Genomic DNA, 72089 nt, shown 5'->3' with positions numbered 1-72089 from the left:
CTCTCACTCCTCTTGACACACAATCTCCCAGAGGGGATTGTTAACATGTTTTTCTGCAGCACTCATCATATCCCACCATCCAGAGATTCATATATTTTAGGAGAAATATTGAATTGCATGCAAGGTTTCTGCATATAGATTCATAGTAAGACTACATGATCCCACCAAATTCCCACAAAAAATAATGAATTATTCATTTTAATTTTAATTGCAGTGAGCATTGGTTTAATTTCCTGAGGAATATTACCTTTTGTTGAGACAGTATCACAGATAAGAGCACGGCCTTTAGTATATAGCATTCATTAATAGCTAATTAAAAGCTATTAGAAACAAAATTAGAAGCCCAAGCAAAGAGCACAAGCAATACATGTCTATTCCCCGGACAGAAATGTGTTCTATGTGAAGAAATCAGCAAGTGATGAGGCCGACCTACTGGGAGAAGATGCAAACTTCTCACTGGAACTCCTTACTGATCACAGGAAATGAACCCATGAGTCATCCAGAGCTAACCCTTCCACTCACCCTGCCTAAAAAGTGACTGAATCTGGGATCGGCATTATTAGCATGTCATTTTCTCTGAGTTGTGAGTGATCCTTTGAAATTAAATTGAAAATCCTTGTACACGCCTAAACACACCCACTCATATTTAAAAAAATACTGAACTGCTAATCTATTGTAGAAGAGTTACATGCATTTTAGAGCATGTGTGCTGAGGTCTAACTAAAGTCTTAGAGAGGACATTTTGACTTTCTCTTACAGACCTACAGCACTCGCTTGCTCGATTTGTATTATTTTTACATTTTTTTTGCTAAATTACTATTTTCCACTCTTCTGGTAATGGAATATTATTTCATTAACTACTTATTTTAACTGACTATGCATGTTGTTTTTCATATTGCTTCGAGCCATTTTATCGGCATCAAATGGAAAAAGTGTCTCAAATGTCATGTGCTGCCTGCGGAAAGTCTACATGCAAACCTGAGTGACCCATGAACCGCTGCAGGGCTGTTCAGATTCTCCAAGTCCAGTTAATAAAAAACATTGCTATCAGTCGCAGACCAGACATTATACACCTTAATAATAGAGCAAAGCTGCCAAGGTTTACTTCCCAAATGAAAAGCCAGAAAGCTTAAGACTTTAGTACAGGACAAAATGCAATGCGAGCGAAGACAGATTTAGCCTTGGAGACAGTAGACCGTATGTAATATGCTATGGTCCACTAACCAGCCATTAGTGAATTAAATGAATCCCATTCCTTTAATTTACATGGATGATCAAAACATCAAGTGGATTTGCAGTGCAGGGAATATATTTCCCTAAACAGCCAATAAGTGTTTGGTGAAAAGAAGTCTGCAACCAAATACATGCTTTCATTTTGTGTCAATGTTGGAGATTTTTATTAACTAGAATTCAAAAATAGTCTGCAAATTAAAAATGACTGGAAATTACTTTTCAGGCCGAAATATTACCTGACAGCTTTTCACAAGAATTAATCATGTTGATTTTCTAGTTAAGAATGATTTGTTGAATGAAAAATTGTAGTAAATTCAACATTGAAACAAAATGATGCTAGTTTTACCTTGCAGGTTCTTGAAACAAATCAGCCAATATAGAAATAAATGCTATATATTTCCACATGCACATGCACAGTTGGCACCTAAGCATATTTTGTGACCTCGTGGTTAGTCAGATAAATCAAGATGTAATTACCAAATTAAAATGAGACACAAAACCTAAAATATATTTCAAAGGAATGCTAACTTGTTACAGCCCAATCTCGTCAGATCTTGGAAGCAAAGTAGAGATGGGCCTGGTTAGTAATTGGATGGGAGACTGCTGGAACGCCAGGTTCCACAGGGGGGCGGTAGTGCAAACTATCAATGGGCCCTTAGGCAAGACACTTCACCCACCTTGCCTCCAATGCCCTAGTATGGTATGTGAAAGAGAGTTCATGTAGGACAGTTAGATGGCTAAAGGTGTGTTTATAGCATGTGTATCATGTATGTACATTAACATGCACTATCCACACCAAATAAACCAATAATAATACTAGTCTATTGTTTTACTAATCATTTGTTTAATAGATTATTCTTTATTCAGATCATCTCCTCTGTCTCTACACACACACACTTGTCCTTCAGTCTGTAAATTCCCAGCCTGCCTTGTGATTCGTGCTGCTCCTGAAGGAAGTAGTCACCAAAGGCCCTTAACGTCTGTTATTATCTTGATTTTCGTCAGTGTGAACTTTGTACCTACCAAGACAGCCAGCTAAGTGAGCGAGGGAGGAAGAGAAAGAGAGGCGTGGCCAAACGTCTCAAACAGGTTTATGACTGCCTCAGAGCCTCTTTCAAACAGCACCGCATTTGCATGTCAAAACTGGAGCCCACACCCTCTATCTGCAGACTGCTTATCATGTTCAGACACCTCCTTGTCCTTGTTTCTCTCGGCTGGCAGACTGCTTTCTTATACACACAGCCAACATAAAGATGTATAGACTTTCCTAACAAGGACATACTGAGATCGAGAAGGCAGCGAGAGAAGTCTGGCGAGTTCAAAATCTAAATGTAAGTTACCTCTGCTCTATAATGATCGGGTTAGACTTTTAAAGCTACTGTCATGTTAAAAAGTTGTTTTGCGGGACCGGACGGTAAGGATAGATTACATGCATTAACATTTTAACAGAAAAGTAATCTACCTGGGGAACACTGACAACACAACACATGTCCTACATAAAAACAACGTCAACTTGAATGTACTTGGTTCTCATTCAAACAACACGTTATTGATAAAACCATGACAGTTTCAGTTGTTTACCATGTCAATGTGAAGAAACTGTAACATGAGAGCCATCATGCTGATCGCTATGGCAAAGTGTCGAAAACATTCTCACCTTTGTAACCAGAATTGAATGAGGTCGACTTTTAAGCAACTTCTACACAAGCTAAAATGTCAGGCACCAACTTATTATGTACCCAGTAACAGGAATGGAGGGCTAAGATTCAATCTTCCTGGTATCTATAATGGTATACCAGCGTCTTTGGGTCACTGAAAAGCGCTATATAAATAAAAGTTATTATTATTATTATTATTATACTGAACCCCTGGAAAGGTAGAGGACCAGGACATTTAGATGCTAATCAGGTACTCAGGGTGGTTGAGCCAGGGTCCCACAAAGACAAAGAGGATTCTAATAGCCCATTAAAATTCTGAATAGGATAGCTCGGTAGATACAAGGGGGGAGTTTCTGTTGAAACAAACAACTCTTTCTACTTCAGGAAGGCTCCGCCCAATGGGCTGGACTTACCACAGAAGAGTATAAATATCGGAGTTCTCGACCTAAATTCTGTTATTGACAATGACTCTTGGATGAGAGTCGAAACGTCTATTTTTTCTAACTGAGTCCAGATGACTACAACTGAAGCTTTTTCTACTATGTACCCAGAGCAACTTCCTCACGGAGTGAACTGCACTGGTCTGATAGACAGGCTGTGCTTTAGAATTCAATCACAGACAAATGACAGGAGGAAACATGCTGGATTCATGACCTATTCATTGTTGCCCACAAAAATAAACCAGCTATTCAATAAACAAAGTTAACATGCAAATCTTGGCCGGTTATTGATTAAAAAAACACTCCTATGAAGACTGTTAAACTGCATATACCGGTGTGTCTACTAGCTGTATTTTATGAAACTTGTACCTTGTTTAACTGCTGTTAACTATATTCCTTCATGCGGTGCAAACTGGTTCACCTTCTATTATTCATGAGTAGTTTTCATGATCTGGCATGTTATGTGTGACGTCATGTTTTCCAATGAATGTAACTGTATGCACGTGTACTATTCTGTAATGACATGCAAAGACACAGGCAGGAGGCAAAGAATGAAATTAAAGAAAAAAAGTGGTTGTATGTATAGTTTTTTTCAGAATATAGTCCACATTTTATCATGGTAAATCATGGTAGTTCACCTTAGGCTAATACTGTTAAAGTTATTTCAATCACATTTTACATAAATGTGTTGGCTAATATGGTTTTAATGTAGCTGCCACTGTAAATTATTCATTAATTCCTTTTCTATCGCTTGTTCCCTTTCGGGGTTGCGGGTGACTGGAGCCTATCCCAGTGACTTTGGGCCTTAGGCGGGGTACACCCTGGACAGTGGCCAACTTGTCGCAGGGCCAACACAGAGACATAGACATTACAGACAACCATTCACCCTCACATACATTCACATACATTTTGCCTAACACATGGACTGTAAATTATCTCTGTACTAACTAGTTTGACATTAATTTGAAACATTAGATTTTAGAAGAAATTAAGTATGTGAAAATAAAATAAAGTAGCTTATCTACATTGCAAACATGAACTGAAACTATAGGCAATTCAAATTACTTTCTATTTACAAATACAGGTAAATTACTTAATTTAAGTCATTGTGGTTAACTTAAACTCTGATTATTTGTTTTACAGTGATATTCAGACATTGTCAGACACAGATTACCTACATGCATAGGCCTGTCGCCATAATTACTATATCAACTGTAATAAGGCGTTTATTGTCAGAGTATCATCTTTTATTGTGACAAGCCTAATATTGCAGTGCGGTTATGCAACTTAGTTTTGCTTTTTCATTTATCCTCCCTTGTTAAACTAGAAGACAGGATGTCTTTGTACAGTGAATATTTGTTTTGTGCTCTTCTTCCTTGATCATTATTGATTTTCATTATTTTTGACAGGCCTGACTGAAAGAAACGTGGGGCTAATGGATTCTTCAGACTTATCCTTGCTGTCTTCTCTGAGAGGAGAATCTAAAACTGATGATTACATCCAGCCCCATTATAAGGAGGAATATCGGCTGGCTATTGACCGCCTATTGAGCGGCGGTCCGGACAGTTACTTGGAGTTTCTCAAAGGTGAACGTGTGGGGACTTTCCTTTCAGAAGAAGAGCTTGCTTTCATCACAGCCCACGCAGAGCTACACAAAACCCCGACTCAAATAGAAGAAATCCACATTCATAATCACACTGACACCCAATCATCCTCTGGGACATACTGGCCCATGCACTCAGATGTGGACACCCCAGATTTGGACTTAGGATGGCCAGATATCCGACACGAGAAACTTCAAACTAATATAGATCTGCTGTTTCACCCGCCACGACAAAACAATCCTACAATCAAAGAGGTGATCCGGAAACACATTCGGGATGCCAGGCAGGTACAGACAACCACACTCAGCTTTATGTACGTGGGCTCTGTTCTGTAAATTGGCTCAGGGACTTCCTAAGCTGTCAGTGTATATTCCCACAGTGTTCACATTAGGGAAGTGTGTTTTTCACTGTGCAACTTTGTCAGGTGTTTAGCCCTTCCAGGCACTGCTCATCCAATGAGCAAGGTTAAAATCTGGTTTGGCAACTTACAGACAATGCATACACTTGCTTGTAAATTATATTGCCATATTCTTTACACAGCTGACGCCTTCTACAGAGAGAACTGTTGTTGAGAACATCAGGTGTAACGAGAATTTTCAACATTAAAACTTATGCCTGACAAATCAAAGCTGAAGCCGCTTTCCCTCTAATTACAGCTGGGCAAGTGCAGTTTAAATAATTCAAATCTAACGTAGAGATGCTCTTTATGGGAATCAACTTTCAGGCTGTTAAAAAATAAAAAAAAGAGAAAAATAAATAAAAACTGCAATGAAGTGGCTGCAGGCCACATTCTTCTGCCTTTGACTAGTGCAAAGGTTGCTCAATCCATCACCCATAAAGGCAATAAGCAAATTAAATTATTCTCACAGATTTATGAATGTATTTTCTATTGGCTAAATATGGACAATGTTTTGAAAATGTACTTATGTGTGTCGTGCATGTTCACTTTCAAATGCTTATGTCACAGAGAGTTATTCTCCTCTTCTCCTTGCAGGTCATTGCTATTGTCATGGATAAGTTCACAGATGTGGATATTTTTAAAGAAATAGTAGAGGCTTCATTACGTGGAGTGGCTGTCTATATACTCTTGGATCATTTCAATCTAAAGGGTTTCCTTTCAATGATTGAAAGTCAAGACGTGAGGATACAACAGCTCAGGGTATGTATTTATAATAGTTTGGGATTTGGTCTTCACTTACTAACTTTTAATAATTAATCTATTTTGCCACATGCACATGAGTTTGTTTTGTGATGCCAGAAATTCTTAGCCTTGTGTCTCATTCCACAACCTGGTTTGTCGTGTGTACTGGGTGGAGCTGGAGCTTTCTTTTATTGTGGGAAAATCGCTTGAATTCTCTGGTCTTTCCGCATTACTCAACAATTCACCTGAACAGACATTATTTTGAATAACATCTAGGGCTGCAGCTATCGATTATTTTAGTAGTCAAGTATTCTATCGATCATTTTCTTCGATAAATCGAGTAATTTTGGCAGAATGATCCCAAACTGTGTCCAGAGGTGTTGTATCCCGACACACTATCTATTTCTATCTCCAGGTAATCTTTTAACAATATGCGCCAATTAATTAAATGAATGAATTAATGAATGAATTAAAATATTCATCATTCTCCGTCCATGGCTGCTGTGTGGCCAGTATCAATATTTCGTTGTATTTTGGAGCAAAATGATAATGATGATTAACCATTTGTATCCCCTGCCCATCTGGCGTGGTTGTAGCTAGCCCAAAAGTACCCATTATCTTTGTGTGCCTTTCACTTTAGCCTCGATGTCTTTGCCCAGTAATTGCAAACGTTCTGTTTCATAAGCGCGGTCCTCTGTGCTCTTTCACACAACAACACTACGTTTCCCAGTCACACTTGTAAGTTTAGAATGCGCTGCTCTCTCCTCTGTTGTGCTTTAGTTGCTGCAGGTCAGCGCAGAACACAATCCGTTATTATTATACAAGTTTTTTTGTTATTTAATTCCTTGAGTCACTCTCATCATTAATCGTTTCAGCCCTAATAACAACATCACACCTATAGCTTTTCAATGATTATGGCTTTCATGTGTAATCTGACAGTGATGGTTTATGCTGTTCTCCTCTGTCTGCAGAATATGAGAGTGCGCACAGTTAAAGGTCAGGATTACCTCTGTCAATCAGGGGCAAAATTTCATGGTGCAATGGAGCAGAGATTTCTCTTATTTGACTGCTGTACAGCTTTTTATGGCTCCTACAGGTAAACAGACAACAAAGTAGACTAAATGGACACTGACAAACCAACATTGTTATAATAGTGTGTTTATTATTTTTTTTACAGTTTCGCGTGGTCCTTTGAGAAGATCAATCTCAGTATGATGCAAGTCATTAAAGGGCATTTGGTGAAATCCTTTGATGAGGAATTTCGAACACTTTACGCACGGTCAACTGTTCCAACTCAGCTGGCTCCTTCAGTTTCTCACAATGGACAACAAGGACGGCCCCTTATAACCAAACTTGTACTTAATCCTGCCCCCAAGATGGAAAGAGGCAACCATTTAAGACACACAATGGAAGGAGTGTACAGAAAGAGGAGTATAGGCCTGCTAGAACCACAGGAAGGTCACTATGAGGAAGAACCACCCGGACCTATAATTGAGAATGGTATTAGTGCCCTTATGTCCCCTGAAATGAACTATAAAAAACGGCACAGCTACGCAGGCGAGAGACAAGACGCATATATTCCTCCAAACTTACGCCCCAGAGGAAGCAACTGGAACGTCTCTGGCGATTCTGGGAAAAACTCTGCAATGGACAATTTCCATCAAAACAAACACCAGACATACAACAATAAAGATAAGCTGATTCCCATGCAGCCAACAACGCCAACCCAAGAGAGCTCCAAGGCCTTCATGCGCACATGGAGGATTGAATCGTACCTCAAAAACACCGACACTCACCTCAGAGAGTCCTGTGATTACTTAGACCAGCTCGACCCAGCAGGCAAAGTCAACGCCTTCAAGCAGGGGAGGATGAGAACCTCTCTTGTCTTGAGGTCAACTATCCCAGAGCAGGCAGAGCTGAACAATTCTTCATTTGGTCTTGAACGCTTGTCCCCAAACACGGCTGTGCACTACTCTTCAATGCAGTGGAGCCCAACAGCGGCTGACAGGATGGGCAAAGAAGATTTTTCTTTTAGACAACAAAGCCTCCAGATGTTGGATGACAATGATAATTTTACTCCTGCCCGAAACACTTACTACCCTAATTTTGCATCCCTCGGTAGACCTAAAGGAGTACCCATATTGACCAATCCTGAAATGTTCACGGAAAACTGGCACAAACGACACAGTGTGGCAGACCCCCGCTCTAACAGTAATTACACCCACGAGGAGCAGTTGTACCCGCCTTTTGCCAGAATGCAGTTAAACAGAAGCTCGATGGGGATTAATGCACCCAACGGAGGTTATTTGTCAGCGCTGAATGAGGATCAAAGATCGATCTCTCATTACGACGTCAAAAACATAACAGCCCCCAAGAGTCCAGACAGACACATGTGGCAAGAGGCGCCATCAAGAGCGCTGTCTGCTGTAGCTCTTGATGTCAACTCAGAGCATTCAAATGACAAAGACAATGCTACGAACAAGCCGCGTCTCTTTAAGAAGAGCTCCAATAAGATAAAGTCCTTATTGAACATACATGAAAGGAAAGATGAAGCATCTGGGACTCTGGGAAGGGATAGTGTCCAATCAGGAGGAAGCACAAATACCTTAACACTAGAGGATGAGACAAGTATAACACGAGAAAGAAATCAACTTCGTCAAAGCACAAAGAGCGCAGGCAGGACAAGCTCAGAACGCTACAGAAATCAACAAATCGAGGACCCGCTTGCAACGTCGAAGCCCCGCTTTACAACTGAGGAGCACCGGTATTACCCACACTCTAAGGATGTCAAATATGACAGTCAGACCCAACACAATTTTCCTGACAGGAGCTCAAAGCCTAGCTACGAGTCCGGAAGCTTGAGGAGGGAATACAGTGTCGTTGAGCCGAAAAAGTACAGCAGATATGAACCTTCCTTTGTCAAAATACAGCCAGTGCGTTCTGCTTCTGGATATGGGAGCAGACAGGCTCAGGACAAAAGTCTTTCCAAAGGTCCAAAGGAAGCGTCCACTGAAAACCACCACGCTGCACATGGACACCAGGAGAATAAGATTGGCAAATTCTTTCAACGAATGGGGAACCTCATAAACAAACACAAATGAATGTTATTGTGAACAAGTAAAGGGTAATTACCTTTCAAGACTGTTACAAGTCTTGGATCACTGTTTACATCTAGAGTTGCCTCAACTGATATTGTGTATTTGCACAGATAAATAAATAGTTTTATATATGGTGCGAAAGGTTAAGCTCTAAGATACTGTGGTGTCTGTCCTTCAGAAGGATGTGGAGGATTGAATGGTGTAAGGTCAATGTCAGTTTTAGAGGTTTATAGTTTTTTTTATCGACACAAAAGGATTGGTTAAGTCCTGCTGCCCGTAAGTATGTTTATGCAAAAATAAGTGCAAAAACATTTGGTTGTTGTTGCTTGAATCAAACCTTAAAAGACAGTACAGTATTCTTCAAAAAGTTATTTTTTCTTTATTTTTTCACTTTGATAATCCTTAATGGAATATTTTGTGTACATGTTTAGTACATACAGAGATAGTTACACACACAGCACCTTTTGCATGTATACAATTGCCCTGCAACAGTCATTATAAAGATTCAATACACAGTTCTACTAACATTATATTTTTAGCCTGGCTTACAACCAATCTCTGTTTATTCTGCCTTAAGAGGAGTAGTCAAATATAAATGCATTACATGTGCCTGTGGTGATCACTCAGGGATGACTCAAGGACGTGTGCCAACAACCCTCCCCCTTGCTTGATGATAAGCTATATTCTCTCAAAAGCTTTCCCTGAATTTTGATTTGGGCCAATTTATGACAGTAGATGTGAGGATGAGAAATATATATTTATTACTTCTTTGTGCTAAGAGTTGCATGTGAAGTTGTTAGCAATGTTGTATAATTAACATAATAAATGAACATGAAACAACAAGTTGCCATATTAAAACAGATGATTTTCTTTAAATGTGCAATAGTTATTTAAAAAATCAACACTTTATTGGCCTTGTGTAATACATGATGAATGATCAAACTAGTCACCAAAGCATGTAAATATTGAATCACTAAATGCAGCTGAAATCCTTTCTATTTTCTAAATTAAAATCTTACACGTCTTAAACGTAACCAGCACTTATTATCTAAAGCCCTATATCGTGTCCTTGAAGGCAAGTAAGGGAATCAAAATGTGCGTTTGGCACCACACTGCAGCGCTTTACTGCTATTGATCCGCTACAGGGAATCTGTATGAGAGGTCAGTTAGCATGAAGCCAGGTGTTTATGTGTGAGCTGAACATACACTTAATGTATCACTATAAGAGATAATTACGCCCTCTGACATCACCAAACACATGTCAAACTGTGTTTGCCGTGTGTGCCTTAAAGCAAACACAGACCAAATACACACTAATACATGACACGTTTCATCTGTATTATCTGTATTATGTCAACCTTGACTATTGTGTTGTCATGGTCTCTTAATGATATGAATTAAACATCAGCATCTAATTACCATAAAACCTTGACAGACATTATCTGAATAGATCAAGAAATGCTATTTTGAATAGTAATTTCGATTTGTTTCTACAGAAAAATCTCTTTCAGATCTCTTTTAAATTCAGTCTTTTTGCCTGATCGTGCGTGTTTTCTCTCACATTCTTTTGTGCCAGATTAAATGTGGCCAATCTGCACAGCCCAGTTTATCTTAATCTCAATCAACACATCTTACTCCTGATAAATAATCATTATTTATCTTCTGTATTATTGGTTGATAGTTCTCAGTTATCATCAAATCAAATTATTTTTGAAGAGCCCAAAATCAGCAGTTGTCTCTAAGAGCTTCACAGAAAATGTTGCTTTACCCAACAAAAGGTTATAAATCAATATTAAGGCAGTAGGAGAAGGGTGGTGGGGGTTTCAGTCATCACTGGAGTAGAAAAGGACAGTCATGTGAACAGAGATGAACGGACTAAAGACCACAAGGGCCATATTCAAATCCAAGCGAGGGAAAGACCGCGATCATTAGTGTAATAAATTCTTATCATTATAAGCACTTTTCTGTAAAACATAATTTCATGTTATCTTTATTAATGGCACTAAAACAATAAAATAAATGGAAAGAATAACAATTATTTTAAAACTTGAGGAGGGCCAAGGGCCTGATCCCTTGGAGCCGCAAATGCCCAGGTCTGGACTACAGACTCAAATATGTATTGTTGATAGGGAATGTAGGAGGAACTAGAGGATAGTGCTCAAGGGCAGCATAGCTGAAACTGTGCTTTTGATGTGGTTGTCTTAAAAAGTACAGTCCAGTGCATTTCATCTCTCCTTGAGCAAGACACTCACCTTGCTTCAGTATGAATGTAATGTGTGAGTGGTCTAAACAGTCTAAAGCCATGTTCCCATTGGTTTGCTTTGGAGCAGACTAAAGTGAACCGTACAGGCCCATTTAAACATTCCAAAACGCACCCTGTGAAGTACTAGCCACCTCTTCCATTGTATGTCCGCTTCAGCTCAGAAGCACCACACTATGAGGATTGGAGAAACTAGCTTGATCTTGTGAAAAGCCTGGTTATTGAAGCACAGCACTCAGGTCGAAGATTGGAAATATTATATTTCCAGTGCATAATGCCTCTGACATTAGCCAATCACAATGCATTATATAAAGAGGAAGAAGTGAAATAAATGCAGAAAATGTCTTGGTCTTAATTACTTACTGTTATTTAGCTCTGTTCTTAGACAGCTTGTTCTAAAAGGGGCAATCTTCTGGTTTAATATGAGATATAATTGGTAATCCATTCTCAAACATTGACTGATGTTCTCTACACCCCTATATAAGTCGTCTTTTTGCATGGTAACTTTATCTTTTTAAATGTATTTCAAACAATGTTACTTACCCATATCTCAAGCAATAGATGACTATGGCAAGGCTGACTATCTTTATTGAGGTTGAGGTGTCCAACATTAAGCTGCTATTCACCCGCACAAAGCAATATAGCATGAATTACTCTGTCAGGTATCAATTAGGCAGTAATTATGTTTCCATATCACAATTATAGTCCTTAAGCATCACTGACTATTGTGTTCTCCATGTTATACGTTCAAGGTGAACTCTATCTTTAGCCCAGCAGTCCTTGTGGATGTCACATACAAGTATGTGCTGTCAATCAAGAGCACGGTATCAATACTGTGTGATCCAAGCTGAAGAATCATTGATTTCCACACCTCATATTGAGTTGCATACACACTGTAAGTCAAACAGTGTTGGAGGGTTTCAGATGACATCACAACATTCTATACAGGTAAGTCAATTGTGTCAAATGCAGATGGGGGGCTCTCTACATCCTGGCTCCTTTTTCTAACATTAAAAAATTTAGCTTGTCAGCATCTAGCGATAAGAAATAGGCCCCAAAAAAATCGGATCGTAGAATCATGAAACCAATGAGATGATGACAAGGGAAGTAAAAAATATTATGGCAATGCTGTCCGCCCAACCAAATATTGTCCATATTGGATCAAAATTTGCTAAGCATGCCACAGGAGTTTTCCCAAATGTTGTACTTACAAACTCCTCCTAGAGAGTTGGCTCGAAATAGCTGAAATTTGGTGAAAATGATGTTGAGGACTGAGACATCAAAAGTTATCCAAATTATTTTGATATCTTTCATGGTGTTTGTGTGGCAAAGCCCCAAACTGTAGCTAGAATTTGATACGAAATTCCATTTTGGCATCTCAATCAAAAAAGTCATATTTGTTACGCCGTAGCCGTAGCGATGACATGTTATGGGAAACATGTTATGGGAAATCACCAAATCTCTGAAATTTGAACATGCTTACACTTTACACTTTTACGAACCTCTCCTTGGGCATTAGCCCGATCACCCTAAATCTTGGTGAGACTCATCTTCAAGAGTGGGACATCATCAGCGCCACGGATTTGGCAGTAGTTGTAATAAAAGAAGGAAACTTGGGGCGCCCCCCCCTCCCCTTGCGTTGCGGGGCGGTGTGGCGGTGGCCGATCATTGCCGCTTGCGGCTGTATTTATTGTTATTATTTGTTCATTTGATTGGGACAGCGCGTGGTAATGAAATAAAACACACTCCCATTCACCAGCGTACATGGACACTTCACAGGTGGGTGAAGTGTCTTGCCTAAGAACACAATGGCAATGTGCCCTAAAGCCACTGCTGCCTCACAGCGTCACCTGACACTAGATCCAAATCTGACATTAAATTTATAAAAAAATATAATTTAGTAAGATCTCCCTTCCAGGTACAACAATGCATAAACATATTCATATAAATTCTTCATAATCAACTCTAAATATTCCTAACATTGCTAAACTTTGCAATTAGAACTACATGTTTATTCAGGATTCATGCATTAGTCAACAAATCATGGATCAATGGGAGAAAGCTGTACATGACACCCAATTTCAGCGTCAACAAAACTAAATAATGGATTCTGCCATATTTAATTTGTGTGAGTTTTGCCGGTACACACTTGATCCCATAGACATTATGCAAGCATGTTGATTTGAGAGCTTTGAGAGCTACATGCATGCTGCTTATGTAAATCAAAACAAAGTCCAATGCATAATTCCCATTGAAATGTGGTATTTTTGGCATGTTCCGCTCATGTTCCTGATCCTCCGCACTATCCTGCCAGGGGCTCACATGTCCGTGTGTGTGTGCATGTGCGTCTGAAAAGAGACAGATGTAGAGTCAGATGTCGAGTCAGACAGCCAGCTGACAGACACTTAACCCTGCCATGCTGCACTGCCATCTACAAATGTCTGGGAACACAGAATGCATCAGAATAATCACATGACAAAAAGATGGATTGACTATTGATACTCTTAACTACTCATACCAAACTATTAACTATATTGCATGAGTTTGTAAAAAAGTTATAAAGTTAAGAGCGTTGCACATGTGTGGTTGCTGCCACTACAACGTTGTGAGTTCAATTTCAGGCCTAGACCATTTGCTGATTGTCAATACACTCTCTCTCCCCATTCCACGCTCCTGTCAAAACTAAGATGTCGGATCAGGAAAACTGAAAACTAAAAAAAGGTTTGAATCAGGCTTATCAGTTGATTAATCAGAACATATATAAACATAATGTCTGCAATGACCAGCAGGTAAGTGAAATGTTGCTGTTCTCTCATATGAGTAATAATTAAAGGGACCAATTTTTGTGATGATTTTACATATTTGTATTTATGTCATTGTATTTTTGTCAGAGCCAGATTATTTTGGTTGTGATGAACAAAACTGGTTAAGAGTCCTCTATTTAGGCTTTGCATATCAAGGTATTTACAACTTTTAAGATGTGACTGTATTGTCAGGAATCTGGGCTTCTATTAAAAATGCATATATTGGTTGATTTCAATAAGAGGATAAGGTGCATTTTAAATTAGTGTGTTTTGTGTTTTCTCCCAAACAGTATATTGTAAAAGTGTGTTCTGGGAAGTGAGAGCTAAAAGCAGTGTTCTGATTGGCTGTGATTGGGGGGTCAAGATCAGTTTCACGTCACCGTCCGAAAAAGCAGATTTAAAGCCAAGCACTTGCCTCAATTGCACGTGAATATAAAGGGGTTGTGAGCATACTAGTTGGATACATTTAAATACCTTCTTTCTGCATTTTTGATTTGAATATCCTATCACTAGCTTGAATAGTTTAGAACATATTTTTCATTGTAGTTTTCTTTGTGTTGGCACGTCTTCAAAATAAACATTGTAAACATACAGTTTGCTATGTTTACAGTGACATTGTATACTTCCCCTTACATTCACACTCATGTCTACTCATTGAAAAGACTACTTCATTGATCCGTCAGTCTCATTATGTAAAACATAAGGACTCTATACTGGCCCCTTGGGGCTGGATTAACTATTAATGCCCCTGTTTTGCAACTGTACATCTTATAATATTCAACAGTTTGATTTATTGTCCTGAGGTGTCTCTCTCCACTCAGGAGGACTTGATGTCAATGTCAGCTTAGGGCTTTAATCGACACAAATTAACAGCAAACCATCATCAAAAGGTTGAAATTTAACCTGTGGACCCAGATGTTCCTCAAGTCCCTGGAGAAACAGTCTCTACTCCATATGAACGGTTCCTCATCTGCCTGGAAGAACTGGTTCTCCTCCTGAGTGGGTCCAGCTCCACTGTCTGTCTCACGTCCGCCTGTCCGTCTGAGAGAGTCGGATCTCTCCTTCTCTGTGGAACTCCTCCAGGTTTATACTTTTTCCCAAAGACGTTTGGTAGTTTTTTCCTGGCCGAGAAGGAGGGTTTAAGGACAGGGGAGCTTGGGACGTTTGTCTAAGGACATGCTGGGACAATGCCAAGTCCCTATGAACATTGTTCATCTGTTCTTCACTGTCGCCCCCTGAGGCAACTACTGTTGTGAGTTTGGGTGTTACAAAAATAAATTGAATTGAATTGAATCTTTTAATATTTATTTATAATCTTCATATTAAAAGCTTTGCCCAACCTATTTGTCATTATGTTTTGCTGTGTGCATTTATATCTGTCCTTCACCTAAAGAAGTAAGTATATCCTTTGTTTCTTGTGGTAGCGATGATTGACAGATGTATGAGGAGGAAAATACAGGCCATGCTATGTAACACCAGGTATCTGCTTCATGTGACTCCGGCTGCACGGAAAAGAAGCAGAAATAATCGTCTTCTCTCTGTGCGCTGTAGAACGTAGCACTTTGGGAGATTGTTTATTCTTTTTGTGACAGCGCACACTGCAGATGGATGCGTGTGGTCTGGAGGTTTGTTCCTTGTTCTGCGTGTTTCAGAGCAAACATGAAGATTCAATGAACGTACGTAGAGAATATAATTTTATGTCCATGAAAAAGGCAAACTTTGAACAAAGATGGCTGGCACGCGTCAAGACACAAGACGGAAGACAAAAGACACACAACAAAAGTACATGGGGATCGCATGGACTTGCAGTTGGTGTCAAATTAATTATACACAGATTAGGCATGGCATTATCTTTGACAGCTACAAGTTATATGGCTGTAAATGCTTTGTAGGTCGACTTAAATGTTAATTAGTTGACTAAATGAGAAGGTATTAACAAAAGCTCTCAAACGTTCACTATGATCCGACTACATATCTGACATGAAGTGCACTGGCAAAATAAGTACACTAATACATTGCATATTTGTTTGTAAAAAAGAAACAAATAGCAGAATAAATTCACAAAGAATCACAAATCTCCAGCTAATTCACTCCAAACCTCCTCTCGGCTATGGTTAAAATAAATACTTAATTGACTAAATGACTAAAGGTCTATGGCCCAAGTGCAATTTTTATGATGAAACACCCATTATCACACTCCCTTGACAAGATGCAGTTTGGGGGATCCTGAACATGACCGCTCCTTTGTTTCTGCTATTTTAAACTTTGAAGAGAAAATGTTCACTTCAACTGTCAGAGGCTAAAATGTTATGCCTGGTCACATCACATGGAAGTGTTTGTATTTATGATTCAATTTAGAGATGAATAAATGCTACCTGATATACAAATAAGACTGGAATAAAAATATTAAAGTATTTAGAATGCTGGATAAAATACCCACATAGTTATATCATGACAGTCTTAGTGATGCAAAGTGTTAAAATGTTAAGTGGTCCACTAGAACCAGACTAATCTGTCATGGTTGTGAGGGCTCTCACAAGCCAATTCCATCAAAATCACTGACAGCGACAAATTATAGTGTGTAAAAATGCAGATGAAATATGCAAATGTAGTTAAAAAGGAAAGGATTACAATTGAAAATCTCTTCAGCGTGTTTAAAGACAAGGACACTTGGGCTGGACCAATCCATTTACCAGTCAATAAAACTATTGGTAAACATAAGACTAATGATTTTTCTGTGGTAGTTTGTCTTTAGAAATATGTACACAATTATTCTTCATGTTTTTGTGTGGTTTTGAGTTAATGCAAAAATGGGATCAGGTCACACCTTGTTGACTCTCCGTGTATTGTTTGATTTGTAAAAAATAAATACTGAAATTCTCATCTTTGGAAAGATTTCAGCTGGAAAAATGTCAATGTATTATATAACATCATGTCAAATTGCACATTATTCACATAAAAACACTGGTTGGAGAAACAGTGGGACTTTCAAGTGGCTCATCTCTATCAAGTGTTTAAGGACTGTCCTATTATCAATGAGGCTCTTCAATATCGGCGTTCCATTTGACTTTAAAATATACATAAAATATTGTATCTGGGATGTCAAACTCCAACAATGAAACGATAGATGGAATGTTTAGTACTTCGGGAGACGGATGACAGGGACGGAGCCGATAGTGAAACAACATTGAATTAAAAACTAGATATGAATTTGCTGGACCAATCGGACAGAAAAGAGGACATATGACTTCTCTTAAAACTGAAAGACAACGCTGGTCCTCGACGCAAAGCTCGCTGTTGTACTCTGTCCACTGGAGATAGGTTTCTTCAGCGCAGTCGATCTGAATAATAATAGAAACTGCTTGCACTTGCTTTAGAGGTGAGTTTCCCCAACATTTGAATTTTCATTTAAATTGAAAAAAGAACTCAGTGTTTTGTTCTGCTGCTTTGTTAATACTAAAAAGTCTATTCTTCAAGGCGTATTTGTTTTTAAAGTAGGGAGGCACTAGCAAAAACAAAATGGAAAGGTTGAATACATTATTGCTTATCTCAGTTATGTCATAATAAAAACAGCAGTATTCATTAAAATACGTTTTAGATTTAGTTTTTTCCCCATTTGCCCATTCCACATGCTCTCACAAGTCATTTGCATCTCTCAGTGTTGTCATTTTCTCACCGATGCACCGCTTTCTGTTTATTCTGGCTTGGCACTGGGACAAAGACAGCATTTGGTTGTCATTCCCTGTGGAGTACAGACCAAATAGAATTAGTGGAGTTCAAGTGCTTTATACTGGGGCTCTTTGTATGTTTTAGATTCGCTTATTTCATTTTCAATAAGATTATGTTTTACACATGGAAATACACTGCTGTTTGGTGGTTTTAGGACTTGGTGTGCACTGAGGACACACCAGGAGTGACCCAGATGGTGGAGTTCTACATGACACAGTTAAAGCTGTGAGTAAACAATCATTGATCCATTTTCAACTCGTTTCAAAGTTACCATTTGTGCAGTTGGATATTGTTGCCAAAATGTTCTACTTTGAGTTTGAAGCTTTCAGTTTATTGTAAAAACGGATTATTTCCGTTTGTTTGGTAATTATTTAAAACTATAAAATGTCAACGTGCAAATTATAGTTTGGATTGCCCACTGAGCCACTGCCTCCAGGTTATTGTTTGGGTTACATCATTTGAATTGTGTGAAATTTTGAACCAATTGACTACTTCAAATAGGCTGCTTAAAGAAGAAGAAGAAGAAGAAGAAGAAGAAGAAGAAGAAGAAGAAGAAGAAGAAGAAGAAGAAGAAGAAGAAGAAGAAGAAGAAGAAGAAGAAGAAGAAGAAGAAGAAGAAGAAGAAGAAGAAGAAGAAGAAGAAGAAGAAGAAGAAGAAAAGAAAAGGCAAATTCCAGAATCATGGTCATGGTCAGGGAACTAGTTACTTGGATGTTTGATGGTGCAGGCGTGCAGCATGTAATATTGACCATTCAACCATGATTTATTTTCGACCCCACGCAGTTATTAACATAGGATTGCTTCCTGCGTGATGCAGAAGGCGCCGAGAGCCTTGGGAGACCTCTTGAGAGAACGCATCTCATTTCCAAAGGATTATTGTCCCTCACCACGCGTTATAGTGACTGATTTAATGGGTGTGGAGCGTGAGCAGTAGGAGCCAGAGGATTCTGCCGTTTGCCATCGAACACGCGCCGCGCTGCGTCCCACTTGGATTGCTCTGCGCAGTAACAGCGTCACTGGAGGTGCGAGTGGCGCGCGCTCCTCTCACTCATCACCATCTGCAACCTCCGACCAGTGCAGACGCGCGAGGACCAGCAGCAGGACCCCCGGACCGTCACTATGGATACTGGGTGCTCCGATTGCTTGTCTTACGGACAAGTGGCCAACAGCAGCGCGGACTTGCACCAGCGCTCAAACCAAGACGACGACGACGAACTTCTCAGATATATTTGGAAAGAGTACCTCCACCCCAAACAATATGAATGGGTGCTCATTGTGGCGTACATCATTGTCTTCTTCGTGTCACTCATTGGAAACTCTCTCGGTAAGTCCGCCAACTTTAGTCTACTGAAAAGTGATGCGTAAAACACACTTGGCCACTGCGGGCTGTGCGCAAAGAGGTATTTCACATATTGAGTATGGACCATTCATTCATTCCCATTTGCTTCTTAATAGTCTGTTATGACACACGTCTTTTCACTACGTAAGCACCTGTGTATCTGAAGTAATGAATTATGATATCTGAAGTAGTGTCAGAACTGTCCCTCCTCGAACACAAAACACCATAAGCGCGGAGCGGAATGAAGCGTTTGATTAGATCAGAAAAGTACGGATTTGCATAATTTCCTTTTTCATTTTTGATTATGAATCTGTCTTGTTCTGTATTATAAAAATAAGAAATGAATACTTCGAATTCCCTGTGGCCGTCCTTTGATTAGCCTATGAATTATACATGCTTATCGATGCGTGTATAATGTTGGTTATGGCCTAATAGATTTTCCTCATGCGTTGCATCCACTCAACAGGTTCCACGGTGTTTTGGGCTGAAAAAAAGTGAAGAGACTATGCTCTAGTACAGACCTGGGCATTTGTGGCCCCAGGGGCCAGATGTGGCCCTTGGCCTGTTTTAATTCGACCCCCCTCAAAATTTTCGTTTCTATTCTTTCTATTCTTGTCTTAGCTATGTAACAGGTGTCTGCACTTGTGTCCTTAATAGAGATTACATGAAATAAATGAAATAATCCATTCAATAGCCTATATTTGACAAAAAAGTGCTTATAATGATAAGAATTTGTAACACCAATTAACTCTGGCCCTCCACTACATAACTCGATTGGAATATGGTCCTCAGAGAAAAAATGATTGCCCACCCCTGCTCTAGTACGTGGACGCACAGCATCACACCAATACTCAATTGGCAATTCAACCCTCCAGAGAATTTAATTAATCACCCCAGAGTGGACACCGCCTCATTAATCACTGTGCAGACATTACTGCAAATAAACTTTTCTGTTTTTGTTTCTTCCAAATTAGACTTGTTTGGGCAAAAACTATCAGTGTCATATTGGCCCAGAACTGACAGGATGTTGTTTTAATTGACTCCGGTGGTGAGATGAGCAATTCTTCCTATTCAGAATCAGACTGCATTTCTTTGGGAGAGTTGTTATCAGCAGAATAGAGGTCAGGCAGCGAGTAAACTATAATGAAGTTATGGCATTTGGACCACACACTGTTGTTACTTGTAAGAATCTTCCCAAGATGTCAACAGTAAAATGGCTTTTGCTTGTCTGTTCTAACAATACATTTTTGTAAAAATAACGATAAGAATTAAAGCGGCGGTAGCGGTCTAAAGACTTTATTCCCCTCCTTCCTGTGCCTCCGTCACCTAGCAACAGAGACCCGCCGCTAATGCTGATGCTAACGCTAATGCTAAGACCACGGCACGAGAGGAAATGTTCCATCAAAATAAAAGAGGAAGAGGAAGTGAAGGCATTCATTGCGCCTCTGCTGGCCAATTGTGAAAATACACAATATCTGTAATGCACTTTTTTCATGACGTCTTGAGGAGAATATAATCCATGAGTTTCAAACAAATCAGACAATGTTGAGTTTTTCACACAATGGGTAGGGGGCGCTATAGAGTACATTTTGTCTGGTATTTATTTCCAAGCTTCCGAGCTCCGTAGATCAATTCCATTAGGCGTGACTTGTTCTTGAAAAAACAGGAAATTAAGTCTTTTTTGAGGCCGTATAAGAATATCAACATTCTTTTGGATATTTATTAAATTTCAATGTCTTTAGATGCAAAAGGTGTTGTTTTGAGCTCGATCGGACAAAAAACCTAGGACAAGTACGATTTTGAAAAGGACAAGTACGATTTTGAAAAAAAAAAGTCAAGTGTGGCGTTGCCACTTTGATTCGACATGGCTGACTTCCTGTTTATCATAGAGCGATGCTGCCAGGTGCGTTTTACTCCTCAAAGGTCAGAGGTCAAAGGTAGCTCTATCACTGTTCCACGTGCCATGTGCCTAAGCCAAAGATTAAGCGTTTCATGTTTTTTCTTTTTTGAACTAGTCGGCACTGTTGCGACGGGCGTTCTCGCAACCTCCATTTTATCTGAGTTCGGGCCGAGCCGATCGTGTCCATGTCCCCATGTGTGACATTCATCAATGTTCTGGGGGTCAAAAATGCCCGAGTTGTTGCAAAATTTGACCATGAAAAACTATAATAAGAAACCATGGCAAGAACAATGTCTCGTTGCATTCCATGTTCCATGGAAGGCTCTAGCCAATAATAATAACAAGAAACCTGGCCAGAACAAAGACTTGTCGCATTCCATTCCATGGAATGGCTCGAGCCAACTATTTAGGAGGTACTTTATACTTTGAAACTCTTGTATACTTTGAAATGATTACGTGTGTAAAATAAATTGGACCAGTTGTGAAACATTACTCTTGTTAAATTGGAGTACTCCTCTGTGTGCTCACCGGCCGACAGCCGTGCAGAGAAGCAGCAGGTTGCTTTGTTTGTCTTGTCTTTAGTAATTCATTGCATTGACTTAATTATGAGCACAATAGAACAGATCAAAGAGACCTCCGCACTTTGAAGTAGGTGGACAACCTGCTGCTGTGAGCCAACCACAGGCCACGCATTAGCCCAGAGGAGTCCTGACCAAATGTTAAGTGCCATTCATATGTGAGACTACCCAGTCTGTTGCCAGTAAACAGCTAAATACACATGTAGTCCTGCATGGTGTCTTTATGTCAGCATTGAACGGAATAATGTAATCCATAGTTAGCTTTTACTGTCTTCGGAGAGAAATTTGTCCTCTGCATTTGACCAATTCTAAAACCAGTGTCGCTAGGGCAACCTGTCAGGAGGTAAAGCCACAGTGCAGCACCCAGGGACCCATCCCCAGATCTTGAGCTGGAGGATTTCTTTACCGTACCAACATATAGATTTATCCATAAAACATACATGATGGAACCAGATGGAACCGGAATGGTCTCAATACTGGGTTCTATCTGTTGATTGTGGTTGTTGAACTGTTAACATGTTTAATCTTCATTTAACACAATTCACTTTTGTAGGAAAATTATCCAGGTATGCATGATTGTGGTTTTAATTTTAATTTACTGCATTGTTCAATGCATTTATACTTAGAAAATTTAAACAATAAAGAGGTTAAAATGTATTATTTCTATGTTTGATGGTGGTTTTGATTTGTGGTTTTGATTTGTCTCGGTTTGGGTTAGGGTTAGACATGTCTTTTTAATCAAATTTTGCACCATTGAGAAATCAATACTTACAGTTAAAGATGCCTGACTGAGTGTTGTTCTGGACTTACAGAGGATAGATAATAAACAGATGGCGACCAATTCTACCTGCAGGTAAAGTTACTTGAGCCTGAGTAATGGGATGTATGCTCAAATACAGACATTTTCCAGTTTCACTCTTCCTATTGGTCAACCTATGAGTGAGTGACAGACATATTTAACCAAGCACAGTGAAGAAGCAGCAAATGGCAAACATAAAGATACAAAATAAATGAGTTATACAACCGTGATTTAAGTCTTAGAACACTTTATTTTTAGCATACCGCACTCTTCTATCCTATATAAGAATAGACTTAATGAACAAGCGCCTGAAGCTGATTGTGAGTTTGAGACAATAGGATTATTTGGGGGCAGTTTCACTTCACTTATGTGAGTTACAGACTAATGTTCAATATTAAGGATTTTTAGAGTTACCCTATTCAATATGACAGTGTCAAATGTCCTTGTGGATAGACTTGATTGCGAATGCATTAATTAACATGTATTCACTTTGTGCCTTCGTGTCTGTATTTGCTTTGATCGTAATCATAGACCGTACAATACAGGTGACCATCTTATTCATCAGCCGATTTGTTTGCTCAAATTGCTATTTGATTTGGTCTCAGGCTCAAAGCTGCCTGTCTGAAGGTTGTTTGTGCAAGGTATATTGTTTAGTATATTTTGAACACAAAAAACATTGATAAAAACATGCATGTACATTTGTAGTTGTACAATAGGTACATCCGTCCCTTTCAACAAAGTGTTTACATGGTAATGATTACAGTGTTGATCATTTAGTCATCACAAGTAGCAATTACCACTTTTTTTTAGTATATTGTGCACTACACAATATACTACACAATTTTTACAACACAATTTCTGGTAAATTTATTTAAAAACCCTCTTCATCCCTGTCCTTGCAAGAACAGCATTTTATAATGTGCTTTGATATGGTGAACTATGATGCAGTGCTTACATTAAGATCCTCTTTCAAATTATTCCACAGCCACAGTAATTTTGAACAAGGCCAAATACAAACATTGTTTGAATTCTTCAACAAAAAAGCTGCTGAAATAACTGATAACCAAAAACTAAACACTAAAAAACAATAAATCTTTGGGTAGTGACGGGTTCACCTCAGAGTGGCATTAAAGGTCCCATAACATGCAAAATCGACTTTTCAGAGCTTTTAACCTTCTTACATTGCTATTTGTGCTTCATATATGTACCCAGTGTTTTTTTGATTGATTCGCGCAGTGTTTAGCTATATTACAGACTATCTCCTTTCCGCGAATCTCCAAACTGACGGGCGGTGGGGCAAGACCGCGTCATAAGGGCAGGCACATCATCCCCCCTCACCCTCCCCCCTCTCCTCTCCACTCCCCTCCCCCTCCCGCCTCCCGCTTGTGAAACTACGAAACATGAAAAAAGCATGTTATGGCACCTTTAAGCTCTAAAAGCCACACTCACTCCTCTGCTTTTATCAACTTTTAATTGGGCCCTTAGACAAGCTCCAATCCCTCCAAGTTGGAAGGAAGCCATCATATTGGGGCAGGACCAACTTGAAAATACATACATTTGACAGACGATGGACAAAATGGGACTTTCATTTTGGACTTGATATGATTTAACCCAGGGCTGTCCAATCTTTTTTCACCGAAGGCCGCATTTTGAAACTTATAGAGGCAGCCACTACTGGTTGAAGGTTTACAGAAGTCTTCCAAAGCATACAAAATAGCCCAGTGACATAGTTAAAATGAATTGGTTTTGCTCACCTTTGCCGCAATAACACATGGAACTACATTAGACATGGTCAAAAACCATATGCCTCTGCACCTTCCAACACCTGGTGCCAATGTCCTGCCCTCTTTATACCTGGGTCAGCACTAGATCATACACTGATAACTCACAGAAGTGACGAATTCTGTCCCGAAAGTAACGAATTTGGCAGTAACAAAATCCAATATGCCGGCCCGCGTGGCGGCCTGATCAATTTCTAGAATAATTGGCCCAGTGGTTTGAACCACGGTGTGCCATACTGTAGATTTTGGGTTTGACTCCCGGTCCGACCCTGAATTTTTTCGTGTTTACATTTTTTAACTTATAGATTGCACACTCTAGTTTGTTACATTTTTTCCGCTTGTCTACTACTAAAACGTAGGGTTTGGGGTTAGGGGTTAAGGGTTAGGGGTTAGGGGTTAAGGTTAGGGTTAGGGTTTAAGTTAACGATATGGGTTAAGGTTAAGGTTAAGGTTAAGGTTAAGGATAGGAGTTAAGGTTAGTGGTTATGGTAAGGGGTTAAGGTTAGGGTTAGGGTTGGGTTAGGGTTAGGGTTGGGTTAGGGTTGGGTTAGGGGTTAGGGTTGTGGTTTGATCAAAAACAAAAAGCGCGTAACATTCAAGCACAAAACAAAATATACTACGCATGAAGTGGAACAGACTGTAATGCAATGAAAAAAAGCGATGAGTTGGCAAAAAGTTGGCCACAAGTTGGCCACTGTCCAGGGTGTACCCCGCCTAAGGCCCGAAGTCATTGGGATAGGCTCCAGTCACCCGCGACCCCGAAAGGGAACAAGCGGTAGAAAATGGATGGATGGATGATCTAGTGCTGACCTTTATACCTGGGGTTTCCACACCCAACATATACCCAACAGTGCCCCATAGGGGCTGGAGGTGCACATATGAAGGGCAGTCCAAATGGCTCCTACACACCGGCCCCTTAATTGTTTGGGCCAGGAGCATAAACAATTACCATAACATAATTAAGGAGCCAATAACTGACAATTTTTTTATATTTACATATAATTCACGTTCCACACAAAAAAACGCGAGTTCCTTCAGTGTATACGTACAAAACACGACAGAGAGAGAAAGACTGTGTTCGAGCTGGCTCAGTAGAGAAGGAAATCTGCGGAGACGAGGGATGCGATGCAAGCCGTCGCGCTAATAAACAAACGCACGTGTAGCAGCGGGGCTGTTGCGTGCTTCTGCAAGAGGTTTTGTGGTTGGCGGCCTCTTGGAAAGAACAGGAGGGTGGGGGGTGAATGTATGTTCGCATGTGGATTTAAAAAAATGGACTAACAGTCGCTTGAGATTGGCGAAAAACCCTCTATTATTCCTTTGATAAAAAATATGTGAATCTGCGGTGCGCAGAGCGCACGGAACCACACACGGAACACACAATAAGAATTTTCTATGGATAATTAAACTAAATTGACAACCTATAAAGATTTGATTCATTGTCAACCCATGTATTGTACATTGCACTGTATAAGCACTTCTGCTTCTTTTATTCCTTACACAATCCTTAATCTAACGTTTACAGCTGGTCTCAATTTACTTTTACTTTTCTTGCTCAAATTCAAACTCTATATTCCTATTGAAAGTCCATCAGTGCTTATTGAGTGAACATATAAATTGCAATGTACCAAGCCTCAACTAAAGCAAATTGGATATTAATTGCACAATTCATGCAACTCTTATTAAATAAGAGTTGCATGAATTGTGCAATTAATTTTAGATAATGTGGGAAAATTTTTCCCACATTATCTAAAATTTTATTGCAGCCATGTTAAATTTGTCACACACGTAATGCAATACCAAAAATAAAACATTAAATAAAAACACAAAATTATTTTAACCTTGAGCTGAAATCAAAAAGCCCTTTTAAATGTTGCAGCATGTAGCAAAGAAGGTCAAGGTCAGGGCTATTTCTACAATCCAGCAAAATCATTTTTCATCATACAGCAATGATTTATGATTTTCTTCATGCACTATTACACAAATATTGGATATCGACTATCCGTCTAGAAGCATTTATAAGCCTGTCTAGACCAACCCGGCCACTTACAGGCTCAAAGATAGTTTATCAAATGTGAAATGAATTGGCCCCTTGGGAACAAAAAGTACAAAGTCAATTTCAAGAAGAGTATCAAGCTAAAGATCCCACAATCCCACAAAAGGAGACATACAACTTGTGAGCGCTTTTAATGGGGACTTTATGCAAAACGGGCCTTTATGATTTATTTGCATGTTGTAACTGTATTCCCTCGCATTAAGCCTACTCAAAGTTGTGTTTTGATTGATTCATGCATGTTTGAGTAATCCTATAAACTCTGGTCAATACATGTAGGATTCAAAAATGTCATGTAGCCATTTTTCAACAATAAAACAGTTAATGCAAATCTGCTGCCCGTTAAATGTTACTATGAAGAGGTGGGGCCCATCCTATTTTGTGTACATAGTAAGCCTATTTTTATCTTATAGTAGATTTGAATTGTTTTTCTTGCAAAGCATGCACTTTTTTTATTTTATATATGGTGTTTCATTATTGTTCATTGTTTTATGTTGCACCGAATCACCAAAGCAAGTTGCTATGTTTGTAAATTTTGTTCATTGACAATGCCAATAAACCTATTATAAAGCTATTTGTGCATCACTCAGGGACTAATATTGTTCTCGAGCCAGGTTTAGTTAGGAGGACCGGGATGTACTGGAAACTCTACTGGTGAGTCATTAGTAAATAGCAACTCTGAGCTCTAATTGCTGTTCTCTCAAATTATTTTTCTACATTACAAGTTGCTCATGAATTTCAGCCACACCACGCCAATCAGGGAACTTAACAACCCATATCATGCATTTATCCTGTCACCTGCTTGTGGGTCCCCAAAGCTTATGCAAAATAATGGTGCACACCTGTTTTATTCCATTGGGTGTTACCACAGGATTTTACTCATCGAGGCAGCACCAGTGTGTCACTTAGGATTAATTATACAGTTATTGTTGCTTGTTATGGTCAGTTATCCTTTTTGATTTGTGTAAATACAAAAACACACTGCAGATCTGTATGACTTTACGAACAAAACCTGCTAACCTGCTAGTACCTACCTGCTACATACCTACTACAAGACGGATGAAAAACTTCAATGTAGAGTAATGTCTACCTTTAGGGATGTCATACAGTGACATGTATTATAGCACTATGGCTAATCTACTGGAGACAAGTCAATAACGCTCTCTAGGTCTGGTTTAGACACTCTTTCTTTGATTCTGGCAATGTTTTGTTAGGTGGTAAAAAGCTGCTGTTTGTGTGTTTGATTTAGTGTGTGTCAAAGTTCAAGTCTGAATAATATTACAATTAGAACTTGATTTGTTGGTTTTAGAGAAATAGACTGGAGGTGACTGCTGACACAATGTTGTGCAACAACAATATATATATTAACATCACCCATATCTTGGACCCCGCTCCCCTACCTGGAAATGCAGACTGCTTAGTTTGAGATTCACCCCCACCCTCGTGAAGAGCGACCCTCCTCCCCCGCCCCACACCTGACGTGGTCTAAGCGTGAGCGTGCATTCTCCGCCCACCCCGTGACATAGCCTAAAGTGGAGATGTTGTGGTGTAACGAGAAGCAGAGGTGTGCTCTGGTACACAGCGGATGAAACAGTGGCACATGTCAGTAGCGATTGAAGCTAACTGTGCCTAAATAGCCGCCGTTCCTCTCGAGCGCTGGGGCTGGGGGTAAAGAGTGCTTCCTGGAGGATGGGCTAAAAACAGGGAAGCGTACCTCGCCACCAGGTGCAGCCCCTGTTCGTCTGCTCTTCTGAGGAGAAGGATAGAGACTGTTCTCTAGCTAAAGACTGCAGGAATCAATTAAAAAACACTTTGGGCACATATACAAGATACCAATAGCACTGTAAGAAGGTTAAAAGCTCTGAAAAGTGTTATAGGCCCTTTAACTGACCGAACAGCAGCTTGTAGAGGTTGAATAGAAGGGGTCCCAAGACTGACCTTGGGGAACCCCACCACCCATTTGGTCCGACACACAGTTACCAATTTCTACAAAGCACTTTCTGTCTACAGAGACTTTACTTGCATCCATGTTCAGCAGAGGCGTGTGGTCAGGGCAATCACAAGCATTGATTGACCAATAAAATCTAAAAATACTGAGTGGCACCACTATATTGTGTTTGAAAATATAGCCAAATAAGTCTGTTTCCCCTTCACTTCTCCATTTGTTGTCTGCCATAAAGCCTGTACAGGGACCTCCAGCATAGCATTACACTCAATATTTTTCCATTGTGCCTCGTGCTCTGGGTCACACCAATTCAGCAACACTTCTTTTGGTATTTGTAGGGTCTTGGAATTCGGTTTGCGCTACAGGTAGGATAAATGGTCACGGATCTTCCGAATTTCATTATGTTGGTTTAATTCACTTAATGCATTTACTGTCCCGCATCTTAGGAGTCGACTACCGGACCCAGATCATCTTATTTAGATCATATATTAACGTCGAAACTGGTGAGTGTGCTGCTTAGCTTAGCCGCGCCCATTGGTTTGAATGGGCTAGTTAGCATCATCTTTATTGCCCATTTCTTCAAATATTATATCGTCAAACGAAGTGAAATTACTCTCATTGTTACTTAAATATGAACACTATTTATTGATAATTTATTGATTGTTTGTAAATGTATCTGGAAGCACTTTAAGGTCCAACTTAATGATTGTTGTTCCATTTGAAGCACCTTATGCACTTTACTTTTGATTGATATTTATTCAATACACTGTTTAAGTACATGACTGAACTTGATGAGCTATTTTACTAATCTAATGTTATTTATTATATTGTAAATGGTTCACTTTGATAATTTACAATATTTAACACCGATATTGATGATTGAAACTAGTTTATTTATTTATGATGTGCACATGATTATTTATTTGGTCCTGTTTTTGCACAGGCCAGATTGGATGGCGAGCTAGGAAAGAGTCAAACTGATCCAGACTGATCTTTCAGGCGGCAAGCCTAAAGCTTCACAAGCCCGGACTCCACAAGGACTCCACCTGCTCTGGTCGGGCCGGTAGGAGGCTCCTGTAGCCACCCTTTTAGAACTTTCCAAAGAACATTGTACTGCTGTTTAATGAACAATTTGAAACCACACTGCACTTTACAATTCATCGTGACACACGCTGAGGACACTTTGTGAACTGTCCTACGTGGATGATTTTTTGAGATTGAACTTTACGATGTACATATCTTCTTCTATCCCTATCTTGTAAATAATGAATGGCCATTCTTGTATATTATGTTTATATGTCAATTCAATATATGGTACATGCACACGTAATTATTGTCTCCTACTTACTCTGTTCCGAGAGCCGCATCTAGCACTTCTGATCTAGCCCAATAACAACACATTGTTACCTGTATTTATCCACTTGTAAACACTACCTTAAGTGACACACATGCTACACATGGCCTCATATTCAGGCAAAGAATGAAGTGAGCAGTTCACTGCGGCAGACATGCTTGACGTGAAACCGTGAGAAAGAACATTACTATATGATAGTTCAATGGATTTTCAATTTTTCAAAATAAAAAACATCAAAATAATAATAATAATTGTTCCCAAAATTGAAAAAAATAAACCCATACAGCCTTCAAGCGTGAATTAATTATTTAATCTTTATTTGTTTTGCGCAACGCAGAATGAAGCTTATGTCTGTGGACTTTTTTCTCAGTCTGCTTGAACTAAACCAAGACTAAACAGGTCCAGATCCTGGAGGCGCTGAACACCCATTGTGTTAACACAGAGACAGGAAAAAAGGCCTTCAGCAACTTTGCTCTCTTCCTGTGGAACAAAACACAGAGACCTTTTTTAATTCAATCATTTTATGCCTTTTAATGATTTTAAAGCATTGGTCAAGGACTACCCACAGTGCCGGTATATATGCTTGTATTGTTTGTATAATTGTGTTTTTGTGTCTTGGCTAATTTTGTTGGATGTTTTCTTTGTGTTTTATTTGGATATCCTGTGTTCCTTGTTTGTTGTTTCTGTGTTGTGTTTTAACAGGGTACCCATGAAAAAGATGTATTTTCTCAATGGGTTTTCTCTGTATAAATAAATAAAATGAAAATGAATTAAATTAACAATCAATCATATACGAAATGCAGAATACGGTACTTATTTTAATTTACATGAAAGCTGGGGTACATCATTTTCAAACTGTGACGAGAGGAAGTCAATCTGTCTAACTAATTCAAAAACCCTTTTAGTACATCTCATAAGAATGACTTTTAGACACAGAAGTGTGTAGGGTCTCAAACTACATGTATTCAGTTTATGATTAAGGGAGATTTCTTAGCAGAAACGAGACAAGACGGGGCACCAGGGTAAAACCCAAAGAGCTAAGATACGGTCCTTAATCGCGCTCGTTAAAAAGGCCTGAAGGGTGTTTCACGATTCAAGGACTTACACATAGTCTATTCAAACAAACAATAGTCAATAACTCTTTCGTGTAGTTTATTTATCCAAAGGGCAATCAAAAACACCGGAGCAGAAATGTGCACAGGTAAATCACAGGTGATGTTGTATCAGATTTGACAGCAAATTTCATGCAGATAATGTTAAACCAGGGTTTTGACCTTTGATAATCAAACGTGTCTATGCTAATCTATATCAAAAAGGGGGGAAGTGAGAAGCTAAAAGGGAGGAGGAACAGCTGAGCTCTACCCAAATCACGCCACAAAAGAAACCGCACTCTGAACTCGGCTTACGGTTTGTAGAGACTCGGTCCGGCTGGTCCTTGTCCGCGGACGAGGTCCATAGCGAGGCGTCGCGTGTAGCGATGTGGCGGCGAAGGTTCGTGAAGCGGGCGGCGGCCGTGGAGCGGTGTGCTGGCCGTGGAGCGGTGTGCTGGCCGTGGAGCGGTGTGCTGGCCGTGGAGCGAGGAAGGCAGCGGCGGCTGTGAGGTCCTTGGCGCCGGTGGCAACGGAGGCGATATCCGAGAGTTCCTTAGCGGTAGAACGCTTTAGCGGCGTGTTAGCTCCTCACGCGGCCTTTACTCAGATGAGAGCGTAGCGCTGAGCCACGTAAACGGCGTAGATTACTTCAAAAAGAAAAGAAACGAAGTAGCAAAGAAAGTCTCTGTCCGGTTTAGCGCTTAAGCTTAGTTCCAGGTGGTTCCAGGTGGTTTCAGGTGGTTTCAGAGTCCAGGGCTGGCATGGCCTTGTCGACCATGTGACGGACGGATTTTTGTTGAGACAAAGGAAAAAGTGAAAGGCTCGTCCGTGGAGACTGCTTCCAAGAGAAAAGACAAAGGGGGTGAGAAGAGAAGAGGAAGCAAGAGCAAGAGCAAGAGAGAGTTTCTAGCTTGGAGCGTCCTTATAAAACCTTAAACAGTGGAAAAATACGTAACACAAGGTGAATCATGCGGTGTACGGAGTTGATTCGGACAAACATTCATGGCATAATCACATAAAACATAGTTTTCATCGGGGCGTCCTCCTGTAAGACTGTGGGGAGAAGATCTGTTATCACACAAGAGAGATTTTCTGTTATCTGGCCGTGGAATGTCCATCTCCATTCCCCTACAAGTGGGTGGAGTGGACCACCTAGGTATGGAATCAGCTCATATCAAGACTCATTGCACACTTACATAATGTTTTACAATTAGATGCACATTGTGGATAGCTGTCTAATTTTGTCATGAAGTACTGCTTTTACAATACACTTCATGGAGAAATTTTTGATTTTTACAAATTTAAAGAGAAAGTTGAGTAATGCAGCTTTAATGGATCAGTTACTGAAACTGGACAGGGGTGGTTTCAAACATGAGCTTGTTTTTCAAAAGCCCATCTTTAGTGCCAGACATCGCAAATTAGCTATTACTGTTGTAGTGTGTTACATGTTTAATGTACATACTTGTCCATGTCAAATAAATAAAGTCAGTGCTGAATTATTTGTATCACTTACAGATATAAAAACATACAATATAGTTATATATTGTTATAGTAATATAGAGTGAAAAAGAACATAAAGTGTTTAAGAATAGAGAAAAGGTAACCACCAAGACACGCTGTCTTGTCTTGCTCATTGATTGTTGATTAGTGTGTTCTGTCCTTTTCAGTTTGTTTTGCCGTGTGGAAGAACCGTCACATGCGTACAGTGACCAACTATTTCATTGTGAACCTGTCATTCGCCGACATCCTGGTGACCATCATCTGTCTACCTGCTAGCCTTGTGGTGGACATCACTGAGACATGGTTCTTTGGCAAGACACTCTGCAAAATCGTGCCCTATCTTCAGGTAAGATAGTGTAAGATAGAAGGTGTATTCATGTTATTCTAGTCCGTAGCCTCCTGCCTGAGGGGAGTGGCCTCCTGCCTGAGGGGAGTGGCTTATATAGTCCGTGTCCAAGGTGAGACGGGTCGGCTATGATCCGACCTGTACGTCCCAGAGCCCTGGAGACGTACAGGTTCTGCAGAGATGGAAGTCTGCAGCTAATCACCTTCTCAGCAGAGCGCACAATGCGCTGTAGTCTCTGTTTGTCCCTGGCTGTGGCTCCAGTGTACCACACGATGATGAAGGAGGTGAGGATGGACTCAATGATGGCCGTGTAGAACTGCACCATCATCTCCGCTGGCAGCTTGGTGCTGCTGCAGGAAGTACATCCTCTGCTGGGCCTTCTAGATGAGGGAGCTGAGGCTGGGCTTGAGGTCTGTGTGATGGTGGTGCCGAGAAAGCGGAAGGAGTCCACGGTGGTGATGGGGGAGTCTGTGATAGTGAGGGGGGCTGGGGGCTGTAACTTTCCTGAAGTCCACGATCATCCCCACTGTCTCCAGGTTGTTACCGCTGCACCAGGAAACCAGCCGGTCCACTTCCCTCCTGTAGAGACTCATCCCCATCCGAGATGAGCCCGATGAGGATGGTTTCGTCCGCAAACTTGATCAGTTTTACATAGTCGTGGCTGGAGGTGCAGCAGTTTGTGCACAGGGAGAAGAGCAGGGGGAAACGTACACAGCCCTGTGGATTACCTTACAAATAAGGAGTTATTGTAACCAAGAAAAGCAAAAACCATTATAAACTTAGACTGAAATATTTATTAATGGCCCCTTTCAGGGGAAATTATATTATATACTATCTAAATTATATAAATGAATGAATGATTTGGACTGCCAATCTACTAAATATATATTTTGTATATTATACAAAATAAATAGGATAAAGAGGTCAATTTTCTTTTGAATGACAAAGAGTCGGAAAATATATGTATTTCACAATGGAGGTCACAAGTCTGGAAAGAATTCTGTTATTCTAGGCGAGACCAAGAGTGCTGGACAGGTTCTGGAACAATCAGAATAAAATTTATTTAAAGGAATAATAGAGGACTTTTGGCGTCTCATTTCCTCGTGATGTGGACAGCCGAGTAGTTCTCCCACAAGTCAATCATTCCCTGCGTGCTTCTGCTCGTTCCCAGCATAGCAGCACATTTCCCTGGCTGCGGATGCGCGGTTGATATGCCGGTGTGTGTTTAACGAGTTCCTTCAGTGTATAGTACAAAAACTACGACAGAGAAAAACTGTGTTCAGGCTCAGAAGAGACGGAAATCTGCGGAGACGAGAGATGAGATGTGATCGTAGCGCTAATAAACAACGCAACGGGGCTGTTGCATGCGTCTGTACGAAGTTTTATGGTTGGCGGGCTCTTTGAAACAACAGGAGGGTGGGGGGTGAGTGTTCGCATGCGCATTTTAAAAAAAGGGACTAAGAGTCGCTTGAGTTCTCAAAATGGCGAAAAATCCTCTATTATTCCTTTAAAGCTCTATAAAAACTCAATTTTCACTGTCTGGTAGACTGATAATCTGCCACCGAATGGATGGAGAGCTGGCCTAAAGAAGTCAGGGCAATGATGCAAGTGATTACAGGTCCACCTCATCAGCTTCAGCCCCTCCCGGACGCACACACAGGCACGCCTACACACACACACACACACACACACATGTACACGAACACGCACACACACACACACATGTACATGCACACACATGCACGCCTACACACACATGCCTACACACACACGCCTACACACGCATGCCTACACACACACACGCACACACACACACACGCACACACACACACACACGCACACACGCACACACACACACGCACACACACACACACACGCACACACACACACACGCACACACACACACGCACACACGCACACACACACACGCACACACACACACGCACACACACACACACGCACACACACACGCACACACGCACACACACACACACGCACACACGCACACACACACACGCACACACGCACACGCACACACGCACACGCACACACGCACACACACACACGCACACACACACATACACACACACACACACACACGCGCACACGCACACACACACACGCACACGCACACGCACACACACACACACACACGCACACGCACACGCACACACACATGTACACGAACACGCACACACACTCACACACACACACACAGGAGGGGGGAATACAGGCATGACACTGAGGAGATGAAATGCTTGATGATGCCGTCAACACTTCATCCATAGACTGTTGTTTTTTGGAATTTGGAAACCACAGGCCTACTATATAAAGTGCTTATTATTGCATCCTTATTATTGCCAGGATATTTTTCCACACAAACATTTCTGAGTGTTTATTAGCAAGTTAGTACAGGTTTTTCTTGGATTTGAAATGGGGGACATGGTTCGGCCTCAAGTCCTTTGATTAAATTCCAAAGCATATATTTCTTCTGCGAGTGAAAAGAGGAATGAAAGATAAAACAGACAGGAAACACAGCGTGATATGCAGCAGCAATTCAACTTAACATATGGCTCCATCTCATCTTACATCTGTTGCTGCAGCTTCACACTGAAAGTCATTGGACATGGGGAAATGACACAGTAAATGCATGGACAGGTGCACACATACAGCAATAAGCCATAACATGACTACTATCACTCACACATGAAATTACACTGTTTATAAGGGCCCACATCTATTTGGCCGAGAGCCTTATTTAGTGTCTGCGTCATAAAGCAGACACCAAATGTTCTTGTATTCCCATTATTTTTCCATATCAGGTTTTTTGAAGCGTTTCAACACAGATTTCAACAAGTTATACCTCTTTACGATTGCTTTCACCGTCTTAGGGGGGCTATTGCTTTTGACATTTGTACATTCTGTACTTTTTTCAGTATTTGCAAAAGTAAATTGCTAATGCTAACACTAACGCTAATACTAATGCTAACACTATAATTAGCGTCTCTACAGGGAGGAGACCGAACAGTACAGTTTGCATAGTCTATTCTATGTTTGCAAATTTACCACTCTGGCTGACATAAGCTAGTTGCTTTTACCTGAAAAGAGACATAATATGCTTTTGACTTCCTGCTCAAAATTGCCGACCTGATAAGCCTCTTCATACTAGCAGATTTTCACTTATGTGTTTTTATTTTTTAATATGAATGTTGTTGATATGTGACACATGTACATGTATCTACATCTATCACTTTGAGGCTGATTTTATAAAATAATCACAACTAAGTACAGGGAATAGGGACGGGCCTAGGGATAAGGTGAAAACTTGACATTTCTGAGCATTTGAGCCTCAGTGGCATAATATGCCCCTTTTAGAAATCTATACCTTGTCTGTGTAGCACTGGAAGGGGTTAATAATAATAATAATAATACATTTTATTTATAACACACTTTACATTCGAATGGAACCTCAAAGTGCCAAGTGCTTAAGCTCAGGAACACATTACCAAAACATCCAGGATGTCTTCTAGTTCAACCTTTCAATCTCTGGCTGTGCATTTTATGTGTTTTATAGAATGGTAAAGCTAATATCATGCTAAAATATGTTGTATGACCTTAAAGTTCATCATTGCCAGGTGTTACAAGTAGAGATAATGTGCACAACCCTGGATTGACATGCAGAGCTTGTAATGACTCAACTTGGACTCAAACCCACAAACTCAATTGCTATAGGCAGGAGCACCAACCGCTTTGCCACCAAGCACCGGTCTTTGTTTGAATGGGTCCCCATTTGTGTGTTGCAGACCATCTCAGTGTCTGTGTCAGTCCTCACCCTGAGCAGTATTGCCCACGACCGCTGGTACGTCATCTGTCACCCGCTGATGTTCAAGAGCACCGCACAGAGAGCTCGCAAGAACATTGCGATCATCTGGATGGTGTCATGCATCATTATGATTCCTCAAGCCATAGTGATGGAGTGCAGCAGCCTGGTGCCCGAGCTCACCAACAAGACCAGCCTGTTCACTGTGTGTGACGAGCACTGGCGAGGTACGTCCTTTTGTAGAAAACAACCTTTGGTATCTTTTGTTTGTGTTCAACAGAATCCATTATTTCAAGACTTGCTGACAAAAACATAAAATTGAAGTACAGTACCATTTTGGACTGTAATGAGCCTAAATATGATCGACCCATTTAGAAACCATGGGATAAAGTAAACAAGTGACTAGTTGCAACCATAGACATGCATAAAAAAAGTCCTAAACCAGGACTAACATGAGCTGTATTGTCTAAAATAAAAGCATATGCTCCATTCATAGTCGTAATGTTAAAATGTTTTGATTGTGTTAATAATAAATAAGTAGAGGATCCCTTTACTCTGGCAGAATAAAGCCATTTCAAAAAGCCTTTCTACTCTTACTTCTGAGCGACGGTGTTTGATAGTAAAGGCGAGGTTGAATAAGCAGGCTGAATCACGCAACAGCTTATCTTGCAGAAGAGACCAAACGGGAAACTCACTTTGAGACACTCGTTAAACAGGGATTTATCAGCACAAGTTTAAACAAGATTAATCCTAAGTGAAGTCTTTTAGAATTATATTAGAGCAGGCTTTTGCACTGTAATTGTGCAATTATTGATTCAAGTATTTTTTTCCACAGCGGATATCTACCCTAAAGTCTATCATACCTGTTTCTTCATTGTGACGTACTTTGCACCGCTCTGTCTGATGGTTCTTGCTTATATCCAGATCTGTCACAAACTCTGGTGCCAAAAGGTGAGTAGCACAAACTACAACGGTTTGTTGGTTTCTCTATTGGCTGTGGCACAACCAATAGAGATGTCAACAGACAAAGACAAATGAGCAAAGTTATTAAAAAGATAAACTAACAGAGACATCAGTAATGAAGCCATTCCGATGCCTGACTGCTTCAGATCTTGGAAGAAAAGGGGGGATGAGCCAGGATAGTACCTCGATGGAAGACCGCAGAATACCAGGCGTCACAGTGTGAGGGTGGTGCAGCAATATTCAACACACCGTAGTTACAACCAATGTTCCCTCTAATTCTTCCTGTTTCATAACAAACACACAAACTTCCCAAGTGGTCTCTTGGACACATCAGACAACATCAGACGTGCACATTGTGGTCACGCCGGTGTCACATCTATCCAGAATCAAATTACAGCAGTAATTTCTGTTAGATTACTTTTAATTAAGTGAATCCACTTACAATTAAAAAGACAACAATCTTGTTCTTGACCTGTGTAGCAGGGGCTGACTGGCTGAAAAAAGTAGCCCAGGACTTGAAGTAATATTTACTCCTATTCATTACATTGTAACCAAGTACTTTTGAGGCAATACAAACTCATTTAACTAGATCAATGAAATATAGATGAGTTACATCACACTGTGGAACCTTCCAAGCAAAGCAAAAACAATGTTATATGAAAATCAGGTGCAGGACTCAACTAGAAAACATACAAAGTGCAGATTTAAACATCAACACAACTGCCTCATTTCATCTGAGGAGCCTAATGCTCTGTGGGCCATTTGTGGACCCTCACCCACTGTTGGAAAACCACTACTTTAAACCAACTTTAACATACACAATGCGCACAGCTCCAAATAGGCCTAGTATTTGAGGGCTATGAGCCGGTCCAATAATATTGCATTCTGCAATGAGACAGTCTGTGAATGGCCCACATTTAGACAGCTCTGCTGGAGATCTGCATACATGTCTTTAAATAAATAAATTGAACTCAACTAATCCCACTGAAATGTATAACACCAAGACTGCGCTGCTGTTGCGCCTCTCGCATTGTGCTCAGCCACAATAATAAAGTTTCACGTTCTTCTACTCACATGGTCAAAGTGTCTCGTGATAATACATCCTCCTCTCGTCTCTACCTGCTCGGTGCTGTGACAGTGAGTGGTGACACACTGTCCCGTATCACCTCTCTGCAGCGGCCGCTTGGTCTGCACTGGCCATTGCACAGATGCGGCGCTCCCGCTCTGGGCCACGAAAATCCGCCTGATCCTGCAGCATTTGACCCACAGGAAATCCCATCCGCCACAGGTCTCTAGTCACGCCCAACACAGCTAAGGCAGGGGCCAACGGGGCCAACGGGGCCCGCCGGCACTGCTTACCTCCTCCCCACACAACCACCCGACCACACCTTCTACCAATTCACAGACAACACACGTATAAACACCCTGCCATCACCCGGAGCCCAGCTCTATCATGGCACCGACACAAGGGCCCAGAGGAGTGCTGCGGCAAGCCTCCACCACAGCCCACCACCGCTCCTAGTGCAGAGTGCTCCCCCAAAGATAAAAGGATAAAAGTAGATAGAAAGTTAAGATGTATGAAAATAGCGTACATTTAAAAAACAAATTAGTTAGAGGGTAATATAGGAGATGGGAAACTTGGCATGGCTGATACAGTATTTCTGCTGATGTGGAGGAAATGAGCCAAAGAAGTGTGAAGGGCATGCGACAGAAAGTGAGAGAGAGAAAGTGCATTTTAATGATTTGATGATTTTTGTGCAAATGTTTAGAGGCAATTGTAGCGGGCTGTGATTGCCTGACAGATACACGAACAGTAGGAACATGGTAGGAAAAACAGATGTATTTATTTTGTATTCAACGTGCTCGACATTGACCAAGATTTACTTTTTTTCTTACCATTATTCTATGTGGAATAATCGGATCAATAGGGATGGGTGCGGCATTGTTAAGCTTATTTTTATTTACAGATGTTAATAAAGTAATTTCTGATTTTGCATGAATAAACATACTGTAACAATTAATTAAATAAAATAAAAACTTCTTTTCAGATTCCGGGGAGTACGTCCGTGTTGCACAGGAAGTTGAAAACATTCCATTGCTCTTCTCCGGGCGCGGCCTCTGGAGAGTCGGTGAGGGTCCGCACCACTGCTGTGTGTGCCGAGGTCAAGCAGGTGCGGGCCAGGCGCAAGACGGCGCGCATGCTCATGGTGGTGCTGTTTGTGTTCGCGCTCTGCTACCTGCCCATCAGCGTGCTCAACATCATGAAGAGGTGAGCCGTCATTGTCAGAACAATACACACTCCATGAAAGAGCGAAAATGGATCATCTGCAGTATGTCATGATTGATGCATATTATGCTTGAGATTGTGAGCAAAGTATATGGTTGTGTGTTTATTTATTTGTATTTAAAATGTTGGTTTATGATGGTGCATTCCAGTCGCCCTGACAACACGTTTTAGCAAACTGCTTATCAAAACTGTGTGTGGGTCTGGGGCTGGAGCAGAGATGGAACCAATCACATAAACCCAGAAGTGACGCAAAAAACGCGACACGCTTAACTGGATATTACGTAGCCCATGTCAACAAGGCGTGTTCCGCGTTATCCGTCCCCGAACGCAGAAAATGTCTCCTGAATCGCGATGACGCCCTTCGTATAACCGCATCTAACGCACGTTCATCACGGCGAGTAGAGCGGACTTTCCTGATTGTTCAAACCGAAGCGAGAGCAGAAGTAAACACCGGGTTCCGAGCCGGTTCACGAGCCGGGTCACGAGCCGGGTCACGAGCCGGGTCCGCCATCTAGAATGTTTTGGAATGGGGGTGGAAAGCGCTACTTCCGTATCTCAGTGTGACGCGTTGTCGGTAACTGGATTACCGACGATTTCATTGGCTCTGACTCTGATTCCAGACTCTTACGCATTCGAACAGAATGTGGGCGGGGCTGGCAGGTCAGGCAACTGGATCACTGGAACACCATTCACCCCCTCCACCCCTCGGAAACTCAAGAGAACATTTTATAGTTCTTTTGTTGTTTTGCCTTTATTTCTTTACTGTTGACTAGCTTTCTGTGAACGTGCTCCTGAGCTGCCTCTGATTTTCTCTAATTCTGCAGGTAAATGCAGTTATGCGAATGTTGCAAACAATGACACAGAGCTGATGTAAACAAAAATATAAACTGTAAATGTGACATCATGCCTGGTCAGTAAATTTATTCAAATTGAAAGGAAAACAGATCCACCTTTTATTAAAAAAATATGCTGTAACTCTTGCTATTACTACCGTTACTAGTAATGCAATGTGCTTTAACTGTCTGTTGACTCTATAATTGTATATTATATGTGTGTGCGATAGCAGAAAGTAATGTAACAACGTTTTCCAGAAGTTGTCAACTGGACACATTGACGTTGCAATCCTTAAAATGTTACCTGTCTTGAGGAAGTAGGGACAACAATTTAATTCTGTTGTTTTATTTGTTTGCAGGGTTTTCGGGACGTTTAAGAATTCCAACGACAGGGAGACGGTGTACGCCTGGTTCACCTTCTCACACTGGCTCATTTATGCCAACAGCGCAGCAAATCCCATCATCTACAATTTCCTCAGTGGTAAGTCACCAAACGTCTATCATTGCCCTCTTTTGGTCAGTGTAGTAATCACACCAACAACTACAATGCAGACTGCAAATGAATACGGTGTGTATAAATTACAAGTAAAGTGGAAACAGTTTTTTTATGTTTATGTCAATATAAAGAAAATCATGTCCGGGGGAACAAGAGAGACGAGGAAATGCAATTAAAGTAATTACTTACCCATTTCCTTTCCAAATGAATACCAACATAAACTAAATGAAGAAATAAAAGGAAAAGATACAGTTGAAAAAGATTTATGTAACTTTTATATGAGTCATAATTATATTTCAGAATTTACTAAACATTTAGCCTGTGACCATTTTTGTAAAGTTTAGAATGTTACTTCCTGGTTGGACATGGTCAGCAAATATGACATAGGTAGAGGTAATTCCGCAATTGTCACATACCAACCATACTGAAAACAAGAGCCAAAAATCTACACAATAGTTATGATTTGACAAATGATAATACCATATAACACCTTTATTCCATTGAATGATCGTTCAAACCGGGGCCCGGGCAAAATTTCGATGCTCAGGGTGGTTTGCGTGCAGCTTCACTTTGTCATGTTATTTCACTCTGATCTGTGTTTTTACATGTAGCTCTGTCCAGGTTTGCACTGATTTGAATGTTTTCCTCACAGAGCTTTCATAGCAGAAGTGTTTTCTTGTTTTTACACAACTGTAACATCCACAAAACCTTCTCCTTCCTTCCACTTGTTTCCCAAAACCACACGTCTCTTTCCCGCTCAGAGCTTTCTGCTTAAGTTAAATCTCTGAAGTTTTGTGCAAGTTGGCACTCCGCACTGAGCAGGTACTTCAGCCAGCCGCACGGCAGCGCTGAGCCGCACAGGGGAAAGGGCAGCTGCTGCAAAGGATTGCGGTACTTGTAGTTCTGGCAATAAAAATGCTATGTTTTAATCAGAAATTCATAAATATAAATTAGAAATGTTTTGCAGGCTGGATTAAAATGTCTGTATGTTTGACTCCCCAGAGTGTAAATTATCTCTGTGTTTTCAATTACATGTCGCATATTGATGAAATCACAGAGGAATTCTGTTTTAGAACTCAGAAGAATTAGAATCAGTTTTATTGCCTTTGTTGGTGAACAATTCACAAACTGGGAACTCGCTTCAGCGTCAAGGTGCAACATAAAACAGTGTATAATACTTTATTTATAATATAGAATGGATGATAATAAAGATAATAATGACGCTCTCCTACCTACATAGCCAATCACTAATGTGGGCATGTTTAAGGCAAATGTGTGCATAAAATAGTATGAATGAATCCCTGCATGTGCGCACAGCAGGAGATCAAAAATGTAACTCTTTAATACATAAAGTGTCTGATCTGAAATGCGTCGTTTTCGTTCTTTATTTATTTGACAGGGACATTGCACAGGGACAGGGACATTGCACAGGGACATTGCACAGGGACATTGCACAGGGACATTGCACAGGGACAGGGACATTGCACAAGGACATTGCACAGGGACAGGGACATTGCATTGTGCAAGATATGTGTTATATATTGCACAGGCCAGATAGCTAAGCACTTTTTCTAAAAAAAATAAAAAACGTTTTATTTTATTTCCATTTTTTATAAACAAATAAACAGAACAAAACAGAACAACCAGAGAGAATGAATAAAAAAAAAAAAAACATGTACAAGCAGACATAAACCAAACACAAATACAAACACAATCATGGCATCATTTTTAAGTGCCCAGTTCAATATTGTTGAAAGTAAAAGAGTAAGTGTTTCTTTTAGAGCTTCATACCACAAAGGAGGTTATTTTTTGCATGGAATTTATAGCATTTTTAATGCCCTGAACTTTGTCATTAAAGAATAATGCAAAGTCATTACACATAACTGACCACCTGTGGGTAACTATTTCATCTCTGCAAAAACCTCCTTTTGTTTTCTCGTGTTTCAGACTCAAACTTCGGTGGAGCAGATTCTATTAGAACTACATTGTGTTTTTGTCAAGCCATGTTTCAGTTAAAAACATAAAATCAAGATTATAAGAAATAAACTGATCAATTAAGAACAATTTATTACATAAGGATCTGACAATTAGGACAGCAAGTTTCAGACTAGTTTCAATGGTACTGGACATTGTGTTTTCACAGGGAATATTAAACACATTTCTCAGATTGGGAAGCCCTAACTTGTCTTTTGTTTTCCCATCTTTGTGATGTAAGTACAAAAATAGCACTAGTCGAGGCTGTACTCCCACAGAGCCACAGGTTGGTTTGATTTTTTTTTACTTTAAGTTCCTGCAACGCTAAGACCCAGAGCATCCTCGTTATGGGAGATACCAGGTGAACGGCGGGGGAGGGGGATAGGTGGAGGGGCTTTTGTTGGTGCAGCAGGAGAGTTGGAACAGGTTTGTGCAGGGAAGAGTTCATCAGTGTTGACATCTTCTACTCTTGCTATATTAGGTGTCGGAGCAGGAATTCTCTCATTCCTCTCTTCTCTAACTATCTGCTCAGCGCCCAGTCCGATGCCTCAGAGCGTGGATCAGGTTCTCTGTCCACACCCTCACTCCACCTCTGCACGGGTGTAGGCCATTTCTCTTAAACAGGTCCTCTCGTTTCCAGAATCAATAGAAATTCTCAGTATAGTGCAATTCTCTAGGTGCACACTCTTTGGAAGAGGTCCACTTATGAATACCTTGATTTCCCTTTTATCAAGCACCTCAAATAACTTCAAGAAACATATTTTCAAAACTTCCGTCTGTTCCTGTTGTATGTACACTGCTCCCACATGCACAATCAGCTGTTTAACTCCTCGATGTGTTGCCAAAAATGTTTAAGGAGTGATGTTATCTCAGAAACAGTGGGAGACCAATGTGTTGTTTCAATTCTTCCATGCCTCACACCGCTGATAGCACCGTCTCCTATCAGCGTCTCTGGTATGACCTTCTCTCTCAGTCTGCTGCCTTTTGCCCTTGTCATGTCTCCCACTTTCCCTTTGTTCATTTACTTCAGTCTCTGAAAGTGGTAAAAATCTGTTAATAAGCTGTATTGACTTTACATTATCTTTGTATCGTTTAAGCTTTGCACCAGCTTTTTTCCAAAATCCAGCCTGGTCTTTAAACAGTTTTGGGAACAACAGAGTCATTCCGGGTTAAATAGAAAGCAGCAGTTTTCTTGTAGAAACTGTGGACTTCTTACCACGGGAACACTGGAATTGTATTGTGGAATTTTTAAGTTTCTAAAGTGAATATCTGTGCTTGTAGTTCATGTATTCAGTTGATATTTCCGACAGCGTTCACAAGAGTTTGTTTCCCTTCTTCTCCCGGACATGTTGCTGGCAAATCAGATATGTTGTTAAAATTGTGTTAAAATCCTTGTTTTACTTAAAGTCTTAATTTAAAATTTATGGAAGACAAAAACTCATTAAAAAGGTGTGTATTGTTAGTTAAAAATAATCAGAATCAGAAAGGGTTTATTGCCGTTGCCAATGAACACAATTCACAATTCACAAATCTGTTGGTGCTTGTGGAAATACATTATTCATATTTTATCCAATTCTATTTTTATTATCTTTATTACCTTATTACTTTGCTATAAAACAAATCATTTATTTACAGTATTGTTTTACCTCTGCAGGAAAATTCCGTGAAGAGTTCAAAGCAGCCTTCACTTGCCATTGGTGCGGAAAAGACCAGGCTCAGTCTCAGAAGATCCGGACCAGAACCAGCACCGACAGCAGAAAGTCCCTCTCAACACAAGTCCACAACATGGACAGTGTGTCACGCATTTCCGACCACATTGTCTAAAGACTGTAAATGTGAGATTTTTCTGCTGTTTCTCTTTGTTTTTTCTCATTAGACATAATTGAGCCACAGAGATCCAGTGAGGAGCCTTTTTGTGGACAATGTTCTCACAATGTCTGAGTGCTTGACTCCGTGTGTGAATAGAAACACATTGTTTTTAGGAGGATAATTGTCTTGTTAAGTACCAGAGGTCGGAGATGCAATGACAGAAAATACCGGCAGTTTCTTATATAATATGACCCCATGATGAGCTCTCAATCTTGACAGATGGTACTTTTGTATAAAGCTGCTCTCTGCAGCACTTGCCATCAACTTCTGTCAATCCTGCCAGTCATTTGGCTCCACAAGAATGATTTTTTTTTTTTTTTTTTTAATTGCAGTGTTGTCCATACCTAAGATTGCCAGACTGGATTGCTTGCCATCAATCACTGTCCAGAGAAAATACATTTTGCCTCAAGAACAATAGCACAAATATTTGACCATACGATGTAAAAAAGTGTTGAATGATCAAATGTGTTATTTGTAGAAAATTATTTGTTTGTTCTGTAAAATGTTGCCTGATTTAGGATTATTTACTGTAATAGTTTTAGATCGGTAAGTATTTCCTGTAAATTCGTTGTGTAGCAACAGTAGTGTTTGAAGAGTCGCCAAAAACAGTCGATCACCACAATACTGAAAATTCACCGCATGAATGTGTCTTAAGAAACGATTGTGGCGCTGAAAAGACAAAATACCAATGGCTGATGTTTCTGATAAACGCTCTTGGAAAACCAATCAAAGCTGCATTAAGAAAGTGCCTGCTGTGATTTTTAAAGCTTAATGTTTACTTGTGCTTTAAGGACTCCGAGTCAATAAAGCCGGCTTTAAAGATGAGAGCAGCTCATTATTGATGACAGCAGCCTTTAGCCTCACTACTAATCGTGCGTCAATCAAAAACGGTACTGTCCATCAGCCAAATATAACATGTTTTTTCGAGCGTATCACAGAATGGTGTCAGAATATCACAATCTAAAGTGCTCTGTATACCAGCCCCAAACCAAGATACATGAAGAGTATTCAACGCTCAACATATCAGGAAATAAAACTGTTTTTTCATGTATTTATTGAAAAATGAATTAATGTATTATTATTGGTTATATATGTTGTTTTTCCCACCCAGAGATGAATTTGTTATGGCAATGGTTACATTTTTTCATCATTCTGAAGCCCATGGGTATTCAAAACCTTTTGGAGACTCCAAAAGGTTACAGGTGTTGCAATGATTGGACAATGACAGGCAGTATCTTCTGGAGGAAATGCCTTGCCCTTATTAAAAGTTAGAACATGTGCACAGTTTCACCAGCATTAGACAAAAAAAAAAGTAAAAACATGTATGCTCTGCGCCAAGGTTATATGTACTGTGTAGGTGTCTGCTGGACATAGGAGCTGCAGTTTGCTTTCATTGTGGATTTCAAATATATGAAAAGGGAAATATTCTGAGTATTGATTGTGGGTTTAACACCCTAAGGCTCTATGGAGGTTATGTATCCACTAACATGTGCAGAGATATTACTGTCACACATAATGTACAGTTTAGGCGTATACCATTGCCTCCGATCATTGGCTGTTTTTAATAGTACTTAATGATTTACATTTTGCAGTTATTAGGATTAAAAGATAGACTTAAATCACAGGTTAACCTCTGGCTATTCATCTGGCTATTTGCAGTCTTGTGCTTCTTTAGAATGTGTTTATACAGTGTTTATACAGTTACCGGTAGTGCTGCTTGGAAGTATTGTAAAGGCTGATTAGTTGTGTTGCTTTGTTGTTGATTTTGTCAACTAAATTAACTATTAAATGTACTGTTTGATGGTCTTTTGTATTGTTTGCTTTGTTTGAATTAAAACGTTTTTAAAGTGTCCCACTCTTGTCACATTAAGGAGGTACTCTTAGTAGCGCATCCGTAAATAGGAAATCGTCCTTTGCTGACCCCTTGTGGCGAGGGAAAGTATTTTTGCTTGAATTCAACATCAAACAAAGGATAACTAATTGCTATAAGTTACATTGATCTCTTGAAAAAACAGATGTGGACAAGCATAGTAAAACCAAAGCAGTTGAACTTTATTGGGTTATTCAAACTAATCTAGAAACATAAACACCTCATAAACTCATTACTCAACTCACACAACTGATTATGTTAAACCAATGACATACAAACCATCTTTCCATCTATCCATTATATGCTACATACAAACTAATGATGTATACAATAAATCATTCTCCAAAAACACTCAAATTAAAATGCAGTTTACTTTATTGTGAGGCCCTAAATCAACTTTGAAAAAGGAATTGTCAAAACAAATCTCAAAATATTGTCTGTCAGTCCAAACATCCAACCGCAGTCCTTCTCGTATTTACCAAAAAGAAAATCTGAGCAGGATTTGAAATTTGATTTTCCTCAGAGCTTGTTGTTAGAGTGAAACAGAGAAGTCAAAGTGACAGAGTCCAGCCAATTGCTTGTACTCAAGAACAAGATTCAGTTTGAATTTGGAGAAATCTGCAGACATTTTAATCAGGCTTTTAGGGATAATTATTGTCTTACTTCACTAAATTTGAGAACAGGTATAACTTTCATTTTTAAAACTGGATTTACAGTTCAAAGCACATTTGGGGTTATTTTTTAGCCCTTTTATAGAGACATCTTACCTGAAGATTTTGAATTAAAGTCCAAGCTTTGATCATTCTTCATTACATCAAAAAAACATTACATTTGACTTTAGCAGTTCCAAATTCCAAATAAACGTTTTTTGTTTTGTTTTTAAATTATACTTTTACTTGAGTACATTACTTGGTAAAAGTACCAAACATGAGCCCGTCGTACTTCCACCACTGCACATTTGAAAGATTTTGTGAGGACTTTTCCCAATTAAAAAATATTTTTATTTTAACTTTTAATGGAGAACCATTGAAACCCATGGATATTCTAGTTTATTTACTTCTCCTGCATCTCCAACTGGCAAAATATAATATATGTATTAAATCGTGTTGCTTTGGTTTGCGTCATCTTTAGAATGAATGAAATCAAACCAAATGAATCATAAACAAACACTTTTTACAAGGAGTCCCCATCAAATTAAAACATGCAATAGGCTAATCTTACTGCACCAAAATATACATTTAGGCTATTCTAAAAATGTTATTTATGTGAGTATTTTTACTTTATTTTTAGTTGAGTAATATATTTTACAGTGCAACCATACTCTTACTGGGTTAAAATATTTGGTTTAGGTGGTTTAGTGTCGAACAGTGAAGAAGAAATACATTTTGTTACCTATAAGTAAAAGTACAGACAACAAAAGCAAAAAAAATGCTAAAGTAAAAGTATCACATAGAAAAATCTATTCAAGCAAAAGTATTATAGTATAGTATAAAATAAAGACAACATTTATTTAAGTAAAAGTATTATAGTATATAATATCAAATAAAGACAACATCTATTTAAGTAAAAGAAGTATTTTATATATAGTATAAAATAAATGCCAAGTATTTTTTGAGCAGCTGATGCAAGAGTGAAATGTAGTGAACTTGATACAGATTTGTGCTGGATTCTTAATCAATCAATAATGTTCCTAGACTTTTATATGTATAATGCATACTACAAATACAACTGCATACAGAAAGTACTTTCTACATTTCAATCCAGTGCAAATAGTTGTGGTGTAGAACAGATATCTGCTCTCAAATGTAGTGAAATGTACAGTGCAGATACCGTTTTGTTTTCCCCCCACCACTGGTCCTTCCAAATACTGGTTCATTCTCATACTTGAGTCATTTCTCAGGCAACTGCTTTGTATTTCTACATGAGTGCAATTACTTATAAGTAACAATACTCTAGAGTACATTTTTTGGCCACCCCAATTGCAACCATATAAAAAGGAATATAATCTGATAAAACAGACAAAACGCGGAACTAAACTGGTATGAGAACAAGGGAAATGTTGTTCTGTTTCCTGGGTGCAGTGGATCAGTATTGAGTGAATGTTTGTGTTGGTGGGTGTGGGAAGGGCAATCTTCCTGAAGGAGCTGGAGGTGGATCTAGTTTAAAGACAGAAGGACAGACGGACAGATACAAGTGCACCTGCCAACATGAAAACATCAGGGCTGAGAGCAGTACTAATATTTGGTAAGCATATTTAATTAAGTCATTTGTAAGCGGTTCAGTAATATAATATATGTTTTATATTTGTTTTTGTGTTTTAGTATCCTGTGTTTGTTTGTTGTTTATTTTGTGTTGTGTTTTGACAGGCACCCATGAAAAAGAGAACTTTTCTCATTGGGTTTTCCCTGTATAAATAAATACATTGAATAAATGAATGTGTTCCGAAAATATATCTATCTCATCATTTATATTTATAAGCTATTAGTCAATGCTTTAGGGGAGTATATTAGTTAGTATTCACATGTATTATTCCTTAACCTAAGTTTTACTGAACTTTACATTTATAATTTACTGTATTTTGTCGACATTGCAAGATATAAAAGAAGATATAGATAGAAGATAGTGTCATGTCATAACATTTTCCAACTACAAAGTGAATTGTTTCTATATGCTATGTTGATAACTGTCATTATTTGTCTTTATTTGAGGTTTTGCTCTGTCTCAAATGGGCTCCCTCACTCTTCCCACTACTGCCTGTTTGTCAGCTGTGGAGCTCTGCATGTCTGATTTGTGCTCGGCCAAAACAACCGGAAGTTTCAGTGAAGAAAATGGTAAAACAGCCTTTTCTTTTTAAGATGTTATTTTATCTCTAGCTCTATTATTGAACTTGTGTAACAGAAATACCACAAATAGCCTCGATCCTTAATTGGATTGTGCTTCTTGGCCGACTGCTTCAATGTAATAACAGGCCAATAGCCGGCAGCAGAATCCACACACGGAGCCATAATGAGGGAATTGGACAATGACATAAAAGGCTGATATAGAAATCTGTGACAAAGTCTGCAACCTTCTTTTTAAGCTTAAATAAAGGCAAAAATTAAAAAAAAAAGACCAAAGACCAATTGAACATATCCTATGTCATTCAAATGATAATCAAAATATTGGATGCTATCTATTTTGCTTTGTTAACGCAAACGATGAAAAAATATATTTAAATAAAGGCATATTTTTTTACGGGTGTTGCATTTCACTGCAAAGCTTGTCTTTCCACAGACTTGTAACTTTTCAGGTGGAGGGCACCACCTGGAGAATGAGCCAAAGTTTGATTTTAACCCTCGTGCTGCCCTTAAACACAGTTTTTCTTTTTTACTATTTATTTTTTAAACATAAAACAATAAAACAAACATAAAACAAACGCACACACTTTCCATGGGGGGGGGGGGGGGGGTTCTACTATGGACGTATGTGGGTCATCCAGACCCGAGAGATAGCACGAGGTCTATCTTTGTATCTCCACGGTAACATGCACACTCTTTGCTGCTTTAAGTGTCAGATTATGTAGGTGAAACAATAAAGTTCAGTGAAATGCCACTAGAAATGGCAGCAACAGGTGTGTATGAAACACCTGTCACCTGCTGCTGGGCAGACAGACAGGCTTTTGGGAAATACTCTTTTTGTCATTTCAGCTGAAAGGTGCCAAATGAAAGAGAGTGTTGTATGTAACCGGAGCCTGTCCAGTGTCCTAGAGCTGTTCCCCTCCCTCAGAGACTGTGTGTGTGAGCAGCACACAGACATGTGCGCGTCTATACCAGCGCTTCTCGCACAATGCCATCAAAAGCCAGGTGCAGTCTTCTCACTGTTTTGCACATTCAAAGCTGAAATTATGTTTGTGTTTACCAAAGAGATCTCATGAATGGGACCAATGGGTTGTGCCGCAAATGGGTTTGCATTTGCTGGAGATGGGTTTATTAGATTGTGTTTATTTGTGCAGCAGCTGAACGGCAGAAAGGCTCCGAGAACGACTGGCACTCAAGCACATTACTGGACTTGGGTATTATTTTTTAAATTGTTACCAAACAATAAGGACAGAAAGTCATAAGTCATAAGAACGTCCTTCCACTGCCCTGCTTTCTATAGATACAGACAATAGACTAGGATCACCTCACAGAGAGAAGCTGTGTTGGAAATATTCAGACTTTAATGTAATAATTGCTCAAATTCACACGTTTCCTGCATTTAGTACACAAACTGTGAGTGCAATAGCAAAGGTTTCAAAGGTTATCATCTGGACAATACTTTTGAAATCAAGACATTTTGGTTACAATCCGAAAGCTATTGCCAAACTTTGTGTAGGCACCAAACATCCTCCTGTTGTCCTCAGTATCACATTCACACATATCAATAGAGGTCATGTACGTTGCTAACTATCAGTGACAATCAGAATATGTTTCATGGGTTCTATTTCATTCATAAAACTGCATTTACATTCGTAACTTTTGTTTTCTGTTTTAGTTGATGACACATCAAGAGTCTGTCTGGACAGCATCAGGCTGTGTCTGAATGATGCAGTGTGCAACAGGCGGTTGGCACCAGTTCTGCTGGAGTGTATGAAACCAAACTGTGAGCATGACAAATGTCAACAAGCCACCGCAAGTTTCTTCATGGCAATGCCTCCCAGTGTGGCCAAGATGATGGTCATGTGCCACTGCCAGGACTCAGACGAGGCGTGTCGAGGGATGAGCTCTGCCCTGCACAGTGGCACATGTGGCACAGAGAGAGCCGTCTGTCTGCACACAGTTACACAGTGTGCCAGGGACAGACACTGTAGGTAAGAAGCAGTCACACACAACTGGGAAAGGAACATATTTTGCTTTACGAGAGTCAAGAAAATAGGAAAACATAGTGCAGAAAGTTTCTGAGATCAAATAATTTGCTTCAATGGATTCGATTAGTTTCACACTTGAGCACGTTAGATTTACTGTTTGTTACAATTCTGACACACCTTTACAAACACTTGCAGGTGAAGGTAATTTTAAAGGTGCACTTTTGTGTAACTGTGTAACTGTGTAATGTAACTTTTCTGGTGTAGGGCCTGCCACCTGCTGTCTCCATGGAGATGTTAATGCTTGGCCTGGAATTCCACTGTGGCTTTGTGCTTGTGTATGTTGCAATTATTCAGTTACACGTGTTTTTATTTTCAAAAAATACATTGAAAAAACATTAGTTATTAGTTACATTTACAGTAGGAGTGGTCGCCTCTCCACAGATCTTGTTGCAGCACCTAATTGACTCCATGGAGATACATAAGTTTACTGCCATGTTGTGGAACATTCTAGCCACAAGCAAGCAGACAAGCAGGGACCAGATCTCCAACAGAACATTTTGTTATGCTTAGGGGCCTATTCTTCCGAAAAAAAATGACCCACGTTTAAAACTGAAGCTGTTCCTGAACCTCATGAGTACAAACAATTGGCTGGAGCCTTTATGAAGCTGAAACTCTGTACTTTTGGACTCTGATGTCTGTTTTACTCTAATTATATAAGTAGAAATAAGCTCTACACAGAGGAATTCAGATTTTAAATCCCGGCCCAGATTTCTAAATAATAAATGAATAAAGATGGTTTCTGGAGTTCTAAAGTTTTAGAGACTTAAAAAAATATCCAGAGGGAATCCATATAAAAATCCTAATCATACATTTTACATTTTATTTTCGGGTCATTATGATTTGTGGGTTTGGAGTACAACTGACCCTGATGCTTCCCAAAATAGTTGATTTGACTAGAAATAAGAGGGTTACAACTTTATTTGTATGTACAGTATATCAAGCAGTATGAGAGTTCCCTTTTATAAGATGTGGACAAAACGGAATAAATAAAGAAAAAGTCCAATAATGTCGCCATAAGCGTAAGATTATTGAAATTTTTGAACATTGAATTTGATTTTTGAGCAAATCCCTTGCATAAAAAAACAATAGTTAACACACTATTGTAATCGCATGTATAAGCTGCTGCTGTGCCCACAGGAGGCGACTGAGTGTTTTTCAGTCGAGATGCTGGAGCTCTGTGGAACCCTTCTGTCTGACAGACCCCCACACAGAGGAGTGCTTGAGTCAGATGAATCCAACTCTCATCCTCGGAGCACAGCCTGAATGTCAAACAGCCTTTCTGGACACTGTGAGCACTGTGCTTCATTACCCCTGCACTTGTGAAGGTCTGCTGGGCCATGACCTTCACACCTGTGGCATGATCTATGAGGTCTTCCACAACAGAACCCACTTCAGTAAGCATCCCATTCCACACAAATAAGTAGCCTAATTCTCCACTAGTGGGCTATACAAATCTCTTTTTCATTTGTTCGTTTACCTGACAGTTTCAACTGCTCACTCGCAATCTTCTTGAGAATGTCCCATGACATTCCTGTGACATGTCTTGTCGGCAGATTTACTCAGGTTTTGGTGCTGACGGCAGCGTAATCTGCAGTCGGAAAGTATGCCAGGTGTGTGAGAATAAAGAGGCCCCCTTATCCCGGTTTAGAGTCTTGTGGGCAGTATTTCAATCCAGTGATGATGTCATCCCAGTCCATAATGTTGTTCTCTTTTTTACAATGATCAGAAATGGCCAATTTGAGTGTTTCCTACTCTGCGTTGTGTTTTGTTGCTCGTGTGCGCGTTTCTGTCAAAGTGGGGGGCCTTTTTACTCTCCCACACCTGCAACACTGTCCTGAAGAAGTCAGACTACAGGTGGTGCTGTTGCCCTGCGTCCAGTATGCAGACCACATGCCAAAACCTGTGTAAATGTAAATCAGACAATACACATCACAGTGACATCATGTGACACTCCAAAGAAGCAAAACTGTCAAAACTGTCGGGTAAACAAAGAAAGTCATGTCTGAAAAAAACCTCATTGGACAATGTCTGTGTTTTTTTCATGTTCTTAGTAAAACAGAGGAAGGACAGCACCACTCCAACCACCAACCCTCCAGAAGATGTTATTTTTGACTTGAGTGGTAAAAGGGATTTAAAACTGTTGTATTCCTGTGTGAATATATTGTTGACTCATAATAAATGCTTTCTTGTCAGATTATCTCCTGTTCGGGTTGGCCTGTCTACTGCTTACGGGAATCACTGTTTTGGCAGTTACAAGTATATTATGGTAAGTATGCAGTGAATGTATGTGATTCCGTCAAAACTTTTACAGAATCTCTGGCAGAAGGTTTAATGGGAGCTGGTTTGTCTTGTCTGTGTGTTGTATTGTAAATGGTGTAATTATTGTATATTGTCCATGTCTGTATAATGCTTTGTCTTTGTATTGTGTGCCTTGAAAATGAGATTTCACACCTCAAGGGGCTTTCCATAAATACATTCCCATAATTAAATACACACAAAGAGTAAGAGTAAACACACTTAATAATTAGGCAGTACAAGATAGAAGCATCATACAGATTTACCAGTACAATATTCTTTCATGTTCCTATGTTTTTTCTTTTTCTTTCTTGTAGGTTGGCGAGGAGACAGAAAGAAAATAAGCTGCAGTCTTTTCAGAAAAGTCACGCTGTAATTCTCTGAAATCAATGCTTTCATTTCTGACAACAGGCGTCTCTTATCATTGAAGTCATGATGGGCATATATAACACCCAGTTTCAAATCTGATCAAAAATAAGCATGACTGAAAAGACTCTCTGTTGTGAAAAGAGAAACGTTTTTTTTTAGAGTGGCACCACTTTCATTTGATCAAACAGTTGTGTCTTACTTAATACAGTCAACCAGAACTGGGCTTTACCCTGTAACACACAGTTTTGTCTTTGTTCAATTGAAATGTTTCCCCTTGTTCTGACATTAAACCCTGCTTTGAACAAAATGCATGTTATTGCCGCATATATTTGACAAAAGATTTTCATTATTATTATATTTTAGCTTGATCGCTGCAGATTTGTGATGAGAGTCAATTATTTTTTTGATATTTTCTTTTATACACATGGAGCGAAAACTTATTATCTGACAAACCCGACTCCAGACATCAGCCTGCCTCGGGCCACTATTACATTTTGATTGTCTTGACAACACTTGATGTGTTATTTCGAGCTCTTGAGTGTTCTTGATTGGCCCGTCTTGAATCGCTTGCAAATACCCACTTGTCTGCTCTATTTTGTCTTTGTCCCGGCGCACTTGAGCACACATTCAACCTTATTTGATTCCCCCGCTCTCCTAAAATAACCAGGGGACACAAATCAACAATGAAGCTTATTACCATTGGTCAATTACTTCTCAAGGAGTTGTTTTCATGTTACAGTTGTTGAGACAATCTTGAAAGTTTTAACACGTGTCATTATTGAAGAAAGTCTATTCCAAAACTGTATAGCATAATCATGAATAAAATATGAGGGGGTATTTTGTTCTCAAAGTTGATTTGATAGGGTCAGTGCTAGACAGTCAGCTTCAGTATTGCAGTATCTAAAGCTGTTCTTAAACTTAAAGTGCGCATGGCCGGTTCTCATGGTTTTCTAATTATTACTTAGTTTGGAGGGATAGTTCCTGTTGTAAATTTGACATCGGTCAAGTTGCAGTTTGTCCGGCAAAAATGTAAAATAAACATATTCTAAAATAGAATACCTCTGTCTGTGTCATCAATAAGCGACATTCCATCAAAAATGCAGAGACAATTATAATGCAACGGACATAATATGTCCGTTGCATTATTTCTGACAGTTTAGACATTCAATTAACACAATAAAGGTGTTAATCAGGTATTATAATTTATCAAATCATAACCATTGTGTAATTTCTATGAATTTTGGCCATTGTTTACAGTATGGTTGCTAGGTAACTGCTGTGGAATTACCTCTCCCTATGTCACATCTGCTGCTCATGAAGTAACATTATAGATGTCACAATGAAAGATCATTTTCACTAAGTTCTAACCTGATCACCTTAATTATATTCCTGTCCAAAGCTTCATCACTTCACATGATCAATCACAGCAGACCGTCCCTCCAAAGCATACTATCTACCACCAACCATTTGATAGCGAGATAACTGGGTCAGTGCAGCTCTTGTGGTGTGGTGTTGGTGAGCTGGGGTCGCTTCATCAAAAGCGTAGAGCAAAATATCAATGTTTTTCTTCAATTGACTGAATACATGTCAGTAATAGCTAACTACAAAGAAAGTCCGTTTTACTTGTTACATTTGGATTCAAGGCAGATCATATATTTAGATCATAGATCATAGATTTAGGTTGTATGTATTTTAAAAAGAATAACAAAGGCAGTTCAAGACAAAATGTATTTTTAATTTTGGCAATGGAAGAAAGAAGGAGCGTAACAACCAGGCACATGTAATGTTAGCATGATCTCTGAGGAGTACTTTGGCAAACAGGAATCTCTTTCAAGCTGTTACTCTCACAACCTTTACTACAATTCTGCTGGCAATATGACATCATTAAGACACTTTCAAGAGAGAGATAAAACATACATTTTCATTAAGAAAAGGCAGGAAAAATGTTTTAGGTACAATAGTGTTTAGGCATGTTGAATGTATATAATTATTATTTGGGACAATTTTAGAAGCAAAATCTATATATATATATATATATATATATATATTTCTGAAAAAGCTGCTCACAGACTAACAGAATGGTAATTAATGATTATATATATATATATATATATATATATATATATGTAAATGAAGGCTTACACTATTATTTGGTAATGGATTCAGTGATCATAAATCATTGTAAAATAATGTTTCTTCTCTCCACACAATAACACTAACATTTAAAAAAAAATATATTATGATTACACCACAGGCTTCATATAATAAATAATATGTAATCATAATTATACAAATATTTGTAGTACTTATTATTATTATTTTTTTACATTCAGCACACACAGAATAATGATTAGCATAAAGAGGCTTGAAAGGACACAGTATGGTAAAGATACAGCAGCAGGACACAGTTAAAGGCAGCCACAGTCAGGGAAGCACAAGAATACGTTTTATACATCATAACTTACAGCTCTGGGCACGGGCAACCTTTGAGTTTGTCTGGCGATGTAAAAAAGTGCAGATGAATTCACCAGCCTCAACCACCTTAGGAAGACTCACTCCCTAAAAAAACAACAGGCAATCACAAACAAATAAGTATAATGAGATCCCTGTTTACTGCTGCAATCAATGTCACAGTTATTATGTCACATTTAATGAACAAGCGAACTCATGCTGCATACCAGGCAGCAAACATTTTGTCTCAAATGTATTTGTTTGAGTCTGGGAAAAAACAGAAGATTTAAGGTAAATTGAAAAGTGGGAAATATGTAATGGCTAGAAAAAAAAAAGAGCATCTCCCAAACTGTCACTTTCATGTGCTGTTCTTGGTCTGAAGTTGTCTAATCTAAAAGTTGAGGCCATGTAGCTCAAGTAAAAGGTCTAAGTAAAAGGAGTATTCTCAGACAGGAGGCCATTACTGTATATTGTTAGGAAATCCATCAACTGTTATTTACCACTATTATTATGTAGTCGCTCTTTTTACGGCAGTGCTACTTTTACTTATAGATATAGTGTTCTTACAGCAAGCACTGTTTTTCAGGATAAAACTCAGTGGTGGCAAGTAACAAAGAAGAAAATGAAATATTATACTATACTTAAGTCAAATTGTCAGGTAAAAATACTTCACTAGACATCTCTACTTTCTTCTCCATTTCATTGTTGAACAGGATTTAGTGCAAAGTAATTTTTTCATGGTTTGAGATGGTTGAGATGGTTAAGAGAATAGTTTTCAGCATTTTTATGGAAACATTTTGCCTGAAGGTTTTGAGTTCAGGTCCCAGCATTGAACAAAAACATACAATTTCTTAAATACTTAAAATATTGAGAAACAGATATTCTAAATTCTTTGACTCTTGTAATAGTTCCAAAATGTTTAATACGTTCACTTTTCCACTCCAAAAGTACATTTTAATAAATGCACATAGATACTTAACTTTTTTCATGTAATAAATTGTTTGCACCTGTGTCTGTACTTTTACTTAAGTAACAAATTGAGGACTTCTTCCACCACTGACAATACTTGACGTTAATTATGTTAAAAAGTCGCAGTAATCGATTCTGACCAGCAGGGGTAGGGATTGTTAAATAAATAGCCTGAGAAAAGGCCCATGTTTTGCTGAGGGCTGCTCTGACCACAGACCTCCATCCCCTGATATTCTAAAATAAACATAAACATACCTGTATGTTTGCAGAGTGGTGTGTTTATGTAAATGGATGAAGCGATTGTATTGCTTGGCCAAACCAGTAGTCCTCACTAAATCCATAAATTACATCCAGTGTGTCAAAGGGCACAATGCAGCATACTTACAGTCTCAATGCCCATTCCGTGGAGCATGTAGAGAACATCCTCTGTTGAAACATTTCCAGATGAACCCTGAGCATACGGGCAACCTCCCAGACCAGCAACGGCCGAGTCCACCACACTCACCCCCATCTGCAAGGACATAGAAACACAACCTGAACACACTTTACCTCAAGTCCAACAAGGATCACTGTTCAGTCACACTGTGGTGCCAAGGCTGCGGTCGTGTTTGTAAAGATGAGTGGGCACAGAATGTCCCACAGTGAGTCTTAGTCATTGTCTTTGTCAGCTCAAACCACTAGTCTTATTATGGACATGTCTATATGAATAGTGCATTAGGGAGCGTATTTCATATGTTTCTGATTCTTACTAATGTTATTACAGCACTACCTCGCTCTTAACCATGGGGGATTCACTTTCTTACCACACTGGGTTGACATTTTTCCCTTTGCTGGTTGGTCGTATCTTGTTACATCACGCCAACAATATGGGAATTATATACTAGAGAAAAGTGCAGGTGCTGCTTCTGACAATTATGGCTGTCATAAAACATCAGAGTTATGTTTTTGATTAAACTATTCTTAGGGTTCATTGTGCACAGAGTCAGACCTTGTGTGAGAATTTGAAATAAAAAACAATTTACTTTGCCTGTTTTCAATCAACTACTTGACTACTTGAACCTTGAATGACACTTTTAAAGTAATTTGTTAAGTATATACTGTGCTCTTTACTTTACTTACTAATTTGTGAATATATACAGGGTTATTATTCATCATTCAATTCACTTCAATATTATATGCATAAAATAGTTTCAGCATCAGAGCTTCAAGGAATATAACATGAAAGTGTCTCGAAAGACTTGATGTCTTCACACCAGACCAAAGAGCCATTACAGATGAAAGTCTCAGGATGTTTTCCACATGTCCCACGGATTGTCATGAGAATATGAAGATGTTTTCCAGCTTCTATGGTGGAGCCAGATGTCAGAGGATCCCACTGTGAGACATAATTAACACGCACTCTTATGGAACTGGTTCCAATTTCGACTCGTTCAACAGCACTACAAAAGCGATAAAAGAGGAAAATCTTAATTATGAACAATGCTTTTAATTAGTTTGTTTAATACAAGGGCCTGTTTCATTCAAGAGCCGGTGTGTGAGCCAGCCATAATTGCTGTTTGTGTTGGCAGGGCTGTAAGCAGGAGGTGGATTGGACGCGAGGGGATCTAACTCCGGTCGTGAGCAAGAATTCCAGACCTTGGTCAGAGCCTGTGCAGGATATTGTATTAGGCAGGGTTTTTTGTTGTATAAATAGTGGCTTGTAATCTGCTATGCCGGTCTTCTCACGTTCAGGTGCTAACCAGGGGAGATCAGGGGTCTTCTGCGTGCCTTTCCTGGAGGACCTGAATAAGCCCTTCAGCCGCGTGCTCTGCTCCTCTGGGCTAATCGCACAGGAACTGGTGGTTGGCCGCCTCAGCTCGCCAATGCTCAGTTAGCTTCACACTGCCCAGAAACCAGATGTGCCTGTGCTTACTGTTAAAATGTTGTATTCAGGCTGTGGTTTAAGTAGAAACAATGCATTCCAGGGTAAAGACACGGTATATTTTGTAATAGTCAAGATTAGGGATAAGCTCAATGACATTCTATACAGGCCGTACGATGGACATGCTCCCATTTTGGACTTAGACTGCGTCAGAGAAAGAGGGAGAGAAAGCCTGAATTCAGTATAGAATTGATGCTCTGCTGAGTGCTACATAAACTGAAGTTTAGACTCGAAACCAAAGAAAATGTCACACAGCCACTGCTGACACATACGTGTTACCAGGAACTTACAGCCAGCTGCAGCTAAGTAAACAAACACTGTTTTAACAAGATTTACCACTTTTTATTTTGCCTTAATTTTCTGCTCTCAAAACTATGAACACAGAGAAATATAGTGCAGTAAATGGATCAGATAGATATGCTTTTTTTCAATAAATATAGATGGCAACAATATATACAGTATACATGCAGATAAATGCATATGTCTAAAAGTGTTGAACAAATTCATGGTAGATTCAGCATAAACTGGGTGAGCTTGTAAATAAATAAATTACTGTATATTATTTACATATTAACTGTAACTTGCCTCACACCGAAAGCTTTCTCAACTACAGCAGACAATCATGACCTGCATAATTCAACATATAGTTGCGCTTCAAGTTGCCAAAGTTTCAAAAGTCTGACAGATGAGAACTAACAAACAGGTCTGCCTGTAATCTCCAGCTACAATGCTGCACAATACACTAAAACTTTATGTAAAAGTGCAGTAAACAATTTTCTTTGCCAAGCCGGTGTAATCTAAGCGCATACATGGTCATTGTGTGAGCTGCCAGGAGACCCCAAACCTCCTGAGAAAAAAGCAAAAGGTACAAAGAGCCAGGAATGTTTTCATCAGGAACAAAAGGGGTGACTCAGGTCTGACAGCGCTGGGGGAATTCATTTGACTCCCAGTTGGTGGTGTGGACGTCTGGCACATCAACATTACATTTTTCTTTTTTGCTGACTACATTACATGGGTTTCAGCTTCAGGTTTCAATTGCACAGTGTATTTATTACTCAAGCAAGCTCGCCTCTCCATAGATCTGACTCCAATATTGTAGAGCATTCCAGGCAAAGCAATAACATATAAATAATAAAAGCAGGAGGCAGGCCCTGACCAAAAACATTGACATAGTTTTCCTTCTGAAATATTCACACGGTTCTTTTGAGATCTACTTTACGTGTTACTAAAATGGTCTTATGTCAAATTTACAGTACAGAAAAATGCTTCCATATTTCCTAACCCTAACCCTAACTGTTTTAATGGGTGTATTGAATACAAGCATGTTAACCATTAAGACAGAGTAGTTTAGATGTTTCTGTTTTATTAGGCTGTAAATCCCAAAATATTTGTAAAACTACAATGAATTCTGTTCCCACACTATTTTTTACAGTGCATGTGCAACTGCTTAGCGTAAACATTTACTTTCTTGTAAACTCAAGTGCTTCCATAATTCTTCTATCCGACGCAGGCCTCAGTTTTGGGCCCTGTTCATCACATCCTCAAAACCAAAGGATCATTTTTCAGGGGACTTTAAACGCAGCATTGTCAGAGTTCAAGAGCCAAGCGACAGATGAGTTAGGATCCCCCCGGGGCCCGGCTCTCCACCTCCGCGTCTTTGTCCGACAGACAGTGGATAGGTGAGCCTTTGTACTGACCCCTTCACATCTGCTGACCCGCCCAGCCCCCAAAGACCTGACAATGTGCCCCAGAGAACTGATACCACCATGTCTCTATTGCCTCTGAATTATGTCAATTTACAGAAGCTACTGGTGCATGAAAAACTTACTCACAATAGCTTTTCAAACTATTTAATTATTGCGTAACAGACATACGTATAGTGTATGTTGTCCTTGGAAATACGGTGTCTCCAGCTCATTAAGATTCAGTTTTTTCCTTTGAGCCAAGGCTTAGATCAAGTTTCTGAATGCCACTCGTCCTCTCTGATTGATGTTTTCTGTGAAACCTACACTTCTTTTTAATGGAGGACACATTCACAGGGCAATTTGAAAGTAATTTCATTCAATTAGAGCGCTCAAAGAAAGTTTCAATTGACGAAAACAATTGTGGTGATTTAGTTCATATTACGTTCAAATTATAACATTAAAATGGACAAATTCATAAAGAATAACCGGTATTAGAATTTAAAAAGGACTTCACGTCTGAATAATCTTTGTGCTGTCAACTAAAAGCTGATCCATAACCTTTTGAAAAAGTATTCAATACTCTCAAAGAATAAAACGTATTTTTAATTCTTCAAAACACAAAATCCATTTCATAGATGTGCTGTATGGATGTAGGTGATGAAAAGAAAGTGTGAGTCGGATAATTTCAATTTCTCGAGCCTCTTTTCAGCAATGACTCTTCCTCTCGACGATGTCCACAGAAAGCTCTTTGATGTTGGCTATGTATTTAGGCTACACTTTTCTGCAGAAAAGCTCTCCCCATCCTGACTGATTTAAAATAACAACAGTGACAAATGATGTTCTAAAAAGAGACATTGTGTTGTTTTAAGTCAAATGAGCTTCTTTCTTACCTGCAGTGCAGTGAGGATGTTGGCCAGAGCCTGCCCATACGTGTCATGGCAGTGGACCGCTATAGCCTGAGGAGGAACCTCTTTGATCACACTCTGAAGCATCTTGGACATGGAGCCGGGGGTCCCCACGCCGATGGTGTCCCCCAGGGAAATCTCGTAGCAGCCCAGGTCATACAGCCGCCTTGCCACCTGAAGAAATAAAGTTTAAAAACGTCACGCCTAACTTGTACTTCTCATTCCTTGTGCTGCAATCTGAACAATAGATCAACGATTTCTTATTTTTTTATAAGCTTTTATTTCATTGAATATTGTGACTACTTCAAATCCCATAATAGTTTGTGTTGTTTTGTCATTGTAATCCCTCCTTTGTCCAGGAGTGGTCCATAGTCAGGTCCAGATGACTACGTCTGTGACTACTTTGTGTTGTCCATCCATCCATCCATCTTCTGCCGCTTTATCCGGGGCCGGGTCGCGGGGGCAGCAGTCTGAGCAGGGACTCCCAGACTTCCTTCTCCCCAGACACTTCCTCTAACTCCTCCGGGGGGATCCCGAGGCGTTCCCAGGCCAGCCGAGAGACATAGTCTCTCCAGCGTGTCCTGGGTCTTCCCCGGGGCCTCTTCCCGGTGGGACATGCCTGAAACACCTCCCGAGGGAGGCGCCCAGGAGGCATCCGGAACAGATGCCCGAGCCACCTCAGCTGGCTCCTCTCGACGTGGAGGAGCAGCGGCTCTACTCCGAGCTCCCCCCGTGTGGCCGAGCTCCTCACCTTATCTCTAAGGGAGCGCCCAGCCACCCGGCGGAGGAAACTCATTTCGACCGCTTGTATCCGCGATCTTGTTCTTTCGGTCACTACCCAAAGCTCATGACCATAGGTGAGGGTAGGAACGTAGACCGACCGGTAAATAGAGAGCTTTGCCTTTCGGCTCAGCTCCCTCTTTACCACAACGGTCCGATGCAGCGACTGCATCACTGCAGCCGCTGCACCGATCCGCCTGTCGATCTCACGCTCCATCCTTCCCTCACTCGTGAACAAGACCCCGAGATACTTGAACTCCTCCACTTGGGGCAAGGACACCCCACCCACCTGGAGAGGGCAAGCCACCTTTTTCCGGTCGAGAACCATGGCCTCGGATTTGGAGGTGCTGATTCTCATCCCAGCCGCTTCACACTCGGCTGCAAACCGTCCCAGTGCATGTTGCAGGTCCGGGTTTGATGGAGCCATCAGGACAACATCGTCTGCAAACAGCAGAGATGAGATCCTGTGGTCCCCAAACCGGACCCCCTCCGACCCCTGACTGCGCCTAGAAATTCTGTCCATAAAAATTATGAACAGAACCGGTGACACAGGGCAGCCCTGGCGGAGTCCAACATGCACTGGGAACAGGTCTGACTTACTGCCGGCAATGCGAACACAGCTCCTGCTCCGGTCATACAGGGACCGGACAGCCCTGAGCAAAGGGCCCCGGACCCCGTACTCCCGGAGCACCCCCCAAAGGACACCCCGAGGGACACGGTCAAAAGCCTTCTCCAGATCCACAAAGCACATGTGGACTGGTTGGGCAAACTCCCATGAACCCTCGAGCACCCGATGGAGGGTATAGAGCTGGTCCAGTGTTCCACGACCGGGACGAAAACCACTCTGCTCCTCCTGAATCCGAGGTTCGACTCCTTGAGCCGACACCTTAACGTGGTGGAGGGGTTTGAGTGCCCGAATGATCCCGGGAGCTATGTTGTCGGGGGCTTCATGCCCCTGGTAGGGTCTCCCAAGGCAAACAGGTCCTAGGTGACGGGTCAGACAAAGATCGGTTCAGAAGCCTCTTATGACGACGACACAATCAAGGCAGTTCACGTCGCCCGGATCGGCGTCACCGGGGCCCCATCCTGGAGCCAGGCCTGGGATGGGTGCTCCATGGCGAGCGCCTGGTGGCCGGGTCTTACCCCACGGGGCCCGGCCGGGCACAGCCCGAAAGAGCGACGTGGGGCCGCCCTCCCGTGGGCCCACCACCCGCAGGAGGATCCATAGGGGGCCGGTGCAGAGAGATCTGGGCGGCAGTCGACGGCAGGGGCCTCGGCGACCAGATCTCCGGACACAGAGACTACTTTGTGTTGTCTTGTTGGAAATTGATTGTATTCATTTTGTAACATTAGTTATGAGTATATTACAGTAAGATGTATTTGATAATATAAAAACAAATAAACATTGCTCTTGATACACAACCTTTAGGACTCACCTCAGCAACTTTGACAGGCTCAATGTTGCCCTCATGGGGGCAACCAAGAACACAAGACACATATCTGAAAATGACAACGCACTCTTATACTTCTATTATTACATCTACATACTGTAATAACATGTATGTGTGAGATATAAGCCATTCAAACTTTGAATATTCTCATCATAGAGTTTAGTTGTAATTCTAGTAGTGTGATAGTCGGCAGATGGAAATCATTTCATATAACAGCTCTTTTGAGAAGATATGGGAAACCTAATTTTAGAAAGTATACATTTGCATTGGCTTGGACAACTTTTCTTCAATGTACAGCTGGCTTTGTGGTTCACCAGTGGATAGATATAACCTGGAGAACATCTGGCATTTCATGAAATATGTCATTACAATTCACCATACGTACAGACTTATAAAGAAAGGTTTTCTGAGTGTTACATAGAAAAATATCATACATGTAACGTAGTACTAACCCCCGAACTGGAATATGCTTCTCCAGAGCGTTGTTAATGACTTCCTCAAATCTCACCATGCTTTCATCAATAGAACAGTTTATATTTTTTTGGCTGAAGCTTTCTGATGCTGAGCCAAATACTGCTACTTCAGTGGCACCAGCATCTACCTGTAATATACAGTAGAAGATATATATTTTAGATACATTTATTCAATTCATTGTATGCACAAATAATGAATACACCCCAAATATATTGCTTACAGCATCCTGAAATCCTTGTAGGTTTGGAGTTAAAACTGGGTAACGGACATGAGGTGCTCTGTGGATTCCCCTCAGTACATCGGTGTGGTCCGCCATCTAAACAAAGACATGAAAATATGATCCAAAATAACCCTTACACGTCCTTTGTATACATTTCAGCAGATAAATCAACCTGTGTTATTTGAATCCAAGCAAGTGACCCATTCATAACATTTTCATCTTACATTAACATGTAAAAACAACTGTGCTGGAGATGTTATGCTGACACCCATTGACTCACATGATTTTCTGTACAAAAAGAACCATTTATTACCTGTGGAACCCACTTTGCAGAGACGAAGCTTGAGGCCTCAATCACGGACAGCCCTGTTCCTGAGAGCATGTCTATCAGCTGGATTTTAACCTCAGTTGGAACAATTTCCTGTAAACAATAAAACAGAATCAGATCTTTCTGAGTTTGATTCGGCGCAACATGGGAGCTTCTTGCACACACAATTCACAGATCTTTCATTGCTGAACTTGGAAATACAATGCAAATCAGCATTTATCTGCTTCTGGCTATGGTATTATTAAAGCATTGGTAATGGCATGCTTAACAGAACTGACAAAGCATTTTGGGAAGAGGCAAAATTCTTCGAGACTGCTGCTGAAATCACAACTGCTGTTGTGAAATCAGTCGTTACAAAAACACTATGCTTACATGCTTACAAAAAAAGCTACATTAATGGTTTAATGAATTGAATTGTTTAGTTAATTAAAATATATATTTTTTTAATCACAGAATATGCTACTTTTACTTGGCCAAATTAATTTAACAATTAGGAAAATGTATGGCTAAATGCAGTGTTTAATTTTCTGTAGTAGTTTTGAAAAAAATAAAATAAAACAGCATTGCCAAAAGTCATCTTATGACACTCTCCCCCACATATATTCTATAGGATGAACAAAGGATTGTGCAGACAGTGGCATCAAGGAAATCTACACTTTGTTCCAACTAGGAATCCAAACACGTAACACAATAAAGCCACTACAGCCTACATACCGAGACCTTTTCTGTGAATTATCGGTATTGAAAGTCCAAGAAAAGAATTTCAATATACTGTAAAATGGAATGTGCAGTATAATACACAATGCCTACTGTTTCATTCTGCAGTCCATCTCTTGGACCAACCTCCACAATTTTCACATACTCAGGATATCCGTGTGTAGTTGTGTTCTGTAAAACATATAGGACAAGTTAGAAAACCGCCTGTTAAAGTAGAGGAGGGCACTAAAAACACCATTTTATTATGCTTTTGACTTCACACTGTAGCGAATCTGCTGCGGAGAAACTAAACCGCTCAATTGAAAGGTTTAATCAACAAGGTTAGCACCATGTTAGCACCATGGCTGTATTATATTAACGGCTTAATATACAGCTGTGATTGTTAGCACTTGCAGCTATACGAACATGAACTCTACAGTAAGTTTTATTTCGTTTATTATCAATGACGTAACTGTTAGCATACACAGCATTCTTCTTTTTATGATAAAGTTAAAGCAAATATGTAAACGAAACTAAAGCTACGTATGTAAAGTACGTTAAGACTAATAACACAGTCAGTAAGTTAGCTATTCCCACGTGGTACTTTATTTAGCTAACGTATTATTAACCTCAATAGGGTAATGTAAATGTAAATGTAAAATCTCAATCGTTTCGTTGTGATGCTATATTATGCAACTACTACTACCACCTCTTCCGCCGCTAAATCGAGCGTCGTGTCATGTGGCAGACCATGTGCGCAGAGCAAACACTTAAAAGACCCACCTTCTCCTCCAGCAGCCATCCCCTCAGCCACGGATAGTCCTGGAGCAGTTGTTGTGAGCTCAGACAGTGCTTTACTGTGCTGGGTGTGTTTCCCATCTGATGATGACGGGCTGCAGCCTCCTCCGCGCCGAGGTGAAGCTGCACACACCACTACAGCGGGCAACAAATCAATTGGCTAAGCTGTTTGGGTAATGAAAGCCCTGGCTGCATGAGAAAGCGCTATTAGGTGGTTGTTGTTGTCGCTGGTGGAGGATGAATCAGCAGTTGCCATGGCAGCCGCATCCTCAGAGGGAGGGATCAAAACGGAGTCCGATGGGATGAGCTCAGGGAATGGGCTGGATTAATACTCATAAACTAAAATAAACAAGAGCAGTGTTTATCAACCAGGGTTACAGGGGTTTGTGAGGACTTTTTTTTTTTTTTTTAATTAACAATGATGGAATAGTGGAATTTGATTGTATTTATGTCCATTGTAGTATTTTACATCCTTAAATCCCCACCATGTAAGCCAAAAATAACCAAAAATATAAGCATGTTTTTATGGCACTGAAAATGTATAGACATCTGCGCTCTTACGGTGAGAGGGGTTGCATCTCGGTGGCCTGTAGCAGTCTCCTTCAGAGTTCTTCTGCTTGTTTCCATGGAAATATTGTTCCATTGGCTTTAATGTTCCACTGTATGACATACAATGTAGTTATCGCCATGAACTATGTGCAGCGGTAATGCAACAATAAAGTCTGGCGGTAATGCAACAATTGGATGCCAACCGCCATAAAACAACAACAACAACAACAACAACAACAATTGGATGCCAACCGCCATAAAACAACAACAACAACAACAACAACAACAACAACAACAACAACAACAGAAGTATGGTCTTAACATCATGCAGGTGGCTTTCCATCTCCATCAAGTTACACGTGTCTCTTTACTCAGGTTTCTGTAGGATAAGAAAATTGAATAGATAATTGGCAATACACTAGATATCAGATTTAGAAATACTAAAAACATATGGTACATGATATAGAACAGTGGTACTCAAACCTTTTACATCAAGTACTACATAAGAAAATATTTGGCCTTTTGAGTACCACCAAATCTAAACTAGGTCAAACTAAATTATATACTAGGCTAAACCAGGTCTAATATATAGGACTACACTATTACAACAGGTTATGAACAAGGCCTAACCCAAAAGAGGATAAATGTGGACTCTAAAAATATATAAATGAACTGCAAAAATAAATACCTAAAAGGAAAATCCCCCAAATAGCTTGTTTCTTTAATAATAAAGTGTTGGGGCTTTTGATATTTTCTTACATATTTTGATTGCATTATTGCTAAGCTTCAGCTTCAGTAAGAGGCTTCTTAGATTAATCTTCTGTGACCCTACAGTCCATGTCCCTGCTGCCAGTGTCCACCCCACGTGTAATAAAATCCCTTGTTAGGCCTGGGCACCTTTAACTAGAGAAAGAGCCATTCTTCTGAACCCAGATGTTAACAATAGAGGGGCTTAATGAAGTCCTAGCATTCAACCGTCCCACCACGCTAAACTGCACTGTGATGAGAGACCTACCGTTCTCTCCAGGGACACAGGCTACTCATGTGATCGGGCCTCAAAAAGCCTTTTTGTGTCTTACTTCAAGGTTGATCAGTTCTAAAATTCTAAATATTCTCAACAGAAAGTGCACTGATCTTGTTGGGTCCATTTAACGGCGTAACTTTTATTTGGAAAATACTGATTTAATTTATTTCCGGCTACTAGTGTTTCTTCTCTTCTGCTTTCAAGAAAATTCAGCAGTTTATCTTGACAAGTACCAGATGCAGAGGGTCACTGAAAAGAAGTGGCCTCCGGGGCTTTCCAGCATTGACAAGGCAATATGATGCAGGTGAGTACGCGCGAGTTTAAAGGCTTACGCATGGAAAGAGGAACATAAAAGGGATCTAAAACAGTCGCACCGTCTGAAAAAGGACAACGTTTGAACATAATACAGTTTTTTGGATGAATTTTGAGCATGGAGCATATACGTATATAATCATAATGTGCAAAACATCTTATGCATTTAAGAGTAAAGTGTTTGTTTCATATAGTTGTTGGCTTGCTCGTTTATGAAAGAAAAGGCATGAATCAGAAAGTTAAAATCAGATGTTTAATCCCTACCATGTACAACACTAATACAGATAAACTGCTCGCTTACCATCTATATTGTGTAACCAACTATATTCATTTCACGAGACTGTATTAAAAGTATAAACCAACTATATTCATTTTAGACTACGCAGAAAACACATACTTAATTCTTGTTTACTTGTTGAGACACTCACTGCTACTTTTGAGACATTCTCTGATAAGTAAGGACACCTTCCCGGAGATGCTGCAGACGTAAGTCGCTGGTCACATTCGTTAGGGACCGATGGTAAGGGATCAAACATCTTATTGATTTTAACGAGCACGCCAACAACTGACGTGATGAAAGATGTGGACTAACTGCGGAAAACTCAACGATTATCTGACGAACATTTATCGTCTTCGCGGTCCGTGAGTCCATCCATTTTCTACCGCTTGTTCCCTTTCGGGGTCGCGGGTGACTGGAGCTTATTCCAGTGACTTCGGGCCTTAGGCGGGGTACACCCTGGACAGTGGCCAACTTGTCGCAGGGCCAACACAGAGACATAGACATTACAGACAATTCACGCTCACATTCATTCACTAGGGCCAATTTAGAGTCACCAATTTTGCCTAACACATGCATGTCTTTGGACGGTGGGAGGAAGCCGGAGAACCCGGAGAGAACCCACAGTAACACAGAGAGAACATGCAGACTCCACCCAGAGAGATCATGTGATGTTGGTCTGGTCCGAATCGAACCCATGATCTCCTTCTAGGGAGGCAAGAGCGCTAACTGCCTTTGCCACCGTGCACCCACTCACGGTCCGTGAGTGTCACGTAGAAACGTCTACACGAACCAACTAAGAAGGTAAGGACAACACCTGTTGTATATGTACTGAAGTTGTCCACATTGAACAGAGTAAAATAATTTCTACGCGGTCACACCGAGGTCTGCTGGACATTGTGTAAATTTGTGAAAGCTTATCTATCCAAATTTAGACTAAAGTGGTGCAAGAACAATAGAGTATGTGTTGTGCGTACAGTCTAAAATGAATATAGTTGGTTAATACTTTTAATACAGTCTCGTAAAATGTATATAGTTGGTTACACAATATAGTAAATGGTTAACACATTTAGATTCCCCTTCACAGTGAAGAAAACAGAAACCCCGAAACCAATTTAAGTTAATTTCTTTAAACAAGCAACAACAAACGGCGACTTGATTTAGGCCTATGATGAATACTGTTAGATTTCAACACAAAACATGGCAATTTAGAAGTGTAAGAAATGCAACAACAAAAAAAGACCAAAACTGACTTTATATAATGAATCTTAAGGCGTTCATTAAAAATAAGCAGGCTCTTTATTTCCCAAAGAGTCCCTGAGCCAACTTTCCACAGCTTCCCTCTGAGACAGCATGTGTGTTAAAGATTATCCTCGCACAAACCACACCACACAGCGCCCTGCAGGCTGTAACCTCAAAAGCCACTGACCTGTGTACAAGGTATCCTCACTAAACATTATACCAAACCTTGATTTATCTCATTTCTTGTCCATAACTTGAGCAGAACATGCGCCCAACTTCGCCCAGCGCTCGCTCACAGATACTGAGCATCCAGGTGGCGATGTAAGCGGTTGGATATTTATTGTGCACGTTGTTATATTTTACCTTGGAGGTCTTCGTGGCTGGATTACATTTCCAACTGGATCATGAAGTCAGAGATTTCCTCAGAGGGACAGACAGGATTTCAGGGCTGAATTTACTGCAGCCACAATGCGCATGAACTGGGTTAAGTGGTCACTGTTGACATCTCTGCTCAGCCTTTGATCGGCTTTCAGAAATCGCAACAACTTCCTAAGACCTGGTCAATGCCAAAATGTCAAATGTATGCTATAATAATAATAATAATAATAATAATAATAATAATAGTGTTAGTTCCAATTCTGGTAGACATACAATTTGCCTCATTTGAAAGATATGAGTAAAATAATTGCATATTCATGTGGTTTCCGCTACAACTGCTATAATTTTTGTTTGTTTTTATTCATGTTAGACTATAAATTAAAAAAATTAAATACTCAAATTTATTGGAAGTGAATCTTTAAAAAAGCGTCAATCAAATGTGTTGTCTCTTCTAACAATTATCTTGCATAACGCTGCCATCAACTATAACATGGGATCATATTTAAAATCATTGTTTCTTTTTGACATTTATGATTGATGTGTATTGCTGTCATCTTTTACACTCGGATGGTCCCACTTGCATATTTTTCATACAACGTTAAATCCTTTATTTTGCCTGTTCCTCCAACAAAGGCCTAAGCTGAATGGTCCATTGTCTCTCCTCAGCTGCACAGAACAAGACACATTACAGAGCTCACAAAGCATTACGTCCAATCTGCAGAATAAACACAGCTAGATACTACGTTTGATTGTCTTGGCTACTGCAGTGATGATGATTAACTCAGTATGTCCTGTGTTTTAGTCTACAGAAATGAGCTCGCTTTCATAAAATTTAACATCACTGTTTTGTCTAAAGACTGTTATTGAGCTCACGGAGACGGTGGAGTCCCTCTGATCTTGTCTGTTCAGTTGCGCATTAACGACTGCTTTGAAAGTCGAGTGATATAGTAAATCAGGGTTATTAATTCAGAATGGAGTTCTTGGCCTGAGATTAAAAGTCAAAAGGAAGGGAATTGCTTTGTTTTTGATGTATTTTTAAGCATGAATTACGTGTAACGTGGCAGACACAGTAAAAAGAGAGTGACTGATATTTCCAACAAACAATTTCTCATGACATTTATCCAAGTTGCTTTAGCTGCGTGCGCCTTTGGAGAAAATACACCTTAATTTGAAAGGTATATGAGCAGAAGATTATATTTATTTATGATTCCGGTAATTCTAATAAAAGAAACGGCATTTCCAGCCGATGCCAGGATTTGAAATAAAGCACATGTCAGCTTTAGGCAAACATGTTAACTTTCCAAAATATATATACACT

General features: G+C 39.9%; 4 protein-coding genes across 4 annotated transcripts; 3 read left to right on the top strand and 1 right to left on the bottom strand.

Moving 5' to 3' along the window:
* Positions 1 to 2356: 2356 nt before the first annotated feature.
* On the top strand, positions 2357 to 9942 carry fam83b (family with sequence similarity 83 member B). The gene is made up of 5 exons (XM_072437300.1): positions 2357 to 2564; positions 4741 to 5222; positions 5930 to 6094; positions 7048 to 7172; positions 7254 to 9942. Exons 2-5 carry the CDS (start codon positions 4767 to 4769, stop codon positions 9175 to 9177), a joined length of 2670 nt encoding a protein of 889 aa, XP_072293401.1. The 5' UTR covers positions 2357 to 2564; positions 4741 to 4766; the 3' UTR covers positions 9178 to 9942.
* A 9144-nt stretch (positions 9943 to 19086) lies between these two features.
* On the top strand, positions 19087 to 45081 carry hcrtr2 (hypocretin (orexin) receptor 2). The gene is made up of 7 exons (XM_072436953.1): positions 19087 to 19291; positions 32472 to 32650; positions 36454 to 36697; positions 37306 to 37421; positions 39482 to 39702; positions 40913 to 41034; positions 44678 to 45081. Exons 1-7 carry the CDS (start codon positions 19087 to 19089, stop codon positions 44845 to 44847), a joined length of 1257 nt encoding a protein of 418 aa, XP_072293054.1. The 3' UTR covers positions 44848 to 45081.
* Positions 45082 to 48958: 3877 nt separating this feature from the next.
* gfral (GDNF family receptor alpha like) lies at positions 48959 to 54428 on the top strand. The gene is made up of 9 exons (XM_072436954.1): positions 48959 to 49006; positions 49471 to 49593; positions 50449 to 50604; positions 50754 to 50813; positions 51275 to 51590; positions 52785 to 53041; positions 53699 to 53767; positions 53841 to 53913; positions 54260 to 54428. Exons 1-9 carry the CDS (start codon positions 48970 to 48972, stop codon positions 54324 to 54326), a joined length of 1158 nt encoding a protein of 385 aa, XP_072293055.1. The 5' UTR covers positions 48959 to 48969; the 3' UTR covers positions 54327 to 54428.
* Positions 54429 to 56610: 2182 nt separating this feature from the next.
* hmgcll1 (3-hydroxymethyl-3-methylglutaryl-CoA lyase like 1) lies at positions 56611 to 67250 on the bottom strand. Its single transcript, XM_072436696.1, has 9 exons — positions 66975 to 67250; positions 66306 to 66383; positions 65481 to 65588; positions 65168 to 65263; positions 64926 to 65074; positions 64459 to 64522; positions 62228 to 62416; positions 58117 to 58242; positions 56611 to 56870 (listed from the first exon to the last, which is right to left on the bottom strand). Exons 1-9 carry the CDS (start codon positions 67068 to 67070, stop codon positions 56766 to 56768), a joined length of 1011 nt encoding a protein of 336 aa, XP_072292797.1. The 5' UTR covers positions 67071 to 67250; the 3' UTR covers positions 56611 to 56765.
* Between the last annotated feature and the right edge of the window lie 4839 nt (positions 67251 to 72089).

Source organism: Eucyclogobius newberryi, unplaced genomic scaffold (assembly GCF_026437365.1).
Source record: "Eucyclogobius newberryi isolate DKJ021-1_F unplaced genomic scaffold, fEucNew1.0.hap1 SCAF_8, whole genome shotgun sequence".
NCBI classification, from domain to species: domain Eukaryota; kingdom Metazoa; phylum Chordata; class Actinopteri; order Gobiiformes; family Gobiidae; genus Eucyclogobius; species Eucyclogobius newberryi.
Note: the sequence above shows the minus strand (reverse complement) of the source record. Positions and strands in the feature narration are given on the sequence as shown.

What these genes read in the sequence shown, in the direction of transcription:
- fam83b (XM_072437300.1), top strand. Translation starts at nt 4,767, where the DNA reads ATGGATTCTTCAGACTTATCCTTGCTGTCTTCTCTGAGAGGAGAATCT. An exon ending in TGAGGATACAACAGCTCAGG is followed by an intron (nt 6,095 to 7,047) that starts GTATGTATTTAT and finishes CTCTGTCTGCAG; the next exon opens with AATATGAGAGTGCGCACAGT. An exon ending in GCTTTTTATGGCTCCTACAG is followed by an intron (nt 7,173 to 7,253) that starts GTAAACAGACAA and finishes TTTTTTTTACAG; the next exon opens with TTTCGCGTGGTCCTTTGAGA.
- hcrtr2 (XM_072436953.1), top strand. Translation starts at nt 19,087, where the DNA reads ATGGATACTGGGTGCTCCGATTGCTTGTCTTACGGACAAGTGGCCAAC. An exon ending in ACTCATTGGAAACTCTCTCG is followed by an intron (nt 19,292 to 32,471) that starts GTAAGTCCGCCA and finishes TGTCCTTTTCAG; the next exon opens with TTTGTTTTGCCGTGTGGAAG. An exon ending in CATCTACAATTTCCTCAGTG is followed by an intron (nt 41,035 to 44,677) that starts GTAAGTCACCAA and finishes TTACCTCTGCAG; the next exon opens with GAAAATTCCGTGAAGAGTTC.
- gfral (XM_072436954.1), top strand. Translation starts at nt 48,970, where the DNA reads ATGAAAACATCAGGGCTGAGAGCAGTACTAATATTTG. An exon ending in ACAATGCCATCAAAAGCCAG is followed by an intron (nt 50,605 to 50,753) that starts GTGCAGTCTTCT and finishes TTATTTGTGCAG; the next exon opens with CAGCTGAACGGCAGAAAGGC. An exon ending in GCAGTTACAAGTATATTATG is followed by an intron (nt 53,914 to 54,259) that starts GTAAGTATGCAG and finishes TCTTTCTTGTAG; the next exon opens with GTTGGCGAGGAGACAGAAAG.
- hmgcll1 (XM_072436696.1), bottom strand. Translation starts at nt 67,070, where the DNA reads ATGGGAAACACACCCAGCACAGTAAAGCACTGTCTGAGCTCACAACAA. An exon ending in GATGGCTGCTGGAGGAGAAG is followed by an intron (nt 66,384 to 66,974) that starts GTGGGTCTTTTA and finishes TATGTTTTACAG; the next exon opens with AACACAACTACACACGGATA. An exon ending in ACGGAATGGGCATTGAGACT is followed by an intron (nt 56,871 to 58,116) that starts GTAAGTATGCTG and finishes TTGTTTTTTTAG; the next exon opens with GGAGTGAGTCTTCCTAAGGT.